This window comes from Coturnix japonica, chromosome 2 (assembly GCF_054131305.1).
Source record: "Coturnix japonica strain WE chromosome 2, WE-NBRP24, whole genome shotgun sequence".
Taxonomy (NCBI): Eukaryota; Metazoa; Chordata; class Aves; order Galliformes; family Phasianidae; genus Coturnix; species Coturnix japonica.
The window spans coordinates 20537412-20609500 of record NC_140664.1 but is presented as its reverse complement, the minus strand read 5'-3'; the positions used below and the strand labels follow the sequence as shown (position 1 = coordinate 20609500).

Below are 72089 nucleotides of genomic sequence, written 5' to 3'. Positions count from 1 at the left end.
GGAGAAAAAAAAAAAAAAAAAGTAATTGTTGACGAAAGGCTTGATTAATAAGAATGAAGTAAATTAATATAACCAATCCACAAAACATAGATTTTTTAGGGGGAAAACATGAAACATAAGTTTTTCTTTTTCCTTTTGGATAGACTTCCAAGTTGGTTGAAAAGCAAGGCTTGAAAAATATTTGATTTAGTACCATGCAGCATTTTAATCAAGAACAGGGTTTTTTAAAAAATTAAAATCTCCTGCCTGAAGTATCCTAGCTGGATTAGGTACATAATGTCATAATAAACAGGGGAGGTAAAGCTTTAAGCTACTTTTACCATGTAACATTGGTGATTATGTAACACTGGTGATTATGCTGCTTGGAGGCTCCAGTCAATGAATGCTGAGACGTAGAGCTCTAGTATGGTATGGCTCAAACCAGATGTAACACACTCTGAGACCCTGGAGCTATAGTCTGAAGATTTCAAGTAGAAATTGGGATCAAATATTTTGAGGGTTGTTAATCATTTCAGCCACATAACACACTTCTGGTACTTTTCCTTAAATGACCACTTCAAAGTTAGTTTGTTTTTCTTTTGAGAAGATGTGGCCTCATTCAAATAATAATTGCAATGAAATTTTATGCGCTATTTTATTGCGAAGATCAAAGCAGAAAACCATAACAATCCCAAACAGTGAAATAAATGTATAAATCTAGTGGAAGAACAGTTGAGTTTATAGTGCTGTATGGAAGGAGACTAGTACTGACAGGGAAGAATTTAGGGATAAAAAGTGAAGGAAACTGAATAAGCAAAGAATATATATGTTTTGAGCTGAAAAGAGACTGGATGGAAGGTGTTGGGTCAAATAAGGTTATACTGAGCGCTGATGACCACCAGAGTATGCTGTGAAGCTTCAGATGGGCCTGTGCTTTTCACATTTTGCTCATCCTCTGCTGTCAAGAAAAAAAATTCTGTGAATTATGTGCTAGGACAGTGCCTGCTGGATTGCATTTAGAGCAGTCGTGTTGGAATGGGTACATCTGATTCTTGCTCCCATTTGTTATTCCTTCACATCAAGAGGCGGAAGGCTGCCACTGAAGCTTGCATTCCTAGATGGTAACCAATAAGGCTACTGATTCCATGTTACTTATCTTTTTATCTCCCTCAAAAGTCCAGGTTAGCAGTAAATCTGTCAGCCTTCTCCCCATCCTGATTTATCACCCCAGAAGAAAGAACTACATCTAAAGGTGAAATATCAGTCACACAAAAACTTGGATGTACTGGGAATAATTTGCCTCTTGAATCTATAAAAAGTGGGTCAACATGTAGGTATTTATTGTTTCCCTTGGAATAATACAGCGTTCCGGGCACAGTATGTTGAGCCCACGAGATGGACTGGGGTTTTTCAAGGAAGGTGGATCTGGGCTGTAGGACACCAACTTTTGGCTACATAAATTAGAAGGTGTAGGATAAAGGCTACAGCTGACTGCAGGAAGAGGAAAGAAGGTTTTGTGGTGAAGGCAGCTGACTGCTGCTCTGAAGAACTGCTTTCTACCTCTCCTTTGCTGAAGGTGACTTTCTGACTTTGCAATCTTCAAGCAAATTCAATGGAGTACTTGTGCGTGATAGTTCATAACCTATACTGGAATACAGCAAGAAGTAATAGAGTAATTTTCAGCCAAACATCAACAACCAGCTGGAGCAGAGAAGAAGCTTTATTGCAGAAGCATCCTATGCTGTCACCAATACAGAGCAGATGAATCAACAGCTCTTTCAGTGTGCTGTGGCTTGACTTTTTTCCTGCACATGAAGTGGCTCTCCTCACCTGTAGATGGGCATATGCTTCTATATAAGGGAGTGAGCTAAAGAGCTCTTGGAATCTCTGGGAAACCAGCTGTGCCACCTGCTACTCTTTAAGCATGTGTGTGAGAGTGTTGGAATTGGCTGGTAGGGACATCTATTTAGATATTAATGAGAGAAAAATGGGAGCCTCAGGCTTAAAGAGAACCAAGGGGCCTTTACGCTTCCACTAGGTGTGAGAGATGGTTTTTCACTAGGATGCCTGAGGCTTCAACAACATATAATCTAACCCTATAAATAATATATTTGTTAATGTTGTTTCCTTTCTTCCATTTGCCATAGAGTGTTCAAACGTCATCCAAGCCGTTCATAATGAGATGATTATTTATTTCTACACCTGAGAAATTGTGGCTTTTTTTTTTTTTTTTTTTTTTTTTGTTTCTCCTTCAATCACTGCATAAACAAGAAACAACAATTTAAGAATCCCCCCTGAATCTCTCACAGAAACAAAAATTCTCAGTGCGGTGCATCCTGGGAGTCGTTTTGGCACCCCAGGAGATGAGGTCTTGCCAAGAAATGCAGCCACAAATGAAAGTGAGGACAGGAAGCAATTTGCCCACAGCTCCCACGAGACCCTATGACAACAGTTCAAAGAGTTTTTTCAATATATATCTTAAAAATCATACATTTGTTAATGTTCTTTGTTTTGACTCTGTGTCCACTTGTCCACTTCTATTTCTACTGCTTTATTTAGTGATTATTATTATTATTTTCTTGTGAATATTGTCAATACCTGTTGCCCTTTGGGAGATGCTGAAACTACTTGATTGCAGAATCATAGGATCACAGAATCATAGAATGACTTGGATTGAGTGGGACCTCAAAAATCATCTAGATCCAAACCCCCTGCTGTGGGCAGGACTACTAACAACTAAATCAAACACTTGATCAGGTTGCCCAGAAGCAGCACCTCATTACTAAACTACAAGCAGTAATCTACCAGTCATTTAAAAATATTTTACCTGGTCTTTACAGACCATTTTGGGCAAAGTAAGCACTTTGCTGGAGGGAACCGTCTCTGCCAAAAGCACTACTTGTCTGAGGTTGTGATGTGGGATGGGTAAGTGCATCCTATTTCCCACCACCCATCCTGCCGGAGCCCTTTCATGCTCCCTTCTGACTCCTCTGGCTTCCCACCCCCTACCCTGGCCATCAGCTTAGGGCCAGAGGTGTATCTTCTGGTGTGTCCTATCATACAGTCAGAGTGGGTGTTGGGCTGCATTTCTTAGGAACTAGGCAATGCCTCCAGGTGCCACACCATCAGTGTGCCAAAGTGGATAAAGAGGTGCTTGGAAAATAGAGCAGGAGGTCCCACATAAGTGCACTGACATCAACAGCAATCAGCAAAGCGAAACTGCCTTTGGAGATTATTTAGACATCTGTGCTGTGCTGTGCACTGTGGAGTTTATAGAGTGGCCCAGCCAGAAAAGCACTCTACACCTAGATATCATAACAAAAGTGACACCCAGGATGGGAAAATGAATGTTTAATTTCTTCATCTTCCTATATCCATTCCAGACACCAAGCTAACTCTAATAATACTTTACACTATAATACTTTACAAATACGAGTATGCTAAATTAATGTGTTTTGATAGATACTTGTGAGCTCATTTTTCACTCTCTGTCCACTGATAGCTTTCCAGCTGCAGGACAAAGAATTGGGATATGGCTTTTTGCATGCTGCAAATGTATCAAGCCTAAAAGCCAAAGTAGCTTTTGAAACACTAATAATATCACTCAGTGCTTATATTACCCTTTACATCTTCAGAGTCTCTTACAAACAACCATCAATGAAGTATGGTAATGGCTTCATTGCATAGCAAACCTGCCTTGCTGTTCCCATAGCTGCTTCAGCAGGTCTGGTCTTGGTGCCTGTGAGAATAACACGGTGATGCTACTGATGAACCACTGTAACTGAGCTGCTGGTGACTGAGGTTTCTCCTGTTTCTCCACAAAAGTAGATTAGACATTGTGTAACAACATTTTGGAAAGGGGACCTGTTCTGTCACTGTGACACCGAGCATGGATGGGCACTCAGTGCAGTAAGGTCCTGCATCCCCAGGGGGCTGTGGGTGTCCACAGTCCCCCTGGACCACTCCTATGCTTACTCTCACCCATCCCTATGGACTACAGAGACTTTGGGTGCTGGCCAGTGTCTTCCAGCTTAGTAGTGTCCATAGCTGTCTTGGTATATGATCCTCATAGGAGTGTGAACATGAGTAACTATAAACTGCAATTAAGGAAGACTTTTCTAGGGGTTCATAGTGGGAAAATCATAGCACCTCTCACACTGGGGACACCCACATGATTTGGTCCTAGTTTGGATCTCAGTCACCCCACCGTCTGCCTACAGAGGTGTCCCACTGCCCTGTTCTCTAAGCCTTGGATGGGAAAGACCAAGAGCAGCTAGAGCTGGGGAGAAGCAAGTGGGGTGGGAATGGAGCATCAGCCCTCTCAGTTTCCTGATGCCTCCTTCCTGAAGGTGCGTCTGAGATGCTCCTTTCAGCACCCTTCCATAGGCTATGTCCATCTCCCAGCTGCAGGAGAAGCATCTGCTCACATGCGATGGGAACTGATTTAGTCTGCTTCCTCTTCCTGAGATACTGAGGAACCCTGAGGACATGGCTCCATGGGCACTGCTCCTCTGTAAGCAGCTGTACTACCCCAGTGCTGGGGCCTCAGTACTGCCATCCTGGGCAGGGCTGTGCTTCTAACTGGATACTGCAGCTGCTTTGTGCTGCGTGAATGCAACATTTGCATCCCCGAAAGTAAACTGGGTGTCAAACATATTTCACATCCGGCATCTATTAAAATAATGTGTATGTGTGCAAGCCTGCATCCGTATACAAAACATGGACGTGTTCTCTGATTTCCAATATTGAACAAAATATGTGTTTTAAATAATCCCTTAATTTTGACCCTTTTGTTAACTGGAAAGTTCCTTTATTTTAAAGTTTGTGCAAAGTATTTCCCTTAACATATTATCTGTAACAGATTGCATAAGCATGACTGTTATCTGCATTAACAATCACTTTAGCCCATGGAATATAACTCACGGCAGTCTGGATTTAATGAATGTTTGAATTAACATATACCTAATTTCTTGTGTTTTAAAACCTAAATCTCATTGAAAGCTGAGCTTTGTTTACTTCCCAAAATTGAACCGAGGGCCATTTGGAACACTTAGTGTATTCTAAAATGTGATCGTATCAACAATACATGCTCTAGTTTGTTTTAAAGTGAGTTTTTCTTTCCTAGTTTACATAAATCATTTAAAAAAGTCGTTCACTTTTTTGGATCATAATGTACTCACTTGGCTTTTAGACCTACATAGCTCACAGGCCAATTTTTCAAACAGGATTCTAAAGCTATTTGTGGATTACTTTCTGTTTGCTACTTGTAATCTGCATTCCTGAGGTAAGCATGGTAAAAAAACTGAAGATTTTCATCAGGCTAAGTGATTATACTAAATAGGGCAATTTTGGGTGCTACCAGCTTCTGTGTTTAAAAATACAATGCAGAAGAAACCAACAACACATTTTCTGTTAAACCACAGAGGGCACTGTTTGTTCTTGATATAACATGACCCCATCGTGTAGACTCTTGTCGCTCTTCATTAAGCAGTTACCATGAGAGCTTAAAATTATTCTTTTTTTCTTCTTTTCTTTGATTTTGAAATTAACCAGGTACATTATATGCTGCACACTCTCACTGTTCTGTCGGTGCTTGGCACCAGTATTTCTGTATTCACTGGAGCTTCTTGCTCTTCTTACTGCTTCATCACTCCGTGTCAAGTCAGACACTATCCTTCATAGTGGCGTGTCTTAAGATGTAGTGCAAGAAACTGCCTAATGTTTGATTTATGGCTAATTGCATTTTAGCTTTCTTCTGCTGCTTAAGTTATTAGCCAAATTTATTGATCCTTCCTATACAGGGCATCCCCACAAACTGACACAATATCCAGATGTGATCCTAGAAGTGCTTAGCAGAAAGGAATAACTGCTACCACAGTTGACAGACACACATTAATACAGCCCTAAACACTGCTGGTACACCTTGCTGCCCAAGCCCATGGCCAGCCAGCTCACTTCCATCTTTGTGTCCATCAGTCCTCCCCTTTCCAAGGAAGCTGCTCCCCATACAGTAATTTCCCAGCTCAGGGTTCTTCCTTCCTAGGTGTAGCACTTCAAATTTGCCCTTGGTCAAGTTTGGTTTGGCCATTCCACTAGGCAGTTTAGGTCCTACTGGATGACACCCCTGATCTGGGTGGAGCCAGCTGATTCTCTCAGTTTGATTCCATCGGTGGACTTGACAAGTGCAAATTCCTACTTTTTCGCAGTATCCTCAGTAAAGACATTAAGTGGGACATGTCCCATGGTAGACCCCTGAGGAACCTTTCTTCATACTAGCTTCTGTGTAGGGTACTACCTGTAACCCGTACTCTTTCTCAGAACAATCCATGTTGTAGTCCACCCAGCAAGACAGCAAAGGCCATCTTGGATATAAGGATGATGCAGGAGACAGTGTTGAAACCCTTGCTGAAGGAAACCTTCACTCTTCTTGGGGATATTCATAAGAGGAAAATTCCTAAGATGGCTTCTGATCATTGCTTGGAGAATTGGAAATTACTCTGCTGTTTTCTAGGGTATTTCCTATTAAAAAATGATCTGGTGTGTTGAAATTCCCTTCTGAGAACAGTTTAGCGTGTAGCTGCTGGCTAGTCCGGAATATGTGATCATGTGAAAGTATAGGGCAAGATTTGAAGCTCTTTCTACCTCTGAGTGTCTTTTCTGGAGATTTAGAGTGCTGGGGTAAAGGAGTGTCTTGCCTATGGAGGGCACTACTCATAACACTGTGAGGTGGGATCAGCACCTTCTGCTGTTGCTGCTTGTGTTGTGGGTCTTTCAGAGCAGCATGCCAAATCTTCAACTTAATTTCTGTTAATTGGTTTTAACACTTTAATACACTTTCTTTGGCTAAATTTATCAACTCATTTCTTTCTGCATAAATGAAAGATGATTTCTTTTTTTTTTTTTTTTTTTGAGTTTTTTATTTTAAAGCACGTGGTAGTGAAGACCTGAACTCTTACTAAAAGAACGTGAATTTGAGATCATTCGTCTCAGCAAACAGGCAACAAATAAACACACAAACTCTGCTGCGAAACTGGAGTACTGTTTTCATTGAAGTCACTGCTAGAGACAATGGTGCCATCCTGCAGGCAAGGTTGCACGCTTGTGTATACATTTTAGGACTGAGTTTGCATTTACTACAGTATAGTTATAAAAACATGCAAATAGTTTTGCAGAAAATTTTAATTTTTCAGGATGGTTTTCCTGTACTTCTTTGCCTGTCTGATTTTTAAAAAAATGGAAATACAGTCTGGGAAATAGGGCCACAAAGTCATTACAAAAGCCCTGCGCAGCACAGCTCTTGCTGTTTTTGGCTTTTCTTTCTCCTCCGCATGCCAATTTATTCCTAGCTATGCTTATCAAGGGATCATAAGTATTTTCCATCTCATTTAATTTTTGAATCCAAAGTTCAGTATTCTGCAACGTAGAATATTGTAAATGCTTAGTTTAGGCATATCTCGAATATCTAAATATTATTAAACATAGGGTTCCTTTGATTTTTCCTTTTAAGTAACATAGAATGAATTTTGTAGAAGAGAAAGCAGTACTTAAGTTATCCATAATGCATCTGTTTATGTTTCCAACTGGTGTACTTTATCACCAAGTCATTGGTTTATATTATAAAATGATGGTTGTGTAATAAGTAGTTAGCAGAAACCACAGGAACGTCTTTGAAATAACACTAATGGCCATTTCTGATGAACTATATGAGACTTTGTGAAAATGATTTGATGAAGAAATGTATTTTTTGTTACTTCCTGTTAACAGTGAGCACGTCAAAAGCCTTTAATCTCTGCTACACAACTAATATATATTTTTCTTATTTGGGATTGAAGTAGCACACACTGTTTAATGATTAGGAAGATTTAAAGTGAGTGAATTTGATTGGGGAAGCAGCAATTAACAATACAAAATGAAGAAAAAAAAAGTCCAGAGTAAATGATTTTAAATAAAAACAAAAGTAGGTGGTAACCTTGGGAATTGGAGATTCTGCCTCTTTCTATACTCATCTAGTTTATAGCACTAAGGATATTTTGTTGCTAGCTGAACATGTGTACATAAGAATCAAGGAATAATATAAATGAGAAAGCATGCTGGCAGGACCAAGCATGATGACATTTTTAAGACTAAGTTTTACTCCAAGGGGATTAAATCTCTGGTTTTATATGAAAGGTGCAGCCAGTCCTTAGCAATTTACAACACTATGCGTTGGATAAGTTTTCTGGCATTTCACAAGTAAATTTTGCAACCAGTTTATAAGCTAAAATTATATTTAAGTTAAGCTGGATTCATAGTTAAAGATGGGATCCTTGGACAAGTTTAGCATTTATGTCTGCTAAATGCTCTTGCTTGAAAAAGACAATTACTCTCTGGTTCAGCTGTAATGCATTGTGCAAGATGATGTTTTACATGGGACATATTTGTGGAAATTCTATATATTTTTTATGCACTGCTATATTTAACTGCTATTACAGGCAGTGCTGTTGATGCTAAATATTTTCAATCTTGTTCCCAGAAAATTTTGCTAAACTTGAGGTTTTTTTTGTTTTTCTTTTTTTCTTTTTTTTTTTTTTTTAAAAAAACCTTTTATTTGTTTATTTATTTTTGGTATAACGTATGGGAAGAGTTATTTTGGGAAGTTCTTACCGATATCTTTTGCTTCTTTAAGAATTCAGCTCATGAATGGTTGTTCATATATTTATATTTCTGGGGGAGAAAAAAGACAAAGTACCACCAACCTTCAGTATCAGGATTTGAATTTCAGCCTTTGTTGCGTGACCCTACTCTCAGTTATCTTCAAGTTATACTGGTATTATAAATTAATGAAAAATCAAAGATCTCACCAGGCCTCATGGAAAAGCAAGTCTTCTATGTTAAAAAACAATACACCATCCTTCCAGAAACACTATCAAGACTGTAAAATGAAGCACTGAATAGCCAGTATTAAACGTCAATATTAAGGTCACCTAGCTTCATTTGTCCCCCCTTTTTTTCCATATATGAATCCAAATTACTTGTTCAAATGATCCAATATCCACTTCCATCTGTACACACAGTAAGTGCAAGTTCTCAATTACAGAGCAGTTATTAGAGTTACTGTGTCCCCTAATTGGTCAGAGAGTGGCCCCACAACAGATTCACTGAACCCATTCAACCCCAACTCAGAAAACATGCAGGTCCATTTCTGCAATTATGTTTTCTAGCAGTAGTAATGGGCAAGATATTGATGTATATCTTATATTAATCCGCGCTTCATTAAAACAGTGGATTTTGAGGTATGAAGGGGATATTAACCCAGTTGTAGTAGTGGACTGGTGAAATCTATAGGAACAGAGGTCAGAAGTGATTATTTATCTTGGTTTCCTTCCTGAGTAGGCAAGGTTCTTCAGTATATGAAACATTAGATAGATGTGGTCAGCTTCCAGGGACTCGTATCTGGGAATGCACAGGAATCAAGTGCCAAGATCTTCACCAGGCACTCAACAGATGAAGCCTCTACAATTGGCGACCACATATGAAATACCTCTCTGTGAGCTGGGAGCTGCGGGCACAAGATTCATTCTCCTTCTGTAGTCCTCTGTCTTTCTTCCTTTTTGGACTTCTTTTTGCAAAGGAAGAAGAAGAAAACTTGCAGGTAGCAGTCTTCTGTATCTGAAACATTCCTGTCCTTTGAGTTGTATGCTTTTAATACAGTAGTAAACTTGCTGAGAGGGAGATGGCCAGGCATTTCTCTTGCTTGTCCCATGCAGTCCCACATTCAGAGTGCTGTTTCAGGAACACAGCCAGAATTTGGGACACTGAGGTTCAGGCTTCTTTGGCCTATCACACGCTACATAGGCAACAATAAGGGCCAAACTCCCAGCAGGCTCCAGGTGCTACACCTCATGTGTAACCAATGTACTTCAAAGCCACATCAACTGTTTGGCCAGATCTGGAAGTTTTGTATGCCTTACCTAACAAAGCATTTGTTACCCCTAACTATGGCATCAGCGTGAAGATTCAGTGGAGGATCTACAGGGGGCTCCTTTCAGAGAGCTGCCATGGGTGATGAAGATGCTAAATAACCTCAGGGGAAGGACATTCACTCTGAGAGAGTCTCGTTGGTGAGGATACATTGCAGGTGCTCTCTGGGGACTCTGTGCTAGAATGAATAGGAAGGATTAAAGGTTCAGGCTTATAGACTATTTGTCATGAAATCCTTTAATGATGACAGAAACCGTAGACCAGCCTCATATAGAATATCTATAAAGAGTGGAGTGAAAGGGATATAGTGAGGCAATGGTGCATGGCTCTAATTTTAAAAGTATTGAAAGTGGGAGAATTGGAGGAGTTTATGACAGTAACAGAATATTTGGGTTCAGTTTCCCTTCCTCCTGCAACTGCAAAACCCAAGGCCGCACAGGGAAAAGCCAATATGAGCATCTGGATATACTCACCCTCCATCTGTGTTCCCAGCACCCTCTAGGAAATGCAAGAACATAAGTTCAAAAAAGCCCCAGAAACATCTGAAAAGCTGCAGTGTGTGGTGGGGAGAATGCAAGAGAGCACTGGTGTATGCAGCAGCTGGGATGCTAGTGGTGAGAGCCCCATTGGCAGGATGGGGTAGTGGTGGCTGAGGTACTTGCTGAAGGCGACTCTGAATTGGAACCCTGGCTGGACACTGATCCTTGAGGCTCCTTGGATGGCCCAGGACTGGTGTAGTCAGCTGCTCTGCTTGGTTTCAGACAGAAATGTTTATATTATCCCTCCTTGAAAAAGTGTTAGAAACTGCAAAAGTGCATTTCTTGCTGTGGCTGGAACACAATGGCAGAATTTCCCACAAAATGGAGATTCCCACTCTGCCCAAACAGACGTTTGAGGAGGTGCAGGAGGGAGCTGTAAACCAATCTTCAGCACAGAAAATGAGCGTTAGCCCCCCAGGCCATTGCTCTTCTGCACAAGTAGAGGTGAATTTCCAAATCCAGACATTATTATCACTGACAAAACCATGCTCCTTGAATCTTTGTGCTGAACACCTGGAATTTTTCATGGGGGCTATCTATACTAAACAGATTTAGCTACAGTCCTTCAAAATATGAGTGGTAGCAGGGTGAGGGAAGGAAATCAAGGTGTTCTGGGACATGAAGCAGCTCCCCTCTGCCAGGATGTTTTTTTTGTTTGTTTGTTTTTGTTTTTGTTTTTGTTTTTTTCTGTATGTAGAAAATAATCTGTATATATAAAATACAGTAATAATCTGTGTATGCTGGCCTGCCAGGCCAAGTTTTTTTTACCCCTATTTTCTTCTTGTGAAATCTTAGCCTGTAGTTACACGTGTCTATACTGCTGCTAGAGAGCAAGCATGGTTGTATGTTGTGGCTGCTGTTTGCATGTAATGGCACTGGGAGCAAATGTGAGCATCAGAATGGCAAAACCCAAGAAAATATATACCAACATAGTAGCAATTTGTCCAGAAGACTAAGCACATTAGCTGGGTCTGGACTCACAAGTATTCATCAGATTATTTACCACAGTAGAAGGCATACTTCACTTGTGTTCTCAGATAACTCACTTGCTCTTGAAAATGTGAACCTGCAGATATGAAAATGTCTAATGCCTGCTTTAAAACTGATCTGAAGGAAATTCCTGAGCAGAAAGTGTAAAGTGTTTATTTGGTGGGCTACCCAATAGGCTGGTCACTTCTCTAGTTCTTCCTGATTAACAGATGCCTTGTTGTTTCTGAAATGGCAGAATAGGAAATGCCTCCATTAACTTAATTTAGTTCAATTTTGGCAGTACCCACTGCACTTTGCAGTTTAGAGTTTGTACTTAGTGAGCAACATCTGGACTTGTCCCTGCACAAATGGGATTTCCTGCTGTTAATACATTTATTGTGTTTCCTTATACAAATATTGCTTTATAATAGAAAGAAATCGTGTTATTAATCTTCACAGTGTGTCTGGACTGTTGACTCAGACAAGGAAAACATGGTTGCTTCCCAGCCCTGGATGTGCCTACACCCAGAAATTTCTGCTAAGTGGCATCACTATGTTGTCTGTAAGCAACATGCAGCCACCTGTATGCTCATGTTTACTGCTCTCTACAATGCCCTGATAGAAAGTTATAGCAAGGTGGGGGTCATCTAACTAGTGATAGGTTAAGAAGTAATGGCCTTAGGTTGGCAGGTTCAGGTTGGAAATTAGGAACAGCTCCTTCTCAGGAAGAGTGGGAGGCACTGGCACAGGCTGCCCAGAGGGGTGGGGGAGTCACCATCTCTGGGGGTGTTCAGGGAATATGGAGATGTGGCACTAAGGGTTCTTAGTGCGGTTAGTGGTCATGATGGGGGTGGGCTGACAGTTTGGATTAGGCAATTTTAGTGGTATTTCCAACCTTAATGATTCTGTGATTTGAGGATGCTGTGATTCTATGATTTTCATGAGTCTGCAGCTATTTTGAAGGGGAAAGCAGGCTTACTGCATCACATTTGGAGCCACTTGGCATCTCAGTCTTTAAAGGTTATCATTATTATTTTGTATCTGTGGTTCACCATTGGGAAATGCCTACTTACTGAAACATTCCTATTTGGAATCAGGTTGTTATTGCGTGATTGCTTACCAAGCGGACTTCAGTGAGCAGAAGGTTATGGAAGCAACCCCTGCTTAATCCAATGGGCTGGATGGGATTCATTGGTAAGGTTTGCTGTGTAACCTGTGTCACCGGGCTGCCATTGAAATTGGCCCTTACAGTCACAGCCAATTAGAGCTGACCTGGAGAGGGTCTAGAAAGCCTTTGGCAGGATTAATGCCCACTAGTGTCATTGCTTCCCCAGCTGTACAACCAGTGGCTCTGTTACAAGTGGCTGGGCAGCATCTTCTGCCAGGAGCTACATGCTGTCTCCCTGCCTACAGGCAGCTTGGGGCTGGGGAGCATGCAGAAATCTGCAGTTTTGTCTCTCCTTCCTGCCCTCCTGCATCATGCTGCGGTGCTGAACTTTTTACCTTCTCAGATATTCTTTTTTTTTTTTTTTTTTTTTTTTTTTTTTTCTGGAGAAAATGGCCATTAAAATGATTTGTGAAATAAATCCTACCAGTAGGCAGGTGTAGGACCTGTAAGCAGTTAATTGCCAGGGCTCTGCAGATGTCGACGATTTCTTCTGAGACGTCTGCAGCTCATATTATCTGATAGCAGCTCATTCAGTTGATGAATCTGTCGTTTTGTAATTTAGCTACCAGCATGCGTGCAGTGTCGATAAGTTTGGGAGCCTGCATTTGGAAGAGCCTCACCTCGAGATATCTGAGCTATAAAGCAATTAGTATTCCACAGTCATCCTGACAGGGAAAAAAAAACTTACAGCAGAAAAATGAAAACAGGTTGGTTTCCGTGCCTCTGAGCCTCGCACCAAATTGTTTTTTGTACCACTGTAAGGCCGAGCAAGCAGCAGAAGTTGGGACACATTGTTCAGAGAGCACTTATTTGCGGAAACTTGGTGGAATTGGATTTGCGTTCAACATCTGGGTTTGGCACCTTCCAGCTGCTTCATGCTTTGATAAGTATTGCAAAAATTTTCCTTCAGGTAAACAAATCATGCTCTAAAAGACACACCTGATAATGAAAAATGAGCCCAGGGTTAATTATTAGAAGAAATAGGGGAATGTGTTTGAAATGGGCAGGTATTCTGTGCCGATCTGTGTTTTGAACTGTTCAAGTTAAAGCTGTTTTGTAATTGCAAACAATTACATAGAGCCTTCCCCCCACCCCAGTTTATCACATTCAAGTAGATCTCAACACCCTCTGTAACCATTTCAGCTATGTCCAGTATTTTTGCTATTCGGTAGAACAAAAGACGATTTGTACCTGGAGACAGTCCATTCGCTCTACAAGCCTAGCAAGTGTTTGGATGGAAAGTTATCCTTATGAGGGTGGGAAAAAACAAAAATAAAAAACAAAGGAAGAAGAGAAACACTTTGCTTCAGAAAAAATATCAGCACTGGGAGCTTGTGGCGGAATTGCACCTTTTAGAAAAAGCAGTTTTCTCGAGCAGTAAAGTGGCTGTGGTGCAGGCGGGCTGCTCAGGTTTCCCCTTGATGGCAGGGCGGTGGGGACCCTCCGCAGGACTCTACTGTGCGGTGGCTGCAGCCTTGGGGCCGCGGATGAATGGGGCGGGGTGACAGGAGGGTAAATGAGAGAGCTTTGTGGTTTCAGACAGTTCCTTTGCTGCTGGAAAAGTTAATTAGGAAGTGAAACCTTAAGCAGTTGACAGTGCGCATTGTTGGCTGCTAGTGCTCTGTGACAAATACCACTGAAAGGTACTTCACTTTCTTTTGTAAACAGAAAGGTAAGGAATTTGCGCAGAAATGTATTGGTGAAGATCTGCTTTTCATCATGGCCTAACCTCACAGTAAACAACAGGAATAACTTGTTTTAATAAAGTACGGTGTTGAAACATTTATCAGCAAGCTCTTTCTCTCCATTTCAAAGGTATGTTTAGGTAAGAGGAACTGTTGCCTTGAAGAAACCCAATCTGAAATTTTGTTATAACATTTTCTTCAGGTCAAGGTCAGGAAACTTAAGGAAAAGTTTGACTTTTGGGCCATCATACAATTAAGCCTGGGTTGATTAATACAGTATGCTGAAACAGCCATCTCGGAATTTCTTACCACTTTAAATGTATCACAAATAGTGGTTACTCACGTGAAATTATTCTGGTAGTCACATTGTAAAAAGCATGACTTCATTTTTACCGTCAATTTTCGCATGTAGCCATGCGCAGTTATGGGGAGAGTGCAATAAGCCATGCATTTTAATTTCTCTCTGTAACAATAAAAAGATTAACATGCCTTTCTCTTACAGACTGGGTTCCCTTGAGTGGCACCAATATAAGCCTCCAGAGCATTAATAAACGAAGCTCAGGGACTTCAGAGCTGAAGCCTGTTAAAACAGCTTTATGTAGTACTTCAGCTAAACCAGACTTTCACGGCATACCTGTGAAACCAAACAGAGATCAGTGAGGAGCCAGCTTAATACACGATAAATACCCATTTCAAAATAAAGGTAGCTGTCCTAGGTCTTTAAATTCCCTTTCAGTCTAAGCCATTCTATGATATTATGACTTTTCACAATGACTTTTCCTTTTGTCAGTCTTGGAAGAGAAGGATTTTCGAAAGTCCTTAGATTGGAACTAAATTTTGTCCCACTCCTTCCTAATGCTCTTAAAGGGGCAAATCCAACACAGTATACCTTGAAGAATTACAAGGATTTAATAATAATTATACTACAATTCCTACAATGTGCTCATCATTCTACCTGCAGCAAAGCCTCCCGGGAAGATATCACTGTTCTTGCTTTACACAGTGTAGGCAGAAGCATTCCTATGATTTGGATGCCCAACCTGCTTCCAACCTGCAGTGGCACAAAATGTCAAGACCTGTCTTCTCCAAGACATTTGTGACAACTTTCTATGGGACACGTGTACGTAGGATAGCACTAGGGTGAAGTTAGGTTGTCATTATATAAGACACCACTTCAGGCTCTATGAGGCTCCCCGGGGACAGGTGACAGGGCAACCTAGTGGATGGCAGCCCTACTCATGGCATAGGAGTTGGAACTGGATGGACTTGAAGGTCCCTTCCAATACAAGTCATTCTGTGATTCCATGATTCCATGATTCTATGATTCTGAGATGCAAAGCTGGAGATATGAACCCATTGTGCTGGCGGGTTTTCCTACCCATGCCCATAGCTGAGCATACATGTGAAAGCAGATTTCCATCCCTCCTGCAGATACTGGTCCTGAGGAGGAAGATTCTTCTTTTATCAACCTCACCGTGAGCTCACTCCTCATTTCTTGAGCAGAGAGAAATGTTTATTCAGCTGACATGGTTTCTGGGCAAGTGACTAGAGGGAGACATCACTGTGGGACAGTCTCCTCCTCATCGTCTGCAGGGGTTGATATATCCATACAAGTATGGTGCGGGAAGGACAAAGAGGCATGGCCAGCTAGAAAAGGGCTGGATCTGGGAAACTGAAGTATTCTAACATGCATAGGATTATTATCCTGTTCATCTAGCAATTTTCATCTGAACTCAGCCTACCAAAGTTTAACCAGAATAACCTTTTTCACTCGAGCACTTGATTAACCCCCAAAGGCTCCATCTTTCACTGAGTTAAAGCAAATTCAAATATGTGTGGAGTATGTGGTGCTGATCTTCACCAGAGCATATATTGATAGCAGTGTCATCAGATGGAAGCCCAGGGAAGGAATGGGAGCAAATCATTAAGCAACAGCCCTGAGTCCAGAATGGCAGAGAACAGCTGAGAGCATGGGGTGGCCTTCATGCTCCCAAGTCCTGGTGAAATCTCCAAGCACTTCTGAGCCTTCTGTGGGACTTTGTGTGGGAGCAGCAGAGCTGGCAGATGGTGATTATGTTGATGGAGGAGTTGTGTAAGGCTTGGTGCAAACCTTTGTCTGTTTTTGCCGGCTGCTTTTCCTTTCCCCACCGCAGGCCTCCTTCCTTGCTGCACCTTCTGGTCCTGTGCGGGCAGCTGTATCTGTGAAAGGATCAGTGGCCTTCAGCTGCATCTCCTTATGGAAATTGCTTGGACCTTTATTTTCATTTGTTGGTCTGACTGCTATCCTGTCCCCGAAGCGGAGTGTGGTTACACCTTTCTGCTTTAGCTGGCATGTTTAGTTTAAAAACAGGAGAAATTAGAACTGCTCAGCTTTCTAGAAATAACTTTTCTCCTCTTTTTATCACCTACAGAATGCCTGGAGAGTTTCAAACTAATAACAAGGTTATGTAAGAGAATAGGAAATAAAAACATACATATATTTTACTTCTGCAGAAACACCCCTGTTACATTTACTCTTCCAACATAGTAAATGAGCCTTCTGTATACTTTGGCACTACAAAGCATTTCAAAGATACTTCTGGTAAACACCAATACCATATCTATCCCTCTAAACCTCAGCCTTCAGGAATGTATATATTGTAGAAGTGGAGCAAAAAAGTCAACTTCGACATTTTAAGCAATCAGTTTGATTCTGGTCACAGCAATTACTCTTTCTGTCAGCAGGAGTAAAATTTACGACTGGGAAATCAAAGAGTCAGATGTATTCCCATATAGTGCAGTGTAAGCGGCATGTAAATTAGATCACCCCTCTGGAAAACCTGCTTCCTCTTATTTGTCTGAGCAGAGCTGCATCATCCCAGCAGGCCGTGAAGAAGTGTGCAGCCTGGTCCTGCTGCGGGTGTTAGCACAGATTCATATAGATAGATAGATTCATTAAAGTTGAAGAAGACCACTAAGATCATTTAGTCCAAATACGGGGAGAAGTGGGAGTCATCAGGTTGGGATCATGCAGATGCCCGTGAGCTGCCTAACCTTTAAATGCTCTATCTTTTCCCTGGGAAGAGAGATATTGCTTCGTTTGGGTGACAAGAGAGCACAAACACCTTGTTTGGGTATTTATGAACTCTTTCTTGAGATCTGACTTCACTTCCTAACTATAAATATGGGGAAAAATAATAATAATAATGTATGTGGTCTGGGCAGTTGGTCCTCCCTTAAATATAATCAGTAGCCACTCAGAAAGCTTCTCTTTTCCTCCTGTAGATGTCCACAAAATAAATCAGTGCCAACCTCCATCTCTCTTCAAAGTGGGATTGCACTCCACGGTGCAAAGTCACAGGGCCCAGAAGACTAAAGGCTAGGAGAGGAGGTGATCAGGAAGGACCAATGCTGCACAAACCTCACTAGGGATCCAGCACACTGCCAACACTGCAGCAAGGTTTTCAACAGGTAAAAGAGATGTGCTACGTAGCACATGTCTGAGTCATTCTCGTGAATTCAGAACACAGGGCATAAAATGAGTGAATAATCATTCCTGCATATCATAGAATCATTAAGGCTGGAAAAGATCTCTATGACCATCATGTCCAATATAGTCAAACAGTTTAGAAGAGCAGAGGAAAGAAGGAGCAGAGCAGTAACCACAGTGGAAGCCCCATGAAGTTTGTCTCTCTTTGCCAGTTCCATACAGCTGGGAACATTCCCTGCACATGGAATGAGATCCCCTTGAGTGTCCACCACTGTCTTAGCACTTGGCTGTTCACAGAAATGGGAGACACACACAACATTTCCATTCTAAAGGTGCTCACACCATTTTTTTTTTTTTGGTCTCTACTGCCAATTTTTATCAAGCAAGTTCCTCTCAGACATGAAAGCCACTCTCAAGACACTCAAGGAACATGCATTTTTCTGGAGCTGGAGAAAAAGCAGAAGACCAGCCCAGAGCAAGGCAGAGGCACTAGTCATCCTCCACACCCTCCTGCTGTGTCCTTGGAGCGGTCAGTCAGTCCCAAGCACTTCTCCCCTTTGCTGTTATCTCTGCATCATAGGGCAACTTCTTCCCCCGATGACTTGTATTTTTTTTTTCTTTTTTTTCTTTTCTTTTTCCTTTTCTCTCTCTTTTCTTTTCCTTCTCTTTCTTTTCTTTTCTTTTTCTTTTCTTTTTCTTTTTTCTTTTTCTTTTTTTTTCTTTTCAGGAATTTAATGTTTTTGACAGTTTTCTCATTTAATACCCCATGGGTTCATTGGAAATGGCAGAGGGAAACAGGAGGTTTCAGTGACCAGCAAATGTATGTGACACTCTCTGAAATAAATGAATGGGAATACTAGGACTTTTTAAGTTGGTCTGGACAGTGTAATTAAAATGTTCCTTGGGTGGCAGTTGTAAGCTGACCCTTTGCAAACAACCTGGATGATCAGGCTTTGGAAAGAGTTTTCTCATTTCTTAGCATGGGTGATTCTGCATTTTAGTGATTCTATCAGCTTTCTTTTCCTTTTAGAAAGAAAAATCCAGTGTTATTGTTAATAAAATAACATTGATTTTGAGACACCCACTTCATTTTGTTTCCCTGGATTATCTTCCTCTTCAAATACTTCAGAATCAGAATTCCTATACCCAGGGAGTTTAACAAAAAAAAAAAAAAGACAGAGAGAAAGACAGAAAAAAAAAAAGAAAGAAAGAAAAAAAAAAAGAAAATAGATCTCATTTCAGTTGACAAGAATCAGTAAACTGGTTCCCAGATCTGGGAACCTTTCCTTTTGGTAATACATAATCCTCTCTGACTACATTCATTTAATTCTTTGAGCCTACTCTGCACTTCAGTGTGTTCTCAGGTTTCCACCTCTTCATAGTACATTTTTAACACATAGAAATGATGTCTGAAAGCTAATTACGTTAAACAACTTCAAGGTAATCTCAAACACACTGAGTCTTGTAGCAAAATTTATGTCTAACTTTAGAAGTAATTTCTGGTAATGATTACACAAGGAGTGTCATAAATATTTCTATGCTGCTGAGAAAGATTTTGCCTTTAGAAAAATAATATTATCCTTAACTGTTTTTATCACAGCAGGAAAAAAGAAAAAAAAAGAAAAAAAAAAAAAAAAGAGCCAGACAAGGCACTGATGTGCTCGGTCTTCCCACTCACAGCCAGCCATTAGTGACTGAACAACTCCTCTAAATGCCAGTTTCTCCTCATCCAAGTTGATGCTGTGGATAAAGATGGCAGAGATTTGGTTTCATAGTCATTTAGAAGGTTTGAAAAGTTAGGCACCCTATAGTTCCCTTTTCCTCCCTCCCTCCCTCCCTCCCTCCCTCCCTCCCTCCCTCCCTCCCTCCCTCCCTCCCTCCTTTCCTTCCTTCCTTCCTTCCTTCCTTCCTTCCTTCCTTCCTTCCTTCCTTCCTTCCTTCCTTCCTTCCTTCCTTCCTTCCTTCCTTCCTTCCTTCCTTCCTTCCTTCCTTCCTTCCTTCCTTCCTTCCTTCCTTCCTTCCTTCCTTCCTTCCTTCCTTCCTTCCTTCCTTCCTTCCTTCCTTCCTTCCTTCCTTCCTTCCTTCCTTCCTTCCTTCCTTCCTTCCTTCCTTCCTTCCTTCCTTCCTTCCTTCCTTCCTTCCTTCCTTCCTTCCTTCCTTCCTTCCTTCCTTCCTTCCTTCCTTCCTTCCTTCCTTCCTTCCTTCCTTCCTTCCTTCCTTCCTTCCTTCCTTCCTTCCTTCCTTCCTTCCTTCCTTCCTTCCTTCCTTCCTTCCTTCCTTCCTTCCTTCCTTCCTTCCTTCCTTCCTTCCTTCCTTCCTTCCTTCCTTCCTTCCTTCCTTCCTTCCTTCCTTCCTTCCTTCCTTCCTTCCTTCCTTCCTTCCTTCCTTCCTTCCTTCCTTCCTTCCTTCCTTCCTTCCTTCCTTCCTTCCTTCCTTCCTCCCTCCCTCCCTCCCTCCCTCCCTCCCTCCCTCTCTCCCTCCCTCTCTCCTAAACAAAAGAGAAGGAAGGAGAGGATCTTCTAAAAGCAATGGAAATTCCATTTGTTCTGCTTACCATGTCAGGATATTTTAAAGTAATTTCAGATTATTCCTTTTCTCAAATTCAATATTGGCATGGTTTTCTACAATATTTCTCCTTTGTTCAATTTACTTGTGGTTATGTTTTGTGGCGTTCAAGGTTTTCCGGCAAGAATGTTCAGTTGTCTGTACATCTTGTCTCAACAAAGGGAACAAGATATGAAAAATGCATGTGATGTGGCCTAATTTCTTCACATATATTGAAATTAATCATTATTACCATTATTATGATACTAATCATAAGCTAAAAGAAAAACTACTTGAGATCATGAGGAAATATGTGGGAAAGATATCTGGACTTACTTATAACTTTGAAAGAATGTGAGAATTGAAGTTTATTAAGCCAAAAAATAATAAATTCACAATGTAAAATACAACTCCAAGTAGACCAGATGATAAACATGTTTTAATGCAATGCACGCAGCTGCTCCACTCTGTTGTTTCCAGTCCTTTTCTGCCTGCTCTGTTTACTTCCCTTTAATTGCTGCAGGATATATTTATTGGGACCAAAATTTTCCCTCGTCATTTGCAGCACAACTTTCTGGTCCAAGGGAAGGCTTGTTTCTTTGAACTGTTTTTCTAATAAAAGCAGAAAGCACAACACATGCTAAAGGAAGAACTGTACAAGCACACTGAAAAGCTAATGCATTGGTTTCTGCTTTCTCAGGACAAGAAGAGGGGAAGTGTTAAACTATTGTACGCATCTTCACAGCTTGGAGTGATGCCAAGGATAGCCGAGGACAGAGATTCTCCCCACTATCATAAAACAGGAAAAATAACAGAGCGATGGGCAAGTCAAAACTGCTGAAGGTAAAGTCAAGCTGTGGTTAAGCTGAGTTGCTGGTAGTTGTTTCTGTCCTGTATAGGGCCATTGGGCCCCAGGTTGCAGATGTTTCAGAAAACAAAGCCAGTCGTTGAGGAAGTATATATATGCAATAATAAAGGTTGTTCTGGAGCCACTCTCACTCGGACATATGAAGACAATTTTTCGATATGAGGGAGCAGGTGAAAAACTCTGCTCATTCAGCAATGTGGAAATAGAAGTAAGGTGACAGGAGCATAGGGACCTACGTGCGTATTTTTTAAAAAGAAAAATGAGGGGTTGTGTCACATTCCCCACTCCGGCTTTGTGAAGTGGTAATATGTTTTTTGCAGAGGTACTCATAGAAGATGCGTCCCATGCAACCCGTGGTACTTGCCTCCATCTCTCCTGGGTGAAGAGGAATGAGGGGAAACAAAGAAGATTCCATCCTGGATAAAACACATGGATGAAACCGTCCTGTAAGCCAAGCTCAAACGCTGAGACAAATCAGCATCCTAACAACTTCCTTCAGAGCAGCCAAACAAAGGTGTGCACTGTGAGAATGCCTGGTTAGCTCCAGGGTATTTAGTCACCATAGCTGGGAAAATGTGCTTCATTTTAATTTGTGCACTAAGGACAGGAACAAAAAGTGCACTTCGTAAAATATACTGCTCTTTGTTTTGATAGCACCAGTCAACTTTCATTGGGAAGAACTTACTCTTTGTGGGATCAGAGTGCCCAAATATTGACCCATAACAATGAAATGCTCTCTGTGACATGCAGAGGGCAAGGGAATGAGTTTAAAAACACTGACCTCAGTGGAGGATGGAGAGGGAATGCGATAAGACACTGGACTTAAGTAGGGGTCAGGGCACAGGTATGCAGAGCTTTGAACGTGAAAGTGGAAAGAACCAAGGTAATGTGATATCCCTCAGACGTGAATATCTGCAGCTTTCCAGCAGCGGAAATTTTAGCCTTCTGTGGCTCTTGTGCCCCTGTCACAGACCTCATGCTCCTGTGTGAGCAGATGAACTTGAGGGGGCAGCCCCAGCTACTGCCCATACAAAGCACATTTCTGATACACCAGTGCCAACAAGGCATGAGAGATGGGGATACATTCTTGTGGCAAGCCAAGCTGTAACGCACATTACCACAGCCCTGGTGCTTTACTCCCAGCGTGTACTGGTGTGTCTCTGCATCTCAGCCCTCTCTTGTTTTCCCTTCACAAGCCACTGTGATGCATATTCCACACCAGCTTCCTGAGGTGCGAAATTCCTAAGCTGCAGATCTGACTCAGTATGACATGTTCAACTCTTCCATTTTTTGTTAGAAACTTTTTTTTTCCTCCCCTCTTTTTTATTTTTTTCCATAGATTCTGATTCATGTCATCTTAGGAATGTTTTCAGAAGTTTTGGCCAGGACTCTTGATCTAGTGACTGTGTGGCATAACGCATCATTGAGCTTGTTGGTGTAGGAACATATGGTGAGACAATCTCATGGCTGAAGTGCTTCAACCTGTGTATGGATGGACCTGCTCAGCGTACTTTGTGAGGGAGGTGGTGTTAGAACAAGCTCTGCACTGTGATACTCAGAGGATTTTTGACAAATACTTTTCTAGGGGCAAGTTGAGGCTTCACCTCACGTATCATTTTATCAAATAGATTTGGATGTCCTCTTCCTGGAGGCATTCAAGGCCAGGCTGAATGTCACTTTGAGCAACCTGGTCTAGAGGGAGGTGACTTTCCTTATAATAGGGATTTGGAACTATATGATCTTCAATATCCCTTCCAACCTAAATCAGTCTGTGATTCTATGATCAGATGTTAAGATCCTTTTAAAATCTCTCTATTTGCTGCTGTCAGTGGATTCATATAATCATTGCAGATAACTTGTGTGTTCCACACATTTCTAAGATGAGTGAAAACCAGAAAGTATGCTGTTTTCTGGCTGCTGGAGGACTGGGCACGACTTGTTACATACATCACTGCTTGTGTTTCCTGACAGGAAGAGAGAGAAATGGTAAGAGAAGATGGAACATTTATCTTCTTGAAGATGAAATATCCACAGCAGAGAGGATGAAGGTAGAATATCTCATGTTAGTACGGTGACAGTGCTGTCTATCATCTCTATTCTCATAAACTCCCTCATTCAACTTCAGATTTACTGTTTTCTCATCCACGTGCTTAGTTACAAGGTTAAGACTTCCTGTGAAAGTCTTCATTGTCCTGTGTCTTTTTCAAGGTCACTCTTCTGCTCTGCCTCTGGTTCTTTTTATCAATACAGAAGGAGTGAAAGGAGGAACTATTTATCATCTGGTTTCATTTTTGTTCAAATAACAACTGAACTCTCTGAATACGATAGCTCAGAAATTTAACCCAAATCTAATTATTGTCTCTCTCTCCAAAAAGAAAAAAAAAGAAAAAAAGAAAAAGAAAAAAAGGAAAAAAAGAAAAAAATAGAGAAACAAAGAAAGGTTGTAGAAAATCAGCTGAATATGACATACATCAAGGAGAAGATATGCTCTCCTACCATTTTTGTAACACTCAGCAATGCCCAGCACACTTATTGCAGGGCGGGGAGAGGCAAACTGTTTTTTTGAGCTGATACTCAAGTATTCATATGGATTTTGCTTAGATTGGCAGCAGCACTTAAATGAACAGTTTTGTGAAGAAATAGACACTAAAGATAATGTTATTCCTGTTGTTTCCAAGGTAACGGACATGCTTGATGGAATATATCCATCACGTGTTCTCTGTAACCATCTGGTTTCATGGTCCTCATTGCAGACATTCTAGGGATGAAATGTAGGTAAACTTTAATCGGGTTTGTAATTACTATCGTCCTTACAGAAATTATTTAACATGATTTTGCAGCTGCCTCAGCGTAAGGCCCAAAGGTCTTTTTAGGGTTTTATTGCCTCTTTTAAGGAATAGCTTAAGCATTGTTATTGTACTTTAGCTACAGATGCCACTGTTTCTTCTTGATTTCTGAAACCGTGTTATAATGACATCACATTAAGATTTTTTTTTTTCCAGGCTCCAAAAAGGTCACAGTTATTTTTTCCAAATGGCTCTGTCAAACATAAAAATTAACCATACTTTGAGTTGGATTTTCTGTATTTGTAATGTATGTTTATGTTAGAGTTTCTGTCAAAACAGGGATTAAAGATAAATGTAGCTAATTAAAAGAACATTTGCTTAGAGCTCCTGGTAATAGATACCTCATTGTGGGGTCCTGAGGTAAAGCTTACTTTAACAACTGATTCAGTTTATGGGATTGTGTTTGAACATTATAGAAGGTTATTTCAATTTTCCAAATTGTGCATATTAACCTGAGAACAATCAAGTTAAGTCTATAAGTAAATTGCAGAAAAGAAGTCTGGGTGTACATGTTAGCTATGTAAAATGTTCTTGTCAGCTCTACTTCCTACACTTCATCATTTGGAATAATGCTTCCCAGCAGTCCATGTAAGTGAAAACTGGTTTTACAAAAGGGGGAAAAAAAAAACCTGTCTGGAACTGGATGGGTCAATAAGTTGCAAACTGTAGCATAAGGTAGAGAAAAAACTTTGAAAAGATCCCATATCAGATTAGGTAATTGTTTCTTTTTATCTCACTTTATTTTACTAAACAGCTGTGCCCACAACATTAATTTCATTGCACATGACATCTGTGTTATCCTAGGGACTCCTGTGCTGGGGAAAAGGTCAATGCCAATTGCAATTGCATCAAGTTTCCATAAACTTTCAATGGCCAATAATATTTTGTGCTTTATAAAAAGCAAGTAAAAATAATAGTGTATTTACGGAGTGCCTTTCATATTAAGGGATTTCAAAGAGGGCTACAGAGTATAGGCTCACTCCTTTAGTTCTTACATAAATAAAACTCCCATTGACTTTAGCAAACTTATGCCAGAATAAAGAGGACAGAAGGAAGGTGTCGGGATTTGGCTCTGCATACTACATGCAGCAAGGACTTCATCTACTAACAAAGTTCAGTCAGCTCTTGGATGGAACATGGGGGCTGTTCAATATGCCCAGTGTTCAATGTCTTGAGTCAAAGAGCTCTCTAGTTAAGATTTCAGATTTCAGTGGGGAAAACTTTGATAAACTGTGAGAACAGACAGTGACTAAGGATACTGTGAACCTGGAGACAAAGTGTTTTAAATACTTTGTCCCAGTGTTCAGCGAGGTTGACAGTGCTGACCACGAGAACAAAAGAGAGAGGATCAGTGGGAATGAGGCAAAGAACTGAAAAATTCAGCTTGGAATTTCATGTTGAGTGAGACTGATGTTGCCTGTCTCAACTGCAAGAGACTGAAAGATGTGTTGTTGAGCACTGCAAGGTTGGTAGCAAGTGCAGTCATCATCTGGTTTGAGTAAACATTGGCACATCACAGCAGCAGAGAAAATGTCTGTATTTAATTGGGGGAAAAGGTATCCAGACAGCAACGTGCATGTAAATCTGACCTAACAGTATGCAAAGGTCTACAGCAGGCTTTGAAAGAGGTACATGAAAAACAGTAAAATACAAATCATAGTTTTAGCAAAAGTAGATCACACTGTACTATTTCTATTTAATAACTGATTTTCTGGACAAAAATAACTTGGTAAAAATCATCTACCTAGATTTCAGGAAGTCATGCTCTGGAAATGAATGATCAGCCTCTGCTAGTTATAACAAGACAAGGAGAACTGTAAATTAGGTATTAGGAGTAATTGTGGTCAGCAGCAGGGCCTGTGAAAAGGGAATGGAGCAAACCTGACTGATTACCAGCACTGGTTTTGTTCAGTACCTTATTTGTGACTTCATACATAGAGTTTACTTACATGTAGAATTTAGAAGCATTGCCAATCCATGTTTTGGAAATGGCAGTCTCTAAAGACTCAAACAGGCATGAGATAAAATACAATAATAGAATTAATGAAGTTATGCTAGAATATCTGAATTCATCCATTAGGAAAAAAAAAAAAAGTTGTGAAAGAGACACTTCTACTTATCGATCAAAGAACGGAGAGCCATCAATGTGCTATAACCATGAAAAATTAAATGTATTCCCTGAATTTTCCAGTGAAATTACTGACAGTGAGGTCAAAGAAGTGATGATACCTTCATACAACGTTGTGGCTAGACCTCTAGCACTGTGTGTTAGTCTGCCCACTCATGGTTAAGAAAGGCAGCTTGGAAGTCTAACAGATGAAGGTGAGGATTCAATCAGGTTCAAAAGAAATGTCTTTGTCCTGATAAGAGGATAACAGAAAGGATTGATTTGGTTGTTCCGGCAAAATGAAAATAAGAAGAGCAGAAGAAGGGAAAGCAGTAGGGAAAAAAGAGCTATTTAAACTGAAGATATTTTCACATGTATAGTGGGCATAAATAGAGAAAAAACAAGTTTGAACTGGAAATGAGAAGGCAGATCCTCACTGTTAGAGCAAGTGCACTTTGGAATATTCTCCAGTTGAGTAACAGAGACTAAAACCCAACTACTACTTTTATGTCGTAGCTTGAAGAGTGTATGAAAAATATTTTACACTGTGTTTGTTTGCAGTAACAGGAGAATTGACTTAATGGCCCAGAAAGTTGCTTGGAGCCCTGTGCTCTGATATCCTTTACAGCAAACACTGTTGCTGTAGAAGAGATTTAAACAGAAATTAAATGCAGTCCTGTTGAAATTGAAGTGGGAGTTTAAGTTCCCCAAGAGTAATTAGCCATGCTGTGTGTGGCCGGGACATGGAAGAGGCTTAATGCCGGTGCATATCAGTAGGTCTTTAAGTGGTGGAGGAGATTACAGTGACTGGGGCACTAATATTCTTTTAAATTCAAGGAGTCTGTCCTTTAGAATGGCACCCATCAATGCAGTGCTGAGATACAAGTTTAGCACTCACCTAGGTGACAACACGCTGAGTGTGTCTGACTGCCCCAGCTGTCTTCCAGCTTTGAAGGAACCACAAAATAACATAGCCTGTCTTTCACGAAGCAATAGGAAATGCCCTGCCTGTAGAGATTTCATTGAGAGAACAAACTGCTATCAAAGTAACCCACTTGTTTGAATTAAAACAACACACAACACACTGCCTGCCTGCCACAGAATGCTAAATGTGGCAAAGAGGGGAAATAAAACTCAGTTTCCCTAAATGCATACATACTTCCCAGCAAAAATGATTCAATTAAATTGTAGAACGTTTTACCTCCAAATTTAAATGCGATGGGGGAAAGGTATCTTGAACACTGCTCTTTGAAGCATCACAAATGGGATGTGGTAAGCTTCTGCCAAGCCCCAACACTGCCTGGCTTACGACATTTGTTGAGAATTTTTGTCTAATGATATGATAACACAGTACAGTCAGTGATAGCTCTCTTTTTCTAAACTACTAAAAAACATTAAGAACGAATTATGTTTGAGGCATGCCATTAATTGTGGTGTAATTTTCACCATATGTATAATATTTAACTGCACATTTTGTCACAGTGCAATTATAGGAAATGTTTTTCCAACATGTCTCTCTGTCTTTATATACATTGTGGTTGCTGTAATTATTTTCCCCAGTGATAATGGACAGCATTCCCAGAGTCCTGTCTTATAAAACATTTGCTGAGAGACAGCATGCATAAAAAGCAGTGCAGTGTTCTTTTCTCCCACTTTTAGACTTAGTTAAGGCAGAATTCTGAACATGTTGTACAGCCTGTACACATATATTTGTCTCCGCTTTCTCATTTATACTATAAACATTAGATACTTTGTTCTCCATGGTATGATGCTCTACATCCCCCAAGACCCTAAAACAACTGAGTGAAGTTAACACTGGAAAAGTATATGATAATTTGCCTCAAAATGACTATTGCTGTTTGAAGTATGGTGTGGTGTAGTTCTCTCCTGAATTTTCACCCTCATTGTATATGTGGATGCAATAATGATGGGCGTGCAATTAGTCAGCAGTTGGCGGACACTGCACAAGTCACAGCTCTGCACTTAATCTCTTCCTGGAATCTTGGGAGAATAATATTTGCATTGGCTTATGACCAAAAATCATCTAAATACAACTTGATTTTGTGTATTTTACCCAATTGTATAATTGTATGGATAATATGTGTGTATATTAAATGGCATATGCTACAGAGGGTTTTCCCAAGTATAGTATTAACTGCTTTAAAAACCGTTTCTCCTGACATATGGAACATAATGTGGCCAGCACACCTGTCTGGCTGGAAAGGAGAACTGCAAAAAAGAAATAAAAAATGATCTGATTCTTCTTCTACTTACACCTGGCGAATCGAGAGAGATTTCACCAGTGTCCTGACTGTTGTACCATTATATGCCTAGTGTGAACCAGAGAAGATCCTTATTGTCTTATCAGGACTAGAGAAATATTTATCTGATGTGCCTGAATTCCTCTACCAAAAACAAGAAACCCAAAAAACAACCCAAAACAAACAGATGAACAAAAAGTCTCTTGCCTTAGGTTAGACACAGTGCCTGAGCTCAGTGGGAGTTTATATTCTAATCTTCCACCATGGTAAGGGACAAATAAATCTGAGTTAGTCAGTCCTGTTACTTGTGCTTTATGGGCACTGGACACATTTCCTTAGTCTTACCTTATGCGCATCTTAATACAGACAAATACATTAAAATGAACTGTGCATGAGTGCACAATGAAAGCATACAACTTAGAAGACTTGAGAACTTCCCTGCTGAAGATCATGGAGACTTTTTTATGAATTTATCAAAGACAGTCTAATGTAGCTATAGGTATCTGTGCTCAGTGCAGGGGAGTTGGACTAGATGACCCTTAAGGGTCCCTTTCAACTCAAACAATTCTACAATTCTATGATAAATCAATTTCTGAATATATGAATAAAATATATTAAAATCAAGCACAGTGATGTTTACTAATTTGTTAACTTCTAGAGTCAAGTTTCTTCATATGAGTATATGCACCTCATTGAAATCTTTGGGGAAAGGCAACTGTAAACTGCGACTAAACTACAGTTGTAGAGTTCTAATTACCAATATACAGAGACCACTAATATAAGTACTTCACTTTGTTCATGAAATCATATATGTTTTTAAATTTATTTCTAAGTTTATATAATACAATGGTATATATTTATATTATATTACATGTAAATATAAAAATGTATTTCTAAGTTTTTACAATATTTACTTTCAGATATAAAAGAGCAAAATGGTGTACTTTAAGATTATGAGAGCATCTTTTCAAGCCACTAAATAGGAAGAAGAAAGGCTGAATGTAAATAGAGCTAAGATGGAGGGCATCTGAGCTGAGCTTCTAAATTTGAGCTCTTTGGAATTATTTTTCTTTTCCTGGGAAAAGGTGAATTGCTGAATATTTTAAAATTTTATCTAGATGAGACAGTAGAAACAATCTTTAATTGGCAGGAAAATAGAAAGATAATGTTTTCCTTTCTAATGACCAATTCTATTATTATCAGCACTTTGCTATGCAAAGGGCACAAAAGTCTGCCACTGTGATTAGTTACAAGACAGTGACACAGGCCCTGTTCTATTCATGGTGCTTTTTCTTAAATTCATAGCAGAAAGAAAAAAAAAAAAAAGAAGATAAAATATTGCCTTAATGCTTTATTCATGAAGGAGTTCCTGATGATGAGCTTTCTGAAGAGCATCCGCGGTGCTGCAGAGACAGATGTTTTCTGTGGCCCTGATTCAATAAAGCAATCCTATTCAGGAAAGTGGTTAAGCCAGAGAATATCCCTGCAACCTGAGGATGAGAGTATGACAAATTTTCAGTACTAAAAAGATCTAAAACCAAATTCTTTAATGTGACTTCTTTAACTGACATTCAGCTTCCCTCAGAATTATCCAGGGAGGAATTTAAAACAGGTTGAGGGGCCTGAATGAACGTACAAGCTTTTATAGACCTGATTTTTTCCATTACCTATGAACTGCACCAAGTCTCAGACTAACTTCAGGTCAGATTATTCCAAATTTGATGATTATTTCTCCCAATCCAGTTCTAAATCTCCAGCTTGAGGCCTTCTCTGACACAGGTAATCAATGTCCAAATGACATGTGACTATGGAGTTTATTGCTTTGAGTTGTCCCTTATAAGTCCAAAATCAAGAGCTGGATGACATTCCTGGTGTGTTGTGATGGCTTGTGTATATTTTTTACTAAAAGGTTTCTTATTTTTTTCATTTCAGCTCTGACATTTTCAGCTGCATTACCACAGGTGTTGGAGAACAAAATCAAAGAAGTTCTTCATGATCACATTTCCAACAGATTGTGCCAGAGACTGAAAGACACTGAGAGGCGATGACACAGCTGAGAGCCAGACCCAGTGAGTATCTGAGTACCTTCTACTCCCAGTGACAGCTTTGAAGGGTGAAAGCATTCAGCACTGGAGAGGACCTTGTTCTCATCACAGTTTGCTTGTTTCAATGTCATGCTTATCATTGTAGAATATCTAAAACACACAATTATACCTTTCTCTGCCTTAAACATATCCTGCATCCTATTTCTGTGAACCAGAGTGAATGCAATTACTTTGGCCAGTGTGAAAACATGCTGGCAGTGGCCAATCTTGATGACTGACCTTTGTTTTGTTATAAACCCCATTAATTCATACATGGTCCATATGGCGGATTTTTTCCTCCCCCTTCTCCCTTTCCTTCTTCTGACTGTCCAAAAGTCTGGAGTTTTGTATGTCTTTTGCAGTGTCTCCCCATGAGTATTTCAGTTCTGTTGGCACTTTCCATAGCAGTATTAATAATGACATTTAACTGGCATGGGGCCAGTTGTAAAAGTTTATGGAGTAATTTTGTAATAGAGCTGCAAGAGCTTAGCAAAAACCCAGCAGGTGAACAAGATTTCTCCCTTACTCCTTTAAAATAAAAGCTCTCCCGTTCTGCAAGCTTTGCAAAGCCTTTGCACCGTGGTTTCTTGGAGGCAAGATGTGCATATTTTAATGTGACAAGTCTAGGAACCAGTGTTCTCCTGTGGCACTCCCACCTCCAGCTGCAAGGCTGTACCCCTGGTCCCATCCCGAGCCATGCTCAGTACAAACTCTGAATATAAAATTGCTGCTTTCCCTTTGCCCTCCACCTTCCAGCTGCATATTCCCACCCTGGTTCCCTGCTTGGAGCAATGATTTAATAATTATATTTACAATAATCATCAGCGCCTCTGCCTGCCCTCCCCCTCCCAGCTGCAGTTTCCCACCCTTATTTCTCTTCTGTGCCATGATTAATACATATGTTTAAAATAAAACTCATCGTCTCCTTCTCCCTTTCTCCTCCCAGCTGTGGATTCCTCCCTGCCTCCACCTTATCCAGATCTTCAGCCCTGGTTTGTAGGTAAATTTCACAGGAAAAATAGAATCTCTGACAGTGTTGCCCCTTCAGGCTGACTGTCATTTCTCCATTTCAGTTTGAACAGGGGATTTTAATACAAAATCAGATCATAGCCCCCAGTGGTTCTGTCATCAAGCCAATGCACACTCTCAAGAGATTGGGAAGATTCCACTATATTTGACTCTTTTCTGCCAGTGTCTTGGCTGATAGGGATAAGATCCTGAAAGGTTAGGCTGTAGCTTGGCCTGCACTCCTGTGTGAAGGATGTGAAGGCTATCCTGGTACCTCCCTGTTCAGCTGTATGTGACCAAACTACAGAACCACAGAATAACAAAACAGCTGAGGCTGGCAGGCACCTCTGGAAATCACCTGGTTCAACCTCACGCTTCAATCTGAGTTAACCACAGTAGGTATCTCGGGGCTATGTCTAATCAGGTTTTAACACCTCTAAGACTGGAGACTTCATAACCTCTCTGAGCAAGCTGTGCCAGTGTCCAACTGCACTCACAGTAAAGCAGTTTTTCCTAAGTTTGAACAGAATGTCCTATATTTTAGTTTACATCTGTTTTTCTTGTCCTGTAAATGGACACTGTGGGAAAGTCTGGTTCCATATTCTTTCTACCTTCCATCAGGCATTTGTACATCTGAGCCTTTCCTCTTCCAGAGCAAAGAGTCCCAGTCCAGGTCTCTTTAGTACTGGGCATCCCAGAACTAGACACAGCTCTCCAGGTGTGGCCTCACCAATGCTAGGCAGATAGGTAAGATCATCTCCCCCGACCTGATGGGAGGAAGGTGTTGGAAGGGTTGTATTTCCAGAAGGCCATTGGCATTCTTTGTCAAAATGGGACATTGCTGGCTCACGTTAACCTTGTCCAGCTGTAGTCCAAAATGCCTTTTCTACTAAGCTGCCATCCACCTTGTCCTAGTGCATGGAGTTGCACTGCAGCACTTTGCTTTTCCCCTTTAACTTGGTGGGATACCTGCTGGCCCATTTCTCCTTTCTGTCAAGGTCTCATGGAACAACAGGATAGTGTAGCAGCTACTCTTCTCAGTTTCGCATCATCTGCAAATTTGCTGGGAGTATACTTTGCCACACTGGTAAGGTCATTAATAAAGATGTTGAACAGGTCAGGACTCATTATCAAACCCTGGAGTACACCATCAGTGACTTGCCTCTGTCATACCAAGGAACACGGTCCTTAGAAATCAATAGTTCAGCCAGTTTCTGTTCACCTCTCAGACCACTAATCTCACATATCTAGCTCATGCTTTTTCAGCTTTTCTGTGAAGATATTACAGGAGACAGTATTGAAAACCTTGCTTAGGTCAAGATAACAACTAGCTCTTGTGTTCCCACATGGTCTAGCGGTTAGGATTTCTGGTTTTCACCCAGGCAGCCCGGGTTCGACTCCCGGTGTGGGAAATCTTTTAGTGTTCCATATGGTACCTGTTTTGGGGCTTTGGTGGGTAAGAAAAGCACTGGCCTTGACAGGAGGCAGCGGCACAGACTGGATAAAGGAAGAGAAGTTCCCATTAGCTATAAAGTATAATTTTAGGGGTGCATCTTGGGACCAGTGCTCTTCAACATCTTTATCAGTACATAGATGATGATGATTGAGTGCACTCAGCACATTTGCTGATGACACCAGTCAGGCTGAGGGGTGCAGCCAACCAGAGGGGCCTGAAAAGGCTTGAAACGTGAGCCTACATGAACCTAATAAGGTTCAGCATGGCCAATTGCAAGTTGTTGCACTAGGGTCAAGGCAATCCCAGATATGTGTTCGAATTGAGAGAGGAACTCATTGAGAACATCCCTGAGGAGAAGGACATGGGGGTACCCAATGGATGAAAACTTGGACATGAGCCATCAGTGTGCTCTTGCAGCCCCAAAGGCCAGCAGTACTCTGGGCTGCATCAAAAGAGAGGTGGTAAGTCGAATGAGGGAGGTGATTGTCCAGCCCAGGCAGGGCTTCAGGTGATCCTGTTGCTTTCTGACACAAAATGTAAAGCCCATGCAGCTTATGTATTGTCATTTGAGTTGTGCATCAGCATTCTAAGGAATGTCAAAGCTGCTGGAAGCATGATACCTACTATTTTTTCCCATGAAAACCAGCTCTGTCAAAATTTATTGGAATGGGGCCGTGATCTCCTTGTCTACATTTGGAGTGACAGTACTCCTATTGATGCTGATAAGGAAAATCCAAGACACATTACGAGTTGTATTTTATAACATTGAATCAGAGTCTTGGAAAGTAAAGATGAATTAAAATTACACGCTGCCAGACAGTACTGGGTGAGTTATTATCATTGCTATTCGATCATTAATAATTAAATAAAAATAAAAAGCTTCTGTTCCACAGTGTTTCTAGTGGGCTGAAAGAGATCAATGTCTCATTTTTCACCTAAATAGGAATCCATAGACTCCCTCAACTATTCTCATTTCACTTTCTAGCTGAGACAGCATTCCAGAAAAAGGATAAAATTATCCTTGTTCAAAACAAAGTTCTCTCCTCTGGCTGGACAAGCTCTGTGGAAGAAGTGGCTGCTGAGAGAGGGAAAGGAGAAAAGCCAATGTTATGCTGCCTTGGGACCACTCTACCTTCTGGAACAGGGAAAGCTGAAATAACTTTGCATCTTGAAGAAATGTGCTCTCTGCTCCATTGGCCTCTACCGGCCCCATCTCACCTCTCCCCTTACTTCTTTTCAGCATGCTGTTCTCCAGACCCATAACACATGTCTGTGGAACAAAGAGTGAATTAGCAAACAGACTTATGTGGTAAGTCCAAACAGAAAACCATCTAATGTTACAGTTTTCACCACAGGAGAGACCTTTGTCTGTATGGTCCAAGTACAGCAGTGGAATAAACTTCCAGAGGTTGCAGAAAGCTGCAGGTCAGGGTAACCACAATGTATTGAAATCGCACCAAATACTCATTAATCAGAAGCAAGTCTTTTTTTTCAATGACTAGTTCAGTGTCATCTGCTAGAAACACTTAATGTCCCTCAGTATTTTTTAGTTGCCAGTAATTTGTATCTGGAAGAGTAACACCTGCAATAGCTAAGGATGGAGTTCAGCTCACACTGTAATCTGCTTTATGGCCTCATCAAAAGTCCAACAAAGCTGATAGGGAGACTTCAGCTTCAACTGTCTTTTGCTCAAGCATTAATCTAATGGACCATAACCATCTCAGACAAATTCTTTTTATATCAAAATGCCCCCTGAAGCTGCCTTCGTTTTTCTTTTTTTTTTATTGTTTCCTCAAAGTACATCCAGCTGTTCTTGTATCAGTTCGCTTTGCCCCAGACATTCCAATAGAAAATGGTGTGCATATTTTGTCAGTAACAACAGCTGACTCGTTTTCTTCAAACTATCCTGATTTTAAATCTGATGGAAATGGAGATAAAATGATTTACTCATCCTAACTTAGTTAGCTCACTATTTTTAAGATTATGAACATTACTTAGTTCTGCTCAATCTGTTTTAATTTCATTTTCTCTTTGCTCATACAAATAAGTTGTTAAGCAGGGGGTTATTCAGAACTGTAAGCGTCCAATGGACTTTAAGCACATATTATGATAGTACAGTGCAAAGAGAAAGTGGCAGTGATCTCTTCACTAATTCTAACTGCTATTGGTCGCATAACATGATAATAATAGTTTGCATTTCTGTAGAATATTTAGCTTCAGAAAAAGTCGTGAAGGATGCTGGACTTCTCTTGAGTAATTTATGAATTCCATATGTTTATAAGTGTCTTTAAATACTGTGACGGATTTACAGTATGAAAATGTGTTTCGTCCTAGGAGGTGCTGACTGTCCACAGGCAAGGAGGAATACAATTGCATTTAGGATTGCTGTAAATGCCATCTGCTTTGATGCTGTACATCTGTGCAGCTGTTGAATTCAGCAAATTCTGCCCACTGGGGCAGGATGTATCCCAGCCAGGATATGGAAGAGAATCAAAACTCCAGGAAACAGAGTCAAAAAATTTCTGAAGGAGACATGGAACAGGATTAATAGCAAGGGACTTGCTAGAAAAATTAATAAAGAAATGCCATTCAAGTTCTTTGATGAAGGACGGTAAACTTCTAGATAACATTGTTTGCCTGCTACAATCTAAAGTAAACATGCTGCTTTTTAATCTTCTGTTATAAAAAATAAGCTGTGATGCAGTGTTAAGAAGTTTGCTCATAGAAGCTTACATGAAAGTACCATTCAGCCTAAAGGACCTTGCAGGATGAGGCTGACAGTTGCAAAGATTACTTCAATCCAAGGTCTAGTCCAAGGCCAGGAGAATTAGAGCTTTTCTCTCAGAGAGGGACAAGATGTACTCAAAGGAACCAGAATATGAGACAAATAATTTGCCCAACAAACATGATTGAAGACTGATCCCAGGATGTCCAGGATGAGAGTCTGGAAACTTTGCCCTCTGTTCACCTGAGTACTTGAAAAGAGGGAAACATTTTGATGTTTTCAGTCATCACTTTTCATTGTTCCTGTTTGAGACAGAAACATTTTTGACTGCTGAAGTACTCAGACCGCCTGACTTAACATTCATCTACGCCTCTGGATGACAAGGAAGGTACTGCAGCTTGGATGTTGCAAGCTGATGTTCACTACTATAGCTTTAGGTGCGTGGCCTTGTGTTTGGCCCTGGAGTATGGCTCCAGTGGGTCACCACAAGGCCTTCCAAGAGGAGGGCTTTTCCCATTGTCAAAATAATCAGTCCTTCTTAGAAACAAGTTTTTATGCCCTATGCAGCAGACAATATTGTAGGCATTGTAATCTAACTTTGGTATAACACAAGCAAGCCATTAGATCTGAATTCTGTTTCTGTGGAATCAATAGCAGAACCTCCGCTGACTTTACTAGCAGCAGAAGTTCAACTCTTGGATGCAGTTTTTACATTCCTGCAAGGGTGAACAAAATCATTTATTTTAACCATGAGAAAGTAGGACCACACCAATACAATAGCAAATTCCACTGTCAAATGAAAGAAATAGTCATATAATTTAATGTCATGATGTTAACATCATTACTCTAAGGCCATTCCCTTGTTCACATGAAAAAGCAGATGGAATGAGCAGGTTCATCATCTTTGAGATGTACATTTGAATTTTTTTTTAGGTAGTGCAAACCTGAGATGGAAACATACTCTGCGCCTTTATAGTGCCTTCATAGTGCCTTCATGAGGTCTTGAATCTCTATCCTTCCACTGCTACCTAAGTTCCGTAGGGCACCCAAGATGCAAAACTGCCGTGACTCACTTTTAAAAGATTAAAACAAAATACTTAAGTAGAAGTCACATGTCTCTATTTTCAAGACCCAAATCCATAACTCTTGTGCATCAGCCTTCTTTAGGAGCAACCATGCTACCTTGTCAGACAGATAACAACTTCCTCTCTCTTCTCTTCCTGCTTGTTCTGATTCAAGCAGTGACCATCATGTGACATAGCTTAGAGTGGCATTTTTGTTGTTCCACTTTATTTACTGTAATTCCTGAGATTCCAGCATGTAAAACACTACTTAGACCAACAATATGACATTCATTAGAGATGCCTATGTATAAAATACTGCACTAGAGGGCAATGAAAGGCTGAGGTACTGTTGTCTTGTCTCATTCACTAGTTGCTTACCTGTAAAAGTTAATTTGGATAGGGCTACATCATGAAGAGGGAGAAAGGAAAGAGTGTTTGACCTTTGTATAAGGAGCATAAGAGCATACTGATGACTCATCTTGAACATCTGTAATGAAGATTGTTGTTGTACATTATATATGACAGACATAAAATGAGAATATACACCAAATATGGTATCAAGGCTATGGTGTGAAGGGGAGATATTTTCCCTCATTCTGCACTATGTGACTGCTGGAATAACATAGTGGAAGAAAAAGGGTAAAATAAGAGAAATGATAGAAAATTCAAAAACAGCATTACTCCTGGAACTAAAGTATTCTGATAATGGAAAGTGCAGTACTATTGTAGAAGAAAGCAAGTGAGTAAAATAAACGTGGCAATAGCAAAAACAGAATGGACAGAGATGATCTGATTTATGTTCCAACTCAGATGACATAGACAAATACAATCCCAGATACAGATTAGATAGCAGCAAAAGACACCACTTCCCATTACGATTGTCTTTACATTGTGCTGTGTGAATAGGCTCTTGGTCCAGGAGTGCAGAGGTTTGGTTGTCTTAACACACACAGTGCCCCTGCTTCCCTTTGGAGAGTTCATTTGGTGCTCTCCTGAAAGCAGACACAGAATTGATAGCACAAAGATCTCTAAATGGATGAGAAAATGTCAAAGGCCACTTCCTAGACAAAATGGAGTAAGCCAGCAGTCATCACAGGTTTTGAGATCTGAAGGTTATGTGCTGAAGATACTCCTCCGTGCTCTAGGTCTAAGGATATTCCTCAGACGTCTTTAGATTTCTTCCCAGTATCTTCTGCACAGGTTTTGCATGTGGAGTATTTTTAAAAGAATGAAAAAAAGTACATAAGAAAAACACAAAGTCTTGCATGCAAACTCAAGGTTTACTTGGACAACTGGGTATGCCTCCAGCTCATCTTGCATCACCTCCTGCTGGATTCTGGCACATCTGCATTCCCTGGTTTGGTATGTTTAGGGTGCAGGAAGGGCACTAAGGAAGATTTTTTTCCTTAAGACTAATCTACTGCTACTAGTCAGCCTTCTAAAAGGACATGGATTAACAACAGATGTTTTCCCAGTGGTACAATGGAAAAAGTTTTTTGGTTGGTTTTTTTTTTTTTTTTTTTTCTGAATAAGAAGAAAAGGACATATTTCTCTGGACTTGGTACAGTCTGTTATGGTTTGGGTATGGTCTTCATCCACAATAGCTTTGGTAACAACACATATAATATAAGACAACAATCTTGCCTTCAGTTATTCAAGAGAAACCTGACTCCACTCCTGAGACAATACATCTCTGGCCAAAGGAAGTTCAGTTGGCTTCTTCTTTCTCTGAAAAACAGACCACACAATTGTGGTGGATAAAAGAGTAGCAAAAAAAAATAAAAAATCATTTTCAGACAAATATCTTTATTTATTTATTTATCTGTTTGTTTGTTTATTCCTGAAATACAGTCTTGTTCCCAGTCCACCCACACTGGCAATATGAACTACTGCATATGCTTCATGAAAATTACCATCTATTGCTCAACTGTTTATTTTTGCAATCACTGGATTTCATTTCATTTGTTTGCCTTTTGACCCTCTTTTGATTACCGAGAGTTTTAATGATCAAGGGATTGCTAGATTAGAGTCTCTTTAATACAATATGCTTCCCACAGAAAATTGTAAGAATTTCACTGATGGTATTGATCCTCTGATTTACTCCCACAACAAAACAAGTACTAAAGTTACAAGCAAGGGATTTTGAGTATTCTGCTAACTTTCTCTCTGATACTGTGTTTTTTTAATCACTTCTTTGTGAAATTCATTTAAAATTTGAAACCCAGTGATGTGGTTTATCTCAGATTTTTTGAAAATCTATCAGCTTGAATTTTTCCAGTAACGTCTTTGCTGAGTCAGGTTTATTGACCCCTGTAGCTGCTTTTTGTTAAACAATCTGCTGAATTGGACATTGCACACTTGAGCAAAATATAATATAATATACTTGAAATGCCACCAAGTATATTCTATTTCTGAAACGCTCTGGTATTCTAAATCACTCAGTGATTTGAAAGTCAATAGGATGAAGCTCAGGAGAAATGAAAGAACTAGATTTACCATTAATCTGATTTTTGGAAGTGACATTTCTTTCTGCATGTGGATGCTGAAAAAGCTGCCAAAACCAGACTTTATTAAAAGATCATGAATATTACTTCCTCTAATCCCCAAGTACAACACTGCTTGATAAAAATAATGTAATCTTCAGTCCCTTCTATCCACCTTCTATTGTTTTATGCCAGTTATTTGTAAAAGGAAATGTCTGACTATTTAAATTGGAATAGTTGGTCCACTACTTGATTGATTTCTTCTCCCTCTGCATTACCAGTCTGGATTTAAACAGCAGGTCATTGTGTTCAGATTATCTCATGTTTTAATCCTTTTGCTTTTGTCTTTTCACTGTCTAAATGAAATTCGCTCCTCCTCTTGTTAGAACTTCTATGCTTTTACCACTGCACTCAAAAAGTGACCCTTGTCCTGTTTGGCATACCAAGGGGATTCATGGGCTAGATGGAGCATCTTGGTGCAGATGTCCATGGTCAGATCCATTATTTTGACTGCAGATCATTCCAAGTTGAGAAGTGTAACAGGTCACATCCTTCAGTGCCTTGGTGCCAAGTGACAGCACAGTATGATAATGGGCTTGTGCCCAGCATGAAAACTAACTCCAATTGAATTCTGCAAGCCATTATTAAAGGTAGATAGACATCCTCTTCCTTCACTGACTGTAAAAATAACAGCAAGGAAAATGTAGATAATGCAAAATATCAGATAGCCAACCAAGCAGCACAGTTTAGCTAACGTGGCGACTGTGGTGTTGTACAGACTCTGTCCTACACTTAATCATGGCCACTGTCTTTTTAGATCTCACCTGCCCCCGAGTAACTGGTATCTGAGGGTATGACTGCTCTTTGTAACCAGTGCTTTCCACAAGAAAAATCATGTTGATACTGATAGCAAAACTTCAGAGATGTCCCTGCATCCCTGTGTACCAGCAGCCAACTAGACTTCTTGCACCCAACACTTCTGGCCAACAAGGTCTCCCTGACACCAGTCGAGCCTTTGACTCCTCCAGTTGGATATCACATAGGCTGTTTCAGACCAAGAACATTCACATTTTTTTCATGTGGTCCAGACATTTTCCATGCTGACTGGGTTTGTGTACAACTGCCACACAGAGCTGGAAAGATGAAGGAACCAAAGCTTTGTACGTTCTTGGTTGAAGAGCTTGGCAGGGCATAATTTGTAACAGCAGCATATTGTTCTTACTTGGCTTTAAATCTTAGCACTGCACTTCCTCAAGCAACTATCTGAAACCCCAGAGCTCGAGATGAAAGATGATGGACCTCAGACATCTGACCGCAGTGTTCAGACCTGCCTGCTGTGACAGCACTGTGCCAGTGCCACGTTCAGAGGCACTGGTAGGTTGGTTGGATTTTTAGGGCTGGGCTGTCTCAGCACAGAGCCTCCTTTAACAATATCAGCTTTCCCTGTTTTTTGATACAGTATTTAAGCCATGCATTTGTTTCTAGAGTTCACCATTACGAGACATTTGCGCATCCTCTGCTTGTTGGGACAGGCGTGTTAGTGACAGCACGTATACACTAGGATGTCTCTGTACAACATGCTGTCACAACTTCCTCTCCAGGTGTGCACATTTCATTATGTAGCATTTAACTTTGTGTTACTGTTTGTTTGATTTCTTCACAGCAAATCTAGTTATTTCCAAGGCTGCTTGGAGCCTTTAGTCTTGTTATTTTGCTATTTTTCCTCATCTGTTTAGGCTTAAGCACTCCAAATATGATAAAAATAAAATAAAATGTTTTATTTACTTGTAAGACACCTTGGATACTGAATACAACCCATATGGTGGCTGGAGGAAACTATCTCCCAAAGAGGGTGTTGAATATGCACAAATATGTGCTTGTTTTTTGCTAAGGGCACCTGCCAGAACCCTGCTGACACATCAAGTGTAAAAAAATATTTGGCATTGATCAACTTCTCCAAAATTTCCTTGTAGATATTGAAAAATATTCTCTTTTATGTATTTATTTAATTCTGAGTGATATTTCCTGGTCCTCGTGGACACATCTATGCTGGAAAATTAAATGTGCCAAGGCACGTTTTCTGACACCAAGGCCAACTGGAATGGTAATGGCCAGAGTCTCTTCTCATGAATGTCCTTTGAAACAGTGGCATATTAGTAGGGATGGACTCTGAAGCAGTTATATCTACTTACATAAGCACAATTTGAAAGGATTCAATCAGAAGTCAGACAATGCTGGAGTGAGTTCTGGGTGGAGTTTTGGGAGAGGAGGTGTTTGCCACTAAGTTGTGGCAGTGCCTTACCTCACCTGTTGCTTACCTGAGAGCACTGCCGGGTTTTGGGTTGCATGGGGACCTTGGCAAGGGCTGTGTGCTCTTGCCTTCACCGACTGTTTCAGGGTTTCCAGAGAAACCCAAGGGCTCATCAAAGAGCTGGGCAGCAGGTGTCATCCGGTCTGTGTAGTGACACTAGAGACAATATGGGGTATGGGCAATCTGGGCAGCTCTTCCATTATGTCTTATATTTACAGCTGTGGGAACTTACGAAGGGCCTGCAATATGATGCTCCCTCATTTTTGTTTTATTGTATATATTCTAGAAGTTTAAGTAAATTTCTAAGCATTTTGTTATTTTGCCTGTTGGTGAGACTGAGAATTTGGCATACATTTAAGTCAATAAATGTGTGGTGAGCAAAGCGGCCTGCAGCACATAGTGGTGGTGTTTAAGGCTGTGCAAGCTCTGGGGCTGGAAGCAGCACCTGGGAGAGTCCCTGTAGATCAGAACTTGAACAGAATTGCTTGATGTACTGGGCTGCCCCACCTTAGCCATGCTCAGCACAAGACAAAGGCGTACCCTTTCCTTCACTGTCTTCCCTATGCCATGCTCCATTATTCGTGAGAGGATGTTGTATTTCTCCAACCAATATTTTGAATGACTTCAGCCTGGTTGGATAAATGCATTCTTCATGAAGACTCAAGATTTGTCATGGAAACCTGAAATACTGATATTTACTTAGTAAATCACAGATAAGACTATAACTAAACAGCTATCAGTACCACAAGCTTTCCCTGATCTGGAGTAATGTGATGCAGGAATTTCATAGCATCATAGAATTGTTAAGGTTGCAAAAGACAACTAAGATCATCTAGTCCAACCATCAGTCCATCACCATCATGCCCACTAGCCATGCCCATCAGTGCCATGTCTCTGTTTCTTGAATACCTACAGGGATGTTGCTGTCTTGAAAACCTCCAGAGACCTTTCCTGCAGGCACCAGCAGCTCTTCAGCCCTTTATCTCCATCTCCAGCTTGAAGCAGACTGCTGAACTGCAGTGTGGTCTGCAAGTCTCTGTCTGGGTGTTTTGTCCAGAGGCCAACATTCACTGACATGCTCTTCATAACCCTCAGCAATGCAGTCAGTTCTTCTGCTTTTCTCAACCCTGGTTGCTCTGATGATTTAGTGTCTTATTTGATTCTGACCCCAGGCTTGGAAAAGTGAATGTTGCCAACCTGCTTGGAGCACACTGGCTATTTTACAATTAATAACATCCCTATTGTTTCCTCAAAACCTCTTGATATTTTTCAGCCTGAACTTACCTTTGCCATTGTTTAATTTCCTCTCTGTTTGACCTAATAGCTTGTTTTGATTTAACTCTATGTGGTCAGGCATGACACAGGTTGAACTGAATAGTGCATAACATTTGAAAAGAGCACAAACAATTGTCTTTATGCAGCCCCAGTTTGCACACTGATACCTACTTTACATACTGCTTTCATTGAATTGCTATCAGCCCTGCACCTGTACTTCAGCTCTAACTGGAAATCTGCATATTTGCACCTCGAAGTGCCTGGCAGCAAGTAAAAGGCTGAGTTAAGTCAGTGTTTGGTCAGACTTTCTTTTATCATGTTTCCTAAAGAAAACTGGCTTTGGTCTACATGTTTTCTGGGAATTTCTGCTTTTGCAGAGACTTCTATTGAAGTTTATTTTTCCCAGTTTTCACCACCATTACTGCTCACTTCCCAACCAAAATTAATCACCCCCAACCAAAAATGCCGACTCCAGCCCTTGAAAGCATACCCCCTTAGGTGTCTTCTTTATGGGCTATGAAAGTCTGCATGAGGCTGCCCAAACATATGTTTGTACATTCAACATCTGGCAAACCCTGGCAGATGTTACCCTCTCTATCATGTTACAGAGCCCAGTTTTCAGGTGCAATTCCTACATAGGTAAAACTTTCCCCTGTTTGAAGTGTGGGCTTGCAGCAGACCTCAGGCTGATCCTTTGCTTGCATGATCTGGTACTAATCTCTTGGCCCACGTCCATGAAGCTGATCAAATCGCGGAGAGATATTTAGCCTGTTTCTGCAGCAAGGGATAATTAACAGGCTTTGGATTCCTACCAGCCACTTGAATGAATAGAAGGGACAGCAGGAAATAAGGATGAGTAATGCTGGAGTCAGAAGTTCTTCGAAAGAGAAGACCTCTTCATCTCCAACATCATTTTGGTTGCTTATCGCTTCTTGATGTACAAACACTGGCTTCCAAGCTGTGATGTTAATAAAGAGCTGCTTTTTATTATTATTATTATAATTTTTTCTTTTTTTGAGCCTCTAGCTCCCCTGGCTTTTCCTGAGCTTCCACCAGGGATTAATTCGGCCTAAAGCATCCACTCACAACTCTGATGGTTGCGGGGGTAGGCAGGCTTTCTGGCATGTGCTATGCCGAGTCATTACAAATGTGGTCTCTGGGACACAGCTGTGCTGGGGCTGCTGCTCTCTCTCACAGACACTTCATGATGCCGTAGGCTGCTGACACTGCTTGTCTTCTTTCTGCATTCCTACCTTGCATCCTTGCTGGGCAAAAATGAACTCGTCTTTCTGCGTTTCCCCCTGCCCTTCTTGGTGTCAGTAGCACTGATCAGAAGCAAACTTTTAATAAACTAATTATACTCTTTAACTGGAAGTCCATGATGAACTTGAGAACAAATAAGCTATAATTTGAGCTATTTGTTTCCAGCACTGACAGTAATAAGTTAAAGGAAAACATAATGGGATCCCACTAGATAGTGGGATTGAGTGCACTCTCAACAAGTTTGCTGATGACACCAAGCTGAGTGGTGCAGTTGACACAACAAAAGGAGGGATGCCAATCAAAGGTACCTGGAAAGGCCCCAAAGGCCAGCAGTACTCTGGGCTGCATCAATAGAGAGGTGGCCAGTTGAATGAGGGAGGTGACTATCCCTCTCTGCTCTGCCATTTTGAGGCCCCATTTGGAGTGTTGTCCCCAGGCCTGGGGCCACAAACACAGGAGGGATGTGGAGCTGTTGGATTGGGTTCAGAGGAGGGCTACATAGATGATCAGAGGGCTGGCTGGAACACCTCTCCTTTTTGAAGGATTTGGGCTTGCAATCTTTATATTGTAAAGCCAAATTTTGTTGGTAGAAGAGAAACTGCAGTATTTTCCCCAGACTTTCTTGGATACATAAAACCTGGAAGGCAGTTCTGAACCTCCACACCGTCTGACTGAACTGTGACCTCTGTTCTCCTCAAGTCTTGGGTGTTAGTCACCACTATATGTTGGCATGTGAATCACACCAGACACAATTTATGCTATCACTTTTTAGAGAACGCCTGAAAGAGAAAGAGGCAGCAGTGTCTGAAGGTCATTAGTCCTTTCCAGGGCAGATCTGGAGAATGGTGGCAGGGGATTTCCTTAGTGAAAGCCATGTGTTTGCCACCCAGCACTCTGCAGGCAGGTGAGGAACTAAACCTTCGTGGAGGGGTTGGAGTTTCATGATTCTTGAGGTCCCTTCCAACCTGGGCCATTATGTGATTCTGTGACCTGATAGTGGCCTATCAGTACCTTAAGGAGGGCTGTAAGAAGGAAGGGGACAGTCTCTTTAGCATGGTCTGATATGATAAGGTAAGAGGAAATGGTTTCAAACTAAGAGGGGAGTTTCAGATTGGATACAAGGAAAAAGCTTTTTACAATAAGAGTGGTGAAGCACTCTAACAGGTTGCCTAGAGAGGCAGTGAATGCCTCATCCCTGGAGACACTTGAGGTCAGGCAGGACAGGTTCCTGAGCTACTGTAGGTCCTGCTCTAGCTGTAAGTGTCCCTGTTCATTGGATGGGAGTTGGACTAGGTGACCTTTAACAGTCCTTTCCAACTCAAACTATTCTATGATTCCGAATCTGATCCTGAATTTAAAATCTCAAGCCAATTGCAACCACTAGTACTTTCTCATCATCTTTCAATTTGTCAAATGAGTTCCTTTCACAAAGATGGTAGAAGAGAGTCTTGTCATGTATGTTTTCTTCTTGCAGATAACATAGCAGTGGCACATTTGCAAGCCAACCAGCCCCTATTTTGGCATGCACTTCCTACATGTCTTACTGTAATGATCTTGGAAGATTCCTTGCAATGTATTTGTACTATAACATACTATCTTGTTCTCTTTCCTCTTCCACCTAAAAAACAAAGATCCGTGCAATCCCAGCTTAAGTATCTATGGCACCAAAGCTGCAGGTCACACGTTACAGTGACAGGTCATGAGCAGCATGTTCTCTTCTTCTCATTTCTGCTGTGTGCAGACTCTTTGAATAGAGCTGTGCCTCCAGAGTAAAACCCAAGATATGTCAAGCTAAGTTAATTTGTGAGCTAGACAAGTTTAACAGTATCCCTTTAAGGATTTTGCACAGAATGTACTGGTGTCTTCAGACTTGGAAAGAGTTCACTTTTCTGAGTCAGGCAATAGGAGCCAAATTCAGATGTGAATCTGTGTTCTGCAATTCTGGAGGGAGTCTGAGTTGGTGTATTTAACACCTTTTTCTGCCTTTCTTCCTCCCAGGAGTGCATTACACTGACCTAATTTCCCTCAGACTGACTTTTTATTTACGTTCACTGAGATGCACTCAGGCACTCATCCACTAGCCACAGTAAAAATGCCCTGGCTCCTCACACAAGCTCTGAACCTGACCATCCAAAACTGTGTTTAAGGAATTTAAGAAAGTCTTAAGTCAGTTAAGCCCCCACCAAACGGCAGAGAAAAGAGTGTATTAAGATCAGCTAATAGGAAAACATAAGTCCAAAACTGGAGGACTCCTGGTTCAGTTACTCCTGATCAATAGTGAGCAAACATTGTCTGGCCTTAGACATTTGCATTTACACCTAAATTATTATAAGGTTACATCTAAATATGGAGTGGGGGAATTTTCTGATGTATACATTGGACTCTGGTCTTGTGCTGTCAACAATGTTCTCATTACCAATGGTGTCATAAATTTAATTACCTACATACTTGCTACTGATACCTTGAAGGCAGCTGTTTATTACTTCAGAAGAAAAGAGAGAGCAATTGAAGAACATTTACAGACAAAAACATAGCATAGGTCATAAAAAATATATTCCTGTTCCTATCCATCTGTGATAAAACTTCAGAGTACCTTGGATGTTTAGATTTAAATCACCTAATGACTGTTATCAAACATTTGAGTCACATTTGCTTTGTCTTCACACTTGTGCAATAAGGTTGACATGAATACAGAAGAGTTTGAGTTAACCTACCATTCTGCAGACAGAGGCTTTACATATATCCACAGCGTGGATGACACTGCTCTGTAAAGCGCTGAAATAGCATGGACTTCAGAATTATGGCCTTACTGAAAGTGTTTCAATTGTCTGTTGATGACAGCATTGGAAGGATCTTTGGAAACATCCTGCAAAGACTGCAGTTGGTTGCCCTTTAGCTTAGAAATCACATATCCAGTTTCAAATATTCTGCATTGTATCTACCAAGTACCATGGTTCGTCTTCAACAGAGTATAACATCATATGCAATGTGTCCCATTAATTAATCAGATTTGTAGGCAATATGTGAAGCAGTCCATCTTTTGCACAATTCACATTTAAGAGACACCCAAACCTAGAAATAAAGTCACCAACAGACATTTTTTTTGTTGTTGTTGTTCAGAAATAAAGTCGGAAAACTTGAATATAGAACCATCAAGGTGACTTCACAGTCCAACTATCTATATCAAGCATGAAGGCCCGTTTGTCCTGAAATGAGGAATATGAAGCATGATGGATGCTTTCATGCTGCACCTGAGCCAGTGTTGAACGGCCACATCATGGAATGCAATTGTGGATGCATAAAATTAATGTCTAAAAAAGAAGTCTGTACAGCATCTTAATCACAGAATCACAGAGTCATAGGGGCTGTAAGGGACCACTAGAGATCATTGAGTCCAGCCCCGAAGAAGAATAACATCTTTCGGGGATATTTGACCTTAAAACAAAGCTACCTGGAAAGAGTCACCAACAAATTTGTTAGTGAAATAGTTGCAGTTACATTTGATTTGTTAACATTTTGACTGAACATCTGAATTTTTTAGGCAACCAATCTTAGGAATGCTAGTGGGCTTGACGTTAGTCAAGTTCCCAGGGAAACAGAGAATTGTATGTACCTTGGGAAGAGAAGTAGAAATTATTTGACTGAAATAGTTTTCCCATCCATGTGAAATTTGATTGGCTTCAGCAGTAGTCTACACTACGATTACCTGTGTTGTTCTCACTCTCTGGATGAATAACATACTTCAGCTTCCTGAGCTGCTAAGCTGGTACCTTTCATCAGCACTAAATTCACATTGAAAAGAAAAGGAAATGAAACCATTATAATTTAGTTAAGGAAATGTGCCAAGAATGAAAGTAGCACAGCCTTAATCCCTTCTTATGACAAAGGGACAGTTTTCACAGGTTGTGCATGATTAAAAAAACTATATTTTTTCATGAAACATTACTGACAGAGAGCCATAGAAAAGTTTTTATAAAGGGTGTAATTTATTTATGTAGTAGAAACAGCTTTTCCTTCCAAACATGAATTAAAGTCCAGGTTGTATGTGCTGAACTTGGAACAGTTTCTCTTATGTCATCTTCTCCCGTTGCTTGCCAAAGTGGAAGAGACAGAAGGCCCCATGAAGAAAACATCTCTCAGCATCAGCCAAATTAGCAAATGCGCGCTTTGAAATGAAGGAAAGGTGATCTCTCAGAGTAGTTTATTCCATCAACAATTTGCAGCATTCTCAGGACATCTGTAAGTAGTGTAATCTCAATTTCTTTTTCCTCAGCACTTTGTAAAATCGAATGTATGTGAAGAGAGGTAAGATAACTGATCAAATTTAGTTGTGATTACACATAACTTAAAGATTGAGTTTTAACAGGGCTCTGGAAATAGCACAGAAAACAAATTCTCTCATCTTTTTTTCTCACTCCAATGATTATGTTTACCAATACACTTTGTTTTTGTCTGGCCTGTTTTTTCTTCTTTTGAGTAAAAATAATAAAATGTCTTTCATTAAAAAAAAAAATATTCTGATTATTTTTTTATTCCTTCAGCACATGTTCTTCTCTCTTTTAGTTCAGTAGGGAAGGATTAACAACTCTGAAAACAAACAAACAGGAAGTCAGAGGATTAATTTGAAGTTTTGGGCAACATGGAAATCAGGTACATATTCTGCCATTGTCTGTGATGTGTGATAAATCATTTAAACTTCCCATCCAACTCAGAGTAATCAGTTGCTATTTGTTTCATTCATCTCAGAGAAGCTGAAGTTAAAATTATGAAGACCAGAGTATACAACTATCACAGGCTGATTTATTCTTCTTCTCCTACAGTGTAGGAATGCTATTCACAGTTGAGGAAGAAATAAATTACTAATCTTTTGTTCATAAAAGAAACATGACCTAGTGGAGTTTGCACAAGGTAGACTTCTTAAACTGGGTACAAAACTGCTTTGCTGTAGACATTAGTCTACATTAGTCCTACTGCCAAGCTTTGAAAGGGACCAACAGGTATCATCAATTTCAGCTCACCTCAAACCCAGTGTTTAGGAGTGTGGTCCAAATGCTTCTTGAACTCTTGCAGCTTGGGGACATGATTGCTCCCCTGCAGAGCCATTTCCAGTGCCTAACCACCTTCTTGCTGGTATGACATAAACATATATATGTTCACAAATGAGATACAGGAAAGGAAAAGTATAGTGAAATAGAGAGTAGTTTCTGTAGAAGCAAGCAGTAAAAGTGGATTGTTGTAGTGAATAACATAGAAGTCATTCACACTAAAACCTGTCAAAGTCAAGACCAGAACAAGTTTATCTATTTCACAGCATGTTGTGGCTATAGACAACCAGCTGCATAGCACTCTTTTTGGTCATTTCAACACCTGTTCTCTGTTAGCTGGGTAGATGAAGGTTTCCCTTATGGAAGTGGACTCTATTTTCTCACACACTATTGCGGATAACAATTTCTGGTCCCCGAAAAGACCCCTGGACAGAAATCAGCATCAGAACAAACACAACTGGGATAAGCTACTTACTAACATGATTCAGTGTACAGCCACTGCTAAACGGAGCCAAAATCACATCAACAGCCCAGTGGATTGTGTGTGTCTGCCATACACATACACGAAGGTCTGTTCCCATTCTTTGTGCACCACCAAAGTGAATAAATCTTTGAAAATATTGAAACAATACTAGATCCTATATGGTAGAATGCTTTTCACTCTTTCACATCACTTTTCTCCCTTCACAACTACGTGGTACCTTGGTTCCATATTGAAAATCATATGCAGATGACTGTAAAAGGAGTTTAGCAGTTGCCGACCCGGATGCCAGATTCTTCTCTTGCAAGAAAGCTTATATGAGCTATCACAGAGCAACGGAAGACATAGAGCCCCAAGTACAGCTGAGTTTAGGATTTCTGCCAGTAGTAGAAGCTGTAGTTAGTTGAATTTACACAATCTGTCCAGACTAAATGAGCAACAACAGGTTGGGGTCAGACTCCAGAGACTCTGTGTTTCAAGGTGAATTGCCAGCACTTGAAGGTTTCTATTGTGGATGATTGGTCAACATGCCCCTGAGAGCAGGCTTACACATCCAGCCAGAAATGGGTTGTAGCCTCCCTCACATCTCTAAGCTATGTATCTTTATAGGTTCTCTAATCTTTTGCTTCTCTGCCAGCTTCATACAATGGAAGGAATGATGTTTCAGACATTTGAACGTCACTTATGTTTATGAGTAAGCACTCTCCCCCTACTTGTTATCATGCAGGAGTTCAGTGCTGGGGTTAAAGACACAGAGACTCCATTTCCTCCTGAACATTTTAAGTAGTTATTTCCAAGTCTGCAGCCTGAGTAACACAGTCTGCTAGAACAGCAGTTTGGTCCTATCAGAGCACTGGCTCAGCCAGGCATGCCCTGAATGTATGCAGCAGTATCCACGAAAGCTTCTCTTCTCTAACTGCTTAGACGAGAGCCATGGTTAGAACTGTTACAATTCAAGTTTATTCTTCTCTTTTTCCATTTCCTTTTTTCTTCTTTGCCTGTAATCATGTATTTTTTTGCTGACTTTTTTGGGCTCAGAAACTGATGTAGTCAGTGTTCTCAGTCTTCAGCTGGAATAGAAGGACTTGCAGTGGAACTTAGAGCACGAGGAATGCACAAAGATTGCCTTATTCTTTTTAGATTCCTTGTTCTTGAGCTAGTTGTCTGTGGCCTTTTGTATGAGTATTCTAGTCCAAAGTGTGAAGTCCTTTAAAGTCATGTGGACTATAGGCAATGGGTTTTCCAGAGTTCAAGAACATTGCATGCTGCTCCATCAATGAGTGGGAAATTAACTGTTTTTGTTTGGTTCTTTAGTCACAAGACTGCCCTTTGGTGAGCAGGTGAGATGGCTTGTTCTGCTTTTGTCACCTCCAGGCAGCTGTAGTCTGCTGAAGAGAAGCATTTGCTCAAGATGTGCTGTCAGTTCCAGAGTACTGGTAGTTTTGTCTAGTCGATATTTGTAACCACTAAAAGGCAGAAGATGACCCGTGCAAAAATAGTTCAGTAAGGGAGATGAGAAGCCGTCTGAATCACTTCTCATCAAACACGTTATGTAAAACGAGCAAATAGATCAAACTGGTAGACTTCAGTAACGGCATTTTCCAGCTTTCAACTGGTGCATCTATGCTCTAACTCACAGGAGAAATATGTTCTCAGCTGGAATGTGCACGTATCCTTATTCTCCATGGTACAGCTCATTCTCATTTGGAGGCTTTCTTGCACAAACTAGGAATGGTCAGGCTGAAAAGCTTCCAAGTGTGACACAGTCCAGGTTTTTCTTGTGGTGTGTCACTGTCCTCTTTTCTTCTTTTTTGATTATGCTTCCCACTTGTTCAAATGATTTAACCAAAAAGAAGAAAATAAAGGACAAATTTTGTAATTTTGATAATGTTAGAACAAAATGTTTCACATTTTCAGAATTCCGCTTTACTCCCCCACATTGTTTGGCTGAAACAATTTGCTGAATCCAATCCAAGCTCCCAAATAACTTCAGTCATCCTGCATTTTTTGGCGAGTAAACTATTTGTCTAAAAATCTTTGTTCTACTCAGAAATTTATCTCAAAGTTTTCACAGATGAAATTTAAAACAGAACAGTTGCCACTGCCATATTTTTTGGAGGGGGAGGAGGGAATGACCAACCACTTGTGGTTACAAGGATCATGGTGCAGGGACCCCAAAAGCTTTGATGTCAGAAGTAAGAGGTCAGCCAAGCATAGAGTAAATAATAACAGTCTACCTGCTTGTGAGCTCTTGAATTTTAATTGACTTCTCTCCTCAGACTGAGGAATATGTGCTGTTTTACATCTCACTGGAGACTTACTGAATTTCAGTTATGCGTCTTGTCTGTCTCTCTAGGTTGTGCAATATTTAATTAAATAACGATCTTCAGGTGTTTCAGGGTCCGTGGGTAAAAGAGAACAGAAACATTCAATTTGTTCTTACAAATTTATTGCTTTGTGTTTATGAGATACTAACTGTGTAGACTTTACTTGCATAAGTAATTTTACTTTTTGTAACATCTCTAACTAATCACAGTTGCAGCATGACAGATCCAAATTAGACAGATGTTTCTTAAAAATGAAACGTCCAAAGGCAATAGTGTTAGAGTTGCCAATGAAAAAAACAAAGACATCTGTAGTTTTAAACTTAATTTGGAAGTTTTTCATTCCTTCCCCTATGTTTCTGTAATTTTAGGTCACGTTATAATCGATCTGTGTGGCTGATTTGTGAAGTCTATTATCTAGTGATGTCAAAAAATGACAATGAAATCTGCTTAATTTGGTGTCTTTCTGTGAACTTCATTATACTTACCAAATATTTCTTCTCGAGTAACAGTTTCTCATGGGTTGTTAGACTAGCAAACGTGTACTCCATGCACTTTCATATGTCTATTAACTTAAAGCACAGATCCTGTGGATCTTTTTTTTTTTTTCTCTTTCTAGTCTCATGCAACACAAGAAAAGACTGCCCTGTATTTCTGCATAACATTGCTTATTCTTGAGTTAGTTTACATCTAGTGGCACTGATCTTCTGAGCAACAGATCTGATGAAATCCCCAAACCGGTCATTTTTAATATGGTAGAAAGGTAGAGACAAGAGCCACATTACTTAACATAATCTGATTGTTTTCTGCTTTCCTTTTTCCCATTCAGGCTGATGTAGTGGAGAATTCAAGTTAGTAGTAAGTGTGGTATAAATGTTTATGTAGAATAAAATTGAAGTGGGAAAGACAGAGAAAGAATACTTGTCCCACTCTGCATACACTTAATTTATTTTGGGAGATGTTTCATGGAAGTCGAAACTTGTGAGCTGCCATCTGTACAGAAAAAATAACAGTGCAGGTTAAGAATTTATCAAAAGTTTGTGTTCTAGGTACATATTTTTTCTCTATTTCAGCTTTTCAGTCCAGAAAGCACATCTGATTTTTATGTCCTTTCTGAGAAGACTAAGGTGAAGCTTACCTCCAGATTTCCCGATAGGCTGGAAAAGGATAGGTCATTTTTCTGAGGCAGTCTAACGCTTCCTCACTGTTGTTGTTTTCATGTGAACATGATGCAATTTTCTTTTTCAGAGTCTGCATTCCAGTGGTGCGAAGTCTGACTCTGAGCACATGTGGGCAGAGGAATGGGTGCCCTTGCCCACAGGATCCCTTGGTTCCTGTATTATCAAATCACCCAAGCTATTGGCTTTCTGAACTTGTGGGAGTGAGCTGCAGCTTAAAGTACCATACTTTTTTAATTGATAGGCCTTTTAAAATTTGATATGCCAATTAATATGAGTATAAATAAACTCATCAAGGCACACGGGTATTAATACAGCTCTCTGAAAACAGAATTGACTTTGTTTTCCTTCTTAAAGCTCAAAATAAATGATATTATAAAACACACAGTGATCCTTCAAACTATGACACCAAGACACAAAGTGTTAATTCTACATTTAGATTTCAGATATAATTAATTTTTGAAATGCTGATTTTCTGTTATCATCGTTCTTTTAAAGCTCATCTTTAGGATTTGTCTATCAATCAGAAATTCCATGAAGTCTTAGAGAGTAGAAGTGACTCAAGTGCTGTATTCAAAAAGAATTAATGGGATTAGACACAAACTAGTCTTATTTAATGAACATTCAAGTGCTCATTTTTATTTTTAATATTCTCTTTAGGATATTTTTAGGGCCTCATTTGAGTGATTTTGCATACTGTATCATTAAATTACCATAATAAGTAAATTTAGTAATTAATAACTGGAAGTAAGAGAACATCTCAGGGCCACTTTTAACCTGTTCATCAGCCATAAAAGAAACAAACAAAAAGAGAATTAAAATGCATTTAATTGATGCTTCTTAGATTTTGAACCTGGAATCAGACTCCCTAGATGTCCAGACGTTCAGAGTCCTGATCTGATATTATGAAGTAGACTCTACTAGAACTGTTATATCACAAATAAAGCTAGGATGTCATGTGGCAAATAACTATTTCAGGTAATATAAACTCTCTATACCAAACATACCTTTCTTTGGCTAGGCAGCAATTCTTGTATTTGTTCCCCATGACATTTTTTGTGCTATTGCACAGAGCTTTCAAGAGTTAAATGGTGGTCTGTTTACTTGAGACCAATAGAAAAGTTCTTTCATGGCTCAAAAATAATTTTTGTATTTTACAAGAAACTTTCGAATATGATGGCCAAAATATTTAAAATATGTGTCCCTGTGGTGATGTCATCCTCAAGGGAAACATACTTCTGATATGAAGTATTCCCATTAGGAATCTTGGAGATCTTACATCTGTATTCTTAACCTCAAGAGTTTATCAAATGATTATAGTTATTGTAGAATGGGATGTCATCTAACAAAGTGCTGGCAGGTGTGTTGGCCGGTAGTTATAGGTCATTGCACAAATATTTGTAGAGGAAGTGAAGGCTTCATTTGGCCTTAATAATCAGGCATCTTAGACAAATATTCACGAACTGAATAATGTTCAGATTCAGGCAGAAACAGATTCCTGCTGATCATTTTGAAGCAGTAGAAAATCAACCGTGTGCACACCCTGGAGGGGTCGAAATGCCCTGTGACAGTATTTCAGATTGCTCTGAAATCAGCATCTGCACTGTTGTTCCTTGGTTGATGATGATGCCCAGATACACTACTCAATCATCCTGACCATCAATCTCACCATTTTAGGAAATACCAACTTTCTTGTTGACGTATTTGGGAATCATGGGACGCTTCCTTCTCCTCCACCACTGACACCAAAATGGTATGATACCCACCTAAGGAGGCAGCTGGTGATAGAGCTCCAGGAAGAAGGGCTTTAGTTCTGACTTTAAGCAGGAATAGTGTACAGTGTATGACCCTCTCCTGCTTCTCCAGTTCGTGTCAGGGAGGACTCTACTTTGGCACATTTTCTTCCCACCAGCGATAGCAACAGGTACTTTAACCTGAATTGGCCACCAACATGGCTCAAGCATGGATTGTCCCTCCAAGACGTTAATCCAAATTAACCAGAGGTGCAAAGAGGATTTACCAGCTGTAATAAAGCATTTGTTCTCAGATTTAGCTTAACCCTGTTACGGGTGGAATGAAGTTGTGCTGAAATTAGGTCGCTCTAATTCTGAATAGAAACACGCGTGCAAGAGTTTGATAGGCTGTAACTAATCCACTTAAAGCTAATTCAGATTGCAACCCAGGACTGTCCGCCTGGAGACAAGGCTATGCTGTATCTCACAGCATTACTCCAACAGCACAGCTGGTGGTAGGGAGCCAGCTCCTGCCATGATGCACCTCCAGCTTTCCCCATGCAGCCTTGTGCAGATAAAGAAATCGTGACTTTGGGATCAGAACTGGCCCTAGGAGTTGTTTTCCTGATGAAGCAGATAGAAGCACTCAGGCCTGCCAGTGGCACTGTCCTCCAGCAATGAGAAGCCCTGCAACACAGTGCAGCTGTGCTGGAGGAATGCGAGCCCGTGCAGCGAGCAACAGTGGAAACTGCAGGCTTGGCTCTGGAGTCTGCTCCCTCCTCACTTGCTCAAGGCGACGATGGCTGCAGTGAGAGCAGGATCCCCAGAGCAGCACAAGAAATTGGATTCCTGCTATCAGTCAGCACAGATATTGAACCAGCTTCCATCTCTGTGTTGCTGGTATGGATAGCTGAGGGTCCAGCCAGAGATGCCTGGAGGAATCCAGAGTCACCCAAGTAAGGGGCACAAAGGAGACCATAGATGTGTCCTGACACATGTACTGTGGAGAGCATCCCAAAGTGCCAGGATAGTTTAATATGTTTAATCTGGATGCTGTTCGGACATTGACTGTCAGCTCTTTTGGCATTTTCTTAATCCTTTTTCAGTCCTCACCCTAATTTTAGGGACATGGTTCAGGAGCAGTGCAGTAGATGGAGCCTGTGATTAGCAGAACAATACTTGGGCTGCTGGGCATCTTGCACTTCCAGCCAGCAGTGGTGGGGGCTGACTTTTCTTGCCTGGTCAGGTGTTCTACAGGCAGACCAAGACATTTCTTGGCTCCCTTCTCTTTCCCTAGAGGTGAGTCCATGCCTGACACATTTGCAGTACACTGCTGTGGCCTCAGTTTTATAAGATGCACCTGGGCAACCTGGGGTCCTGGTGTGCACAACAGCAGCCACCTCTGCAAGCTGACCTTCCTGCTTGAGGAACTGCTGCTCAGCAGCACACCCTGAGGCAGCTCAGCACCATTGTCACTCCTCAGTTTGTACTGTTTCTGCCCTGGGCCCACATAGAAGAGGTATGGGAAAGAAGTAGTACTACACTCAATCTATAAGCCTTCTATACTCATCCTTACTATCAGAGCTCAGTCTGTTTGACGCAAGCAGGATAAAATAATGTTCCAGCCTTCCTTTTTCCATTTGAGGTAAGAAGGACACAAGAAGTCTACTCTTATCGGTCATTTTATTTATTCATGCAATCTGTGCAGCTAGAATTAACTCACAAGCAACACTGCTGATAGTTGTCATCCTGGATGCAATCTCTTAATTGTTATGACAGTTGCATCATCAGTGTCTCTGGGAAATCTACTTTCATTTGTCTCTCAGACTTGGAAAAAGTAACGTGCAATGATGAACACTTAAGAAAATGATTTTTTAAAATCTGAAATATGTCATCAAAGACTTCTTGTGTTGTACATATGCCTCTAAGGGAGACCTTCAGAATTTGTTTGCCATGAGGTTGTCCAGGTTTCAGTCATGGAGGGCCATCATTTAAGTGTGAGAGAGTGAGAGGATCTGTTTGCTTCTTGGGATCCTCATGTTTGTGCTGATCTTTGCTGTGTTTTAACCTTCAGTCTTGGATAAGGTCAGCAAAAACAGGCAGGAGGATGGGCAGAGTGCATATGGTAGGACAGATGGCCTTTGGTGATCATCAGCAGGTCTTTCAAAAGTATGAAGAGCTCAAGGTGAATTTCTCTGTCTTTTATAGAGTTAAAATTATGATTAAAAGATTAAAAGTGTGGAAACACCTGACTTCATAGAGAATTAATGTATAGAATTCTGACTTATAATACCATAAATGGTTTGAATGAAGTCTTCAACTCCACATAATGTTAAGTATTGAAGTTAAAAATGTGCAATAAACAACAAAAGTCACTTTAGCTGCCTTAAAAGTCCCTGTTTCACAACACATTCTTCTATAACAACACACCTTTACTAAAACCCCAGTCACAGTATCTTTCAGCCTGGTTGGAATCTGAGCGTCTAATATTCAATATATATATTAATTTAAAAACCTGAGCAAAAGTAAAACAGATTTTTCAGACACTCCAAATAAAATGGAAAAAATGTGAACCAAACAAGAAATGAACAGAAGTTCTGAAGTTCTTTTTCTCATCTTAAATTCACTTGTATGGAGATGTTTATGTTTTGGCAAAAGGCCTTTTTTGTGTCCAGATTGATTTGTTCCTCTCAAGTTGCAATTTTTGTAATAGATAAGAAGTGGCAGAAGAGGGAGGTGAATCGATGTTCAGATGTTACTGCCCCCATGTCACTCTCACCTATTCAGAGAAGGAATGTCATGTACAGCATGCTGTTATTTTTTTGTTCAAGTGAAAGGACATGCTATTTATAAAACATACTCACTTTTCCACACCTAAAGGGCAAAACCGAGCCTTTTGACTTTCCACCTTTCCAGATGTGAAATTCCAGATCAGACACCAACCTAGAACAACCTTTTTTTATGGGCCATCTCTTCACCTCTTTTCCATTCCTTTTCGCTGCCAATAAATTGCTTAAAAAGCAGTTTTGGCTGTCTGAGAACTCTGTCTCAGAAAGAGTGAAGTATGTTTCGAGTGGCCTTTGACTTCTTAGTGTTTCTTGGTACAGGCAGATTTAATATAGATAAGAAAGAGAAGAAAAACAAATTAACAAATAGATAAATTTATTTCCTAAATTATTAAATAATCTGACAAAGTAACAAGTCAAACCTGACCGATACTCCTCCTGAAATAAATTTTATCCAGTTTGACCCAAAGTTTCTAGTTATGCCTCGAGGAATTTTACGATTTTGAAAATCATATTCCATCTGACTGCCCATGTTGTGTTGTCTGGCAGCATAAATAGATCGGCCTACTTTCAAAATCCCCTTGGTCATCCATGGATGTCCTCCAGTGGCTATTTAACACTGTGGTCAGCTTTACTCACGGGTTTTGCATTTTAATTCCAAAAGTAGTGCATTGGAAGGAACAAAACAGGCAACAAACCCATTTAATTTTCATTAACTCTTTGAAGGACGTATGTGTTCTTCTTCTGGTTCTTTCAGGTTCCTTCTCATAGGTTTATGTCCTTTTTGAGACAAGGAAAAAAGTAATTTGAAATGATATTTGAAGCCTTTCTTTCCCTTGTGCTTCCTCAGTGGTGGTACATGCCTTTGTTCTGCTGGGCAAAGGATGGGAAATTCCATCCCTGGGAAAGGATGCCTTTGGAGAAAAACAATAAATGATACTTAGGGACACTGGACTCTCCTGCCTTCAATGCAACTGGTTCATTCACTCTAGAGTATCTTGCAATGCGGTGATTCATGTGGCTGCAACACAATACCAAGGAATACCCAGGAAAGCAAGTAGGTGTATCAGGAGACTAACTTGGCTAAACAGAGAATATATGTGAAGGAACATCTCACAGGAAGTGAAAGCAGGGATAGGCAACAAGGGGGTTAAGGAGCAATGTCCAGGTATATAGGGACAGTGCTAGGAATGCCAAGGCTCACTACAGAAGTTAGTTGCAAAAGATGACATGGGCAAGAACTTCTACCACTGCCTCAGTAAAAGGCTGAAAAAGGAAAGCATCATCCTGCAGCTTAAAGGGGAAAGTGATCTTCTGTCAGCAGACACAACAGAGCTCAGGTTCGTGCTGCCTGTTTTGCCCTGCTCTTCATTGACAAGTTCTCCCAGATGTCTGTGTTTACTGAGAGGGTTCAAGGGTGATGGGAATAACCAGCTCTGGCTGAGTATCTTGTCAGGAATTATCTGTAAGAACTCAGTCTGTACAAGTCCATGAGGCAAGGCAGGTTGCACTGTAGAATGACAAGGGGAAACAGACATTTTTATTGTCAATTTCATTGAAACAAAGGAATTTGCAACTGGGTATAAGAATTCTTTCCCACATGGACAATGTTGTAGCAGAACAAACTACTCAGAGAGATTGTATTGTCTCTGTCCTTCAAGGTTTTTAAGACCTGATTGAACATAGCCCTCAGTAACCTGTGATGACCAGGGGTGGGATCCTGCTTGGAGGAGCAGGTTTGTCTAGGAGACTCTTGGGGTCCCTTCACACCTGAATTATCCTGCATTGTTCTGAGAGTGGTAGCAATTAATTAGCTATGAGAAGATCTAACACCAAAGCTGTCAGCTCTTTTTGCCCTGACTCCACATGTCCATCTTGATCCAGCTTACTGGCCAAGCTGCAGTTCACAAAGAATTCACTTTCTGTGATAAATGGCCACACAAATATTAAAAGCAATGAAAGAGGTAGGAAGGAATCATCAGTTGATTCTGTCTTCTATTAAAGAGATTACAACTGAAATTCTATACTCAGTGGATGGGTGGATACTGTGAATGCCAGACTCTTCTCCCAGGGACAGTGAAAATGAATCCATATATACTGCTCCAGGACAAGGAGAACCAGTTGCTGGGCAGAAAGCTGTATCTCTGGTTTTCATTGTTTTAGGTGTTCACACAGCAGGCTATTGCTGTTAGTTTAGTAAGTGACTGTGTTATAAAGCCTCAAGCAATGGGTCGGACAGGTTGAGTATTGCTGTTCCAGACCAACTTTCTATCAGATTTGAATGTGTGGAGATTTCTGAGTCATATAGCAACTCACCACCTGTAAAAGCAGACAACCTAATGGAAAAAAAGAGCTACACTTAAAATGTTGTTTTTCTCCATAGCTCTGTAGCATAAAGAAAGTTATAAAAATACTCGGAGAGAGACTTGTTTTTTTGTTCTGTTAACTCTTTCTTGTGCCATCACAAGCACATCATTAAAGCAAAACCAGAGACAGATCAAAGAAATTTGCCGTGTTGTGTTTCCTGAATGTCACATCAACAAGCAAGGCAGTTGACAACCAGTGCTCCCTGCTAGTTTGCTGAGGAATAACTGTGGTAATGAATTCAGAATCAACAGGGGAGTGGGGGCAAATGATCCCTGTGTACTCTAAGCTCAGAAGGGAGGCTGAGCTTGGGAGTTTCCTAGTTAAACCTGGCAATCAAACAACATGGATTTCCTGGTGCTTTGAACAGGTAGTCCAGCAGCTAGGTTCTAACCAAGAAAAGATGAAGGTAAAAGAAAAGCAGAACAAAGAACATAATGGGTACAACAAAAGTAGATGACTATCTGGAAAAAAGAAAATGCATGAGATACTTTTGTTAACTGCTACAAAGCTGCTAAGATGGGTATGTAATTGCTCCAGTTTGTAAATGCGGGAGGCACATGCAGCACTGCTGGTAGATGCTGTTGGTGAGATTTCACCACTAACTCTCCCATCCTTTAGTATATGCATGGTTGGTCCTGGCCTTGGATGATTCTTGCACATCACAGCCAACAAACCACACAGATAAAAGCCTGAATCTTTTCAAGCTGGAACTCATGGCAAAATTTTCATTATGCTCTATAAGAGTTGGTTGGCAGATGAAATCTGCTAGACCATTTTCCAGAAAAGTACAAGGTTATCCTTCCAGTCAATGCCAATATCTTCCCATGAGTTTTGCTTTTGTGTTGCAGTGTGATTTTGTGTTGGTCTCATTTTAAGTAACTTCTGCGGAATTTATATCATAAACAGTGAAGAGGAAGCAAAAATCTCTAACTCCAGAATCCAATACAGTAAAAAACGAGAGCTAAGAAAACAAGACTGAATCTTTTTATGATATACTGAAGACTTCATAAAATGCACAGAAAGCTCTTACTGTTTTCCACTGTCTGGTCATCAACTTAAAATTTCACTCATAGCTGGGATCTGATTTCTTCATGTAATTGAGTTAACTGATTTCCAAGGAGAATGGCAAGCCATAAGGAATGTAGAAGGCTCTCGGTATTTCTAAAATATTTTACAATACATTAAATCTATTTTAGAAACTGTCCAGTTCATTTAAGTGTCCACACAGTATTATGACAGCTTCTCAGATCAAGCTCTAACTGCGTTTGTAACGCCCTTTTGCATACAATTCTTCAAAGCCTCAGAGAGCACCATGGTGAAACATTCATGCAAAATATAAAACAACCTTGATTTGGGTAAGGTATAAATTCCTCTGAGACATGTCCTGGGCTCCACGTCACAAAAAAAACTGAATGATTTTATGATTGTGATCTCATCTTGTCCATTGTCACCTACCACTGTGTACAGTCCAGAAGTGTTCCACGCTGTTGAGTTATGGCCCTTGGGTGCTGGCAGTGGTTCTGTTTTGGCTACAAATTAATCATTGGCAACAAGTCATTATATAGAAATAATCCTGCGTGCACTCACCCTGTAACATCTACGGGAAATAAAAGTAGTTCCTTAAAGTAAATTTCCACATAAAATTTATAGCATTATCTTACTTTTTATATTCCTGTTTAAAGTCCATCTTGTTAATTTTTCTACATCCAGATGAACCTCTGCTGGTAAAATTTAAAGGAATGTGTCTGACAGTAAACATTAATGGTGGCTAAGATGCAGGAATGTTAGGAGTGAACTTGAGTCAAACTCATCTACTTCCCCTGGAGAAACACAGCCTTTATATCAGCTATATAGTTTTATTACACCCAATTTCAGTTTCCTTGTTAAAAGAAGATCTCCTTAAGCCTTTCCATTTCTCCTGCTCCATTCCCCATGGTTCACAAGTACAATAGTGAATGTAAGCTACAATAAAAAGGTCATTTTCTTCTTTCAGCAACAGTAACACAAGTGGCTGCATTTCCTGATTCTGGATTAAGTTCAAGATTTCAAATACGACCGGGCTCGTTTCTGATTAGAAAGTTTGATATTTATCACAGACTTTCCTGTCTTCCATATCCAGTGCGAGTGAGATTGTAAAAAGGTAAACTGAAAGGAACCATTCTTTTATTCAGCAATTAACCCCATCTGAGTAAATAATACGGTGTTGTGCACTTGAGCCTTAGCTGTTATGCACTGAATTCAGAATTCAAAACGGCTTCAAAGCCGCGTTCGTGAAATGATGACAAGATGCTGCAGAAACAGCTTTTCATGTGGAATATAATGCAAGTATTGTATTACACAGTACAGTAACAAATAGAGTATAGTTGTAATGATATAGCAGATAAAGTATCTGGAAGTACTTACCTGAGGGAAACTCAATCTTATTTTATTTCAGTGCTCGAGGCTTATAAACACAGTGTATGGGCTTGGAACTTAAATATTAGAGGAATCATTTTATTGGGGGGAGGAGAAGGTAATGTTTCTGATTACAGGCAAACAAAATCTCTGCGCCCAAACACAAGGCAGAAATAGTCGAAATTCCTGCAGGCAGTCTTGCAGCATGACTTTTTTTCTGCCCCTACAATAGCCTCACAAAATACAAAAGAATTAAAATGCCCCTACAAGTGGCAATAGCCCCACATGCACATGGGTCATAGTGAGGGATGCTGTGTCCCTCCAGCTGTGGAGCGCACAGAGTTGGTGGGGAGAAGGGTCTTTGGGAGGGACAGTGCCTGTGGGGAGGTCCTGAGAACCCCATGGAATGTCTAACATCCCACACCAGAGCCACAGCACTTGAGGAGATGTCCCCATATTTTTTTACCTTGCCTCTGCCAGGGTGTGGGGGCAGTTTAAGGATAGTTCAGAGCAGCAGGAGGTAGCAGATGCATTTAGCACAATAAACAGTTCAGGATCAAGGTATAGGCACCCAGTGACAATAGTTGTTTAATTTTTAATATGGGCCTCAGCGTGATTTTCAGCCTGTGCTATCCAGCTCTAGGGAATGGCTCAAGGATGATATACAGCCCTTAACTCTGCTTAGAAGTGCTCTGGGCATCCTAGTTTGTTTGGTGGGTCAGCAGAGTAATAAGTTCACAGCTTACTTCAAAAGGTATTTTATTGTAAATGTCCTGACAGACCATTCTCCTTGAAGTCAAAAAATAAAAATAAAGGAAAGAGAGAGAAAACTACAAGAACATATAAGGAATAGAAGGTTTAATTTAGGCATGTGTTTGACAACATAAACATCAAATGAACTGCAAGGCATTATAATATATCAGGCAGCCTTGGGCCCCACTGTCTGTATCGTTGATAAAGACGTTGAAAAGCAGTAGACCTGAGACCAACCCCTGGATGGGGCACTGGCATTCAGCTGGACATAGAGCCATTGTCCACAACACTCTGGCTGCAACCATTCAACTCAACCAATTCTTCATCCACCAACTAATCTAGCCTTCAAATCCATATTTCTCCAATTCAGAGATGAGAATGAGGTGTGGGACAATGTCAAAGGCTGGTGCAACTCCAGCTAGACAGCTTCAGTTGTTCTTCCTTTGTCCACCAAAGCCATCACTCCATCACAGAAGGACACCGGACTGGTCAGGACACTGAGTGAATCCTGGCTTTGAGCAATATGATATTGCCAAGATGTGTGCTGACTCTTCAGATCTCTGAAGCAGGGAGGAAGAGTGCATAAGCAAAGTGCATAAGCAGAAGGAGAGTGAGTTATGGGAATCAGTGGAGTGGTGTTTGTGCTCTTGTTTGTCACATCTGTGACCTCCCAGCACTGGGCACCATGGGTCTAGATGAACAAGCAATGTAGTCTCTGCTGCAACTGTCCACCCTGCAGGTCTAGTGTTATTTTCCTACAGTTTACCTTTCTGCTTCTCTGTTGACTGTGGATGATCTGCTCATCTGTGCAGTGCTGAGAGAGGGGCTGGGGCCCTGAGGTAGGACAGGTCCTCAGCTTGCAGACATTGTACTGACTTTTCTTCAATGGTCTGGATCCTTCTATGAGAAGATAAGACAAAGTTATTATTAACAGAAATCAAAGCAATGTGTTTTTGGGAAAGTCATGAAATCAATTTATTTTCTTTTACATGATGTTTCGGATTTTACATCAGTGAGAAATAACGATGAATAAATATAGCAACTCATTGAATCCCTCTCTCATTTACATCTTTCTGCGGACAAGTCTACTTCCATAGATGTTCCAGGCAACTGCAGTTTCTCTATATATGGCATTAAATATTCATTGAAAAGCGAGTTCATTGAAAAAATGCCTTGAGGAATTTTCTGGTTAGAAGTAAGAGGATTTGAAAGAACATACGTAATATGACACTTAAGATGCTTAATAACTAAGTAAGCATCTGATTGCATCTTTTAATCTTGTTAAATACTTGGCATCTACGCAATGAATCAAGGCTATATATACCAAAATCTTTAGAATACTCAGGAAAAAAAGCCCTGCATCAATAATTTGGTATGGAATATTATGTCATGAAAGGATCCAAGGAAATAAGTCACAAAGAAAAACATGTTCAAAGAACATACAAGGGGAAATTCCATTACCTCAGACTTGTGAATTCGTTTTTCCCATTAATTTGTTTAAACAGTTTGTTTTACTTTGTAAACTGAACATGAATTCTAGTGTTAAGTCAGATTCCTTTTTTGTGATTTGTCATTCATCATGTTGGGCTGTTCTCTCCCGAAACAGAGACATGTGACTGAATTTTTGTTTCCTAAAATATTTTACTATGAAAACTCAAACACTAAACTCTTTGCAATATGCAGGCAACCAAAATAAAGTCCTTTAACTGCACATGCAAGAATTATGAGCAGAATAAAGTGTCAATTCCAAGAGCTTTTTTAGGATTTTTAAATTTGCCTTCATTTTAGAGGGAAAAAAGCCTGCAAGGTGAAAAAAAGGATTTTGTTTTTAATAAAATTAGAAGTTTCATTTTATTTTTAATTTGAAATATATTTTTGAATGAAAAATTGGAAAGGATGCCCTTAGAAAATATAAAAATTGTGGAATCACCAAGGTTAGAAGAGACCTCCAAGATCATCTTGTCCAACCATCCAAATACTAACAATGTTTCCCCACTAAGCCACATCTTAGTACCACACTTCTTGGACACGTCCAGGGACAGTGACACAACCTTGACCCTGCACAGACTTTTCCAGTGCCCAATCACTCTTCTGAAGAATAACTTTTTCCCAATATCCAACCTGAACCTTCATTGATGCAATTTGAGGCTATTCCCTTTAGTCCTGCTGCTAGTTAAGCAGGAGAAGAGACTGACCCCCAACATGTTTCTTATTCAGCATATTTTGCTCTTTTATTTCCTTAATAAGTTTCAAAAGAGTTGAAATAGTTCCACTAAATCTTTCAGCTTGAGTACATCTTCATTGTTTTGCCAAGAAACTTGTCCTTTTTTGATAAAAAACATCTCAGGTAGTTCATAAATCAAGCTATCGACTCTCATAGTTTGTTAGACCGAACCTGGTGTATTAGCAGCACTTCCTACGTATCATCTAGAGTTTTAGTCAGCAAAGTGGTCTATAAACACAAAACAAATATTAACACACATTTATTTGACCAGGCAACACCAAGCAGCTTTCCTAGTGCTTACTTAGTGCTACAATCAACTCTAGTCTGGAGAAATGAAAATGTTTTCATTTGATATTTATTCTCTCCAGTAAAGTTATTGAAGAGGTGTCAGACAGTGATTTTGTGCAATTCTCAAAAAAAAAAAAAAAAAAAAAAAAAAACCTGAAAAATCACCAATTTTTTTTTCCCCTCAGAACTCCAGAGACAGAGTGCCTGTGAACTATCAGACAACAACAGCATTAGCTCATTTCTGGACAGAAACGGACTTCAATGTAAATTCAGTGCCTCCAGTTATCAGTCCTTGAGTCACACAGCCACTGGTATCTGGATCTGTTTTGCAGCTCCAGTTGGTTTTGCAGGGAAGGACCCAGGCCTCTCATCCTGCTGAACTCCAGATGTGGAAATCACAGGTGTTCTTAAAAAATAAATGCGCCTAAAACAGAAATATCAAAATAAGATCCAATATGTGTATGAAATAATTCTATCCAGATTTCTGAGGTGTTTTGGTTATTCTTTTATATACTCTCATTGTTGACCAATATTTTACTTCCCTTTCATCACTTGTCTGACAGCTGCTGAGGACCCTGAAAAGGTGAAAATATGCCGTTCCCAGGAGAACACCATTGAAGCTGGCAGCAGGATGCCTTGCAGATGAAGGTGTAGCAGAGTGTGAAGGCTGGACATTGATAGTAGGTGAGTTCCAAGTAGAAATCAGATGAAAAGCTGTGGCAAAGGCAAGATGGTTGCTGTGTATGACTTAAGGTCTCTGAGGACTGACTATAACACAGGTAAAAGTGGTAGTTTTTTGCCCAAGACTCCAATGAGATTTACAACAAGAATTTTGGTTCCTTTCCTGCATAAAGTTAGAGTCTCTTTCAGTTATTATCCAATATATGCTGATGTTGGATTATGCTGCGTGTGTGGAGCATGGAGTTATATTGGGCTGATGGTCCTCATGGACATATATGGAGAAGGATCCTTACATGCAGAAAGACAAGCAAGCTGAGCAGCACCTCTGCCACAGCATCAAAGCTGTACTTGCTTCCTGGAGAAATGTGAGGCAGTAAGGAGATCTTGCCTTGGAATTCATGCTACTTCAGAAGAATGCCTTACAGCAAGGAAAGACCCATCCTGCAGGAGGTTCATGTTCTGGCATGCAAAGTCCAAGAGATGGATGCTCCACAGATGGCTGAATAAAGCGTTTCCCTGACACCACTATTCAAAAGGTCTTTTCTACTTCAAGGGAACAGAGTTAAGAGAGATTCTCCATTGAGTCTGGTCTAAGATAAGTTTCTTACTAACTGCCTACTTTTGTGATAGAGACATAAGATCTCTTAATACACATACAAAAGGGAAAGACTTACAGGTTCGCTCCTATTTCCTAAAGAAGGTACTATCCTACCCATAATCATAAATGCTCTGGATTCACCTCTCCTCTTTTGCTGTCAGCCTATCTTCATAGTTGCACTTTTTGCAGCTAGCTTTTTGACTCTACCTCTTGCTGTGAATTGTACTTTTTTGTTTTTTGTGAACAATTTTTGTGAATTGTACTCCTGTTTTACTCCAGGAGTAGCTGAAATGGAAGGAAGACTGGAGTGTGCAGTGCTCCTACAGCTCTTCTCTCACAAATACTGCAGCACTCAGCAATATGCTCAAGCTCATCACTATTACTTCCATGAAAGTGTCACCAGGGGACAATGAGGAGGTTTAAATACTAGTTTGATACTTGTGTGGGAGTTGGATTTTAAACTCAGCCCTGGTCACCAGTGATTAAAAAGATCTAGCTGAAGGAACAATGATATAATGGTTTTCGTTGTGACACTGGCAGGCAATTTGTAAAATAAGGATAACGATAATTCAACCTTTGTAATGCACACAGGGATATTTGTATGAAATGCAATTTACATGTGCTATGTATTTTTATTACTAATAGAAGACACAGTTCTGTCAAACGGAGCAAAGCGCTCTTGCTTTCTTTGCATGCTTATGGGGAATTGCTAATCTCTGATGGCAACAGGATGATTGATTATGTTTTTAATGCATTTGTTGCACAGGTAAAGTTAATGCTTGACTTGGAAATAGAACAGCCATGACACAGACCTTGAATTTTGAAAGATGAAGCCAGCAAACTTTGTTTGAAAGAAACACCACAAAAATGGCAAGACACCATTTGCTAGTTCTGTCATGATTTGTCATAGAATGAACACAGAGACTCAATAATGGGAATAGGCAATGACAAATTCAACATCTGAAATGTGGGATCCAGGATTGTTTCTCCTGCTGGGACAAGACTCAGATATGCACCATTTCCAAGCAATCCTGGCTAGTTTTTGCAGAGGAAACCCAGACTCAAAGTCAGGAGGGAACCTCAAAATGTTCCAGGAGAGCCCCAGAGCAAGCTCTGAGGGGACTGAAGCTGTGGAGAACACCTGCCATGCGAAATATGTCCTGCCAATACGACCAGAGAGAAGCTGTATTAATATTGCTTGGGTTTAGCAAAAAATTGTGTATCACTTGACTGAAAATATCACTATATAGGATATAAAAATAATAGTGTTTGGAACATTCCCAAGTGACTGTTCTCAGTGACAAACTTTGGTAGCCTCTGTTTATTCATAACATCTCAACAGTGATCCTCTGCTGCTAGGACAGTATAACGAAAGAAACAAAAGCTTTTGCATGATTTTTCCTGAGTCTCATGGAAGAATTAGCTTTCAGTAAAAATAATAACAATAAAAAATTGTCTGTTCCTTAGCTGGAACCTGAAACTTCTCCCGTGGAAGCTGACAACAAAACTCTGTTGATCTAAATGGGAATAACCTGATCTAGTACCCTAGTGCCTGATTTAGTGGCTGACAACCCTGCTCGACCCCAGAGAGAGTTGGAACCGGATGGTCTTTGAGATACCTTCCAATCCAAACCAGCCTGTGATGATTCTACGACAATGATGATTAAATTTTCAGTGCCACTGGAAGTCAGTATGGCCAGCAAGAAAGAAATGGATAGTTACTGCAATCAATCACATTCTGCTGAACAAGGGGTACAAACTTACAGGTTGTTTTAATGACCAAACAAATCATAGCAGTAATTAAAACATATTTCCCAGGATAAACCAGTGTGGCCATTCTTGCAGGAATATCAGAAATAGGGTGGAATTTCACAGCCACTGAAAAATCTGCTTATTCTTGGGGGAAAAGAAGTGTCACTCTTCACAGACAGAAAAGTGAAACGCAGGCTTGGCAGGGACTAGCTAAGAGATAAAGAAATTATGAGGTAATCAAGCAGTAATGCTTCAAAGGAATATTTTCAAAAAATACATTGTTTCCTTTTTATTGTGATTAAGTGCTTGTAATAACGGGATTATTTTAACCCTGCCAATATGCTGTCAGTGTCAATTTTATTTAAAAGAAGGAAATAAACAAAAGGCTATTATTGCAAGAAATTCTAGCTAAAATGTTAAAGATTTCTTGCTTTTATGATTGTATTTAAAATTAAAAGTTGCTCCTCAAAATGAAGTCCTGGCACATACTCATACATTTCATAATTGCTTTTGGACCTGACATATGTACCCCTGTGACAATGATATCGTCAAATAATGGAAATACTGCATATTTATTACAGAATAGCAATTTAGTAACAAATTTATATAGACTTATTACAGACTGTCAGAATCAAGAGTAATGGACATAGTACAAATCCAAACCATATGTTCCATGAAAGAGTATGTCCTTCCAGCATTTTTTAAAGCTATAAATTATCTATCACACTACCAATAAAGTACTGTAGAGGTAAGGTCACCAACCCCAAAGTACTGACATTTAGTTCAAGATCCAATCCCTGCAGCTTAGCACTTCATCCAAATTTCCAAATGTGGAGGGGAACTCTTTTTTCCTTTTCCTGTGATGTTTTCCCACAGGCTGCTCTGCTCGCTGATGGTTCCATGATAATATTCTTTGCATTCTGTCAATTTACATTTAGTAGCTGTATTGCAGTAACAGGAAACTTTTAGATCATCCCCTCTGTGCATACATAAAGACCTCGTGTATGCTCTGTGTCCTTATAAGCATTCACTTGGCTGGACCACTGGAAAATTCCCCCACCCTCAACTAGTTAAACGTGATAGCCTGAGGGTAGCAGTGCCCAAAGTCTGGTCTTCATATGTGAGGAAAATAGTTATAGAGAATGGTTTTCCTTAACAGAATAAGGGGAAGACATGTCCCCACTGCAGTGGGGATCCCAACCCACCAGGAGTCTGAACATCTGCAAAGATGTTTCATATAATGCAAGCAGGAACAAGCAGTGTACCCAGACATCAAATACATGCAGAGGGAATGCTAAGGATAAACATAATACAAAAAGAAGATGAAGACAAACAAACAAACAAACTTTAAAAAAAAAAAACCAGAAGAGGGAGATGAAAGGAACTGCAAAGGTCTGACAAAGATTTATCACTGCATGCAGAAGACATGATAATTTTGCTACCATCACTTTTTACTTGTGCTCATCTTGCTAATTTCCATGTTTGGCCAAACCCACCTGTGAAAGACTAGGGGTCACATTCTCGGGTGGGAAAAATCAGCCCAGCTCCACTGGGCCCATATGGCAGTACCAGCCCCTGTAGCTGTGATTACTGTGCCATGAGCCAGCAGTGTAGGCAGCCAGCTCTGAGGTGTAACAACTGAAGAACAGAAACTGCTGGCTTCAGCATACCATGACTTTAGGAGGATCCTGCTTTCTAAATGCTGGAGCCTTAATGTTGTAGTAACTTGAATGCTTCTCATTTCAAAACATTGCTGTGTTATGCATAGCACTGGAACAGCACTGGCCAAATTGTCTGTAGGTTAAATAAAAAAACATAAACATAGTAACAGAGAGGGACACATCCAAGAGAATACTGCACAACAGGTAAGAGATTTTTTTCACCTCACGTGATATCAGTTTCTCTCCAGACTTTCCAGTTTACTTACAAGCACAGATGTCTTACCATTCTCAGCATTTCCCTGCATATAGAATTGCAGAAGGGCAAACCACATGATAACATTTTTTTCCTTCTCAAATTTTGAAAACCATCCCAGAAGCAGCTATTTGTGCATGCAGATGTGGACCTGCACTTCTCATGCTGGTACCAATCCATCAAACTCAGCACCATGAACAAAAGCCATTCCATCCCAGAAGCAGCTGCCAGTTTGAATCCAAGCGTGCATTCCACCTTGTTAGATAAAACAAGCCTGTCAGCCCCCTTCAGTTGGTTATTTACTTACAATGTTGTATAGTTCTTCCGTGGCTGTGGACGGTCTCCTGTGGGAATGACTTGTTTCTTTCCTCCTGTTATTGCACACGACTGCCCTGTTGTTTTACACTGCTCCAATGGTAGCTCTGAAAATGGCACTCAACTTGCTATTGGGATCATCAGTTACATGCAAAGTGTTGCAAAGAGTTTTTACAGTTCTTTTGATTTTTCCTCCTCTTGGTTAAAGAATAAAAATCTCTGACTAATACAACATTTGGAAGTGTCTGTTTGGGGCATCTATAACTGTCAGAGCGCCTCTGGAGTACTTTGGGATCTGGACACGTTCAGCTTCGTTTCTCATTTGCAAAGTCCAAATATTCACAGAGGCACCATTTATACAGAGTTATGAGACCCATCTGCACATTTTTCTTTCTGTGGGCGAGGGGGAAGAAAAGGAGAGGAGCTGAAGGGAAATTGGGAGGCAGACACGGCAAAGAGGGCTGTGATGAACAAATGTTCGTCCATTCTTTGCCCTGAGCACCTTTGTGCCTCCTCAGCACATTGGCTCATTTGGCAAGACCTCCTCAGAGTGGAGGAAGCATATATAAGTGTAATGAATACTAACATGTTAATGATTACCTACATTAGCATTACAATGCAATACAAACATTACTTACCTTAAATCTTTCTTTCTTGCTGCTCATTTTTGCTTTGAATATAGATCCTCTGTAGCCAGTTTTTCTATGAAAAATATTTTCTACTGCTATTTTATCAGGGATTTACCCACCAGCTTAATAAAAGAAGTGAATTCAGGTGGCTTGGTGTAATCTGATGTGGCTTGCTTATCACAATAGCATTAGGAAGTCATCAGTTCTTTAATTCACACTAGTCAGACCAGCAGACAAGCCACAAGCAAGACACTATTTCTGTATCTTTCATGACCATTGGGTGGCCTCTTGTTAGGTGGTGGGGAGAACTTACAGCCCTCAGTAAGATCAGTAAGAACTCAGCACTTCTGAAGTAAGGCCACATGAAAATGGACACGCAGATGCTGGTGCATGCCCAGACATTCTTTGATGATGAAAAACCGGCAAACAGCTCATAGATCGTAACGCATAGAAAATACATTGAAAATAAATAAAATACATCCATATATAGTGAAAATGATGATGAATAATTTAGATCTTTCACACTTGTTTTAGGTTTCAACAGAGCTGCCAAAAATTCAGTC

The 72089-nt window shown here is 40.3% G+C and overlaps 1 long non-coding RNA gene and 1 other non-coding gene across 2 annotated transcripts; one reads left to right on the top strand and one right to left on the bottom strand.

Moving 5' to 3' along the window:
* Positions 1 to 32827: 32827 nt before the first annotated feature.
* TRNAE-UUC (transfer RNA glutamic acid (anticodon UUC)) lies at positions 32828 to 32899 on the top strand. Its single transcript has one exon. It is a non-coding gene; the product is annotated as a tRNA-Glu (tRNA).
* A 15054-nt stretch (positions 32900 to 47953) lies between these two features.
* On the bottom strand, positions 47954 to 53271 carry LOC146761722 (uncharacterized). The gene is made up of 3 exons (XR_014942478.1): positions 53053 to 53271; positions 49083 to 51417; positions 47954 to 48651 (listed from the first exon to the last, which is right to left on the bottom strand). It is a non-coding gene; the product is annotated as an uncharacterized LOC146761722 (long non-coding RNA).
* Positions 53272 to 72089: the final 18818 nt, after the last annotated feature.